Source organism: Rutidosis leptorrhynchoides, chromosome 10, assembly GCF_046630445.1.
Source record: "Rutidosis leptorrhynchoides isolate AG116_Rl617_1_P2 chromosome 10, CSIRO_AGI_Rlap_v1, whole genome shotgun sequence".
NCBI classification, from domain to species: Eukaryota; Viridiplantae; Streptophyta; class Magnoliopsida; order Asterales; family Asteraceae; genus Rutidosis; species Rutidosis leptorrhynchoides.
The window spans coordinates 258,010,811-258,082,899 of NC_092342.1; the positions used below are offsets into that span (position 1 = coordinate 258,010,811).

Here is a 72,089-nt window from a genome sequence, read left to right on the forward strand (position 1 = left end):
CCTAAGTCAAATAGTACTAAGTCAGTAAATCGTTCGAATAGGTTTAAAAATATGTACATAAGGTCTTAAGGGTCATCATCATTCATCATCAAACAAAAGGCGTAAAGTAAGTTTCGTTTATGAAAGTAGTTTTAAACAAAGGCTGAATTCAGTCAGTCACCACGGCCTCTACCCTTACTGAATTAAGGTGAGACCAGTGGCCATGGCTCCGTATATGAGTCCTTTAAGTGTGGTAAAATTTACAGAAGCAAACTCGTCTTCGTTTAACCGTGGTGACGGTTTAAGTGCGAGTAGGTCTGAAATTTCTGCACAACGTTAAAAGGACCTAGTGACGATCGGAGGGCCATAAATCCTAAACCGTAACTCGGATGAAGATGAGTCTTAAATGAAAAGTTATCTGCTAGAAAAGAGCTATTTGAAAATCATAATCACAATAGCCCAGGTCTACTGGTCTGTTACAGAATCACCAAAACAGTAGGTAGAAGACCGTAAACAGAAAATAATGTGTTCCGGTGCTCGATGCTTATCACGGTTCTCATCCTTGATGCATATAGCTTCAAGTGTACAACTCATTGATGTGTTTGCATCATCTTGACCAAGATTTGACCATCATAACTCAAGTGCAAGTCTAAGACATGAAGCACAACTCACTTAAGTGTTGCAAGTGTTTTGATGAACCAAAGTTACATCAAAGTCTTAGATCTAACACATACATGAACTTTAAAGCTAATAACAAGTTACAAACTTGAAAGTAAACTAACTAATCAAGATCTTAAGATGTAGAACATAGTTCTTAGTTAGATCTTAAAGATCCAAGACTCAAAAGTCTAGATCAAGCATAAGTATACAAAGTTATTTTTAAAGAAAACTTATTTGTGTGTTCTTGAACTTCCAAAGTTAACTTTTAGTTCAAGATTAATGAGATCAAGACTAACTTGTAGTACTTGACCATTTAAACTAGTTACATGAAATTAAAGTGCAAAAATGAAGAAGTAAACTAAGTAAACATGTAATTTGTTCATGGTTGTTCATACTTTTAAAGATTCAAACCAAAGTTTGATCTTTAAGAAAGTAAACTTGAAGTTTACTTTATGAATTACAAGTATGATTTTAATCAACACATGAACTTGTAATCTTTAAAGAAAGTATATGTAAAACCATAACTAGTAAGTTATGTTCTTGAGTGTTCTTGTAATAACAAGATAAAAGAAGAAAGAAACTAGCAAGTTTGATTCTTGAAACCAAGTAAGTAAGTAACTAACAACTACTAGAAATCAACACAAGTAAACAAAGATTACTGCAAACAAAGTATGATGATGATATTTGTAGCATATGCTACGGTTTTGGACAAGGAGAAAGGAAGGAGAAATTGTTCAAGTCACTTACAAGAAAGAGAGAAAAAAAAGAGAAAAGATGAAGCAAGTAAGTGTGTGTTTTTGAGAGAGGAATGCAAATGAATGAAGTGATGAAAAATGAAAACCAAACTCCCCATATGGAGCCTCTAGGCTCACGGTTTTCTGCAGCAAAAAGGGAGGGGGAGTTTGTTTAATGGTTACTAGATTGTAAAGATGTTAAAAGGTGGTTAAAAGGATGGTTTACATGGGGATTAAGTGCCAACTAGATTCCAAGTCAAGTTAACTAATTAGTTTCCATTTAACTTGGTACTTACACATGAAAGAGTGGGCTAACTAAGTCCATTTAAAAGGTAGGGTGGGCTTATAAGTCTTATTCATGAGTCCATTAACTTTGTCAAGCCCAAGTTCAAGTATTTAATAAATAAATCCAATTAAAGCCCAAGTAACTAACTAATCACCATAGTTAATTAAAATGATTAATAAAATTAATCATGAATGTAAATAATACTTGAAAATATTATTCGTGTAAGTTTCGTGTGTCACAAAGACGTTTCGGGCACTTAAAAGTCAAGTTCGGGCAATCATGGCAACATGTAAATGTAATGACATACATTCGTTTTATCACACGTATTAATAATAATGATTATTAATAAATAAACGTTGAAAATTTCAGGGTCGTTACATGTTTGGATTTGATTAGATTGTTTGATATCACAATAATTAGATAATTGATTTTTTGAGTGTTTGGAATATCAGATTATTTGATAACTTACCATGTAAAATTACCAAAAGGGGTATTCCTTTTAAATAATAAATATACATATCTTATATGTAATAAAACATTTTGTAATTTAAGTAGTATACGGTATACATATATTACTAGTAAAAACGTGTATGTACATTTTACTATTAAAAGATAATATAAAACAAAATATAAATAAATTAATGGGTGCAGTAAGCTTTTGGTGTGGCAATATGTAGCGGGTAAAATTGTCACGTAGCATAAGGCATGAGTCTTTGAGGGTACTTAAGTAAATTTGACAAGAAATAGATAATGCATTTTGGTTGCAGTAAGGCCTATGTCACTGTTTCAAAACAGCGATTTGAGGCAATTAAAACGCAGAAAAGCAAGTTTAATTTTTTCTTCCCAAACACTGAAAAAAAATTATCCACGTCTTGCAATCGCAATAATTAAAAAATCACCCTCAAATCGCTAAGCCAAACACCATTCACAATAATCAGTTTAAAATCATTGCAAAATTCTATTGATTAGCAAAAGGGTATATATATATATATATATATATATATATATATATATATATATATATATATATATATATATATATATATATATATAAAAAAAAAAAAGCAAGATTGATTGGAAAAGTTGCCAATAACAAACTTTATGTTGAATAAGTTTTCACTTATGTTGAATAAGTTTTCACGCTTTTCTTATTTTCTACTTCGTACTACTATTATTTTATTGAACTCTATATCGCATTTTTCATATCTTTATTGGGCGTCAATTGGGCGTCAATTGGTCCATTTTGATCAATGATGATAATAATGATGTTGAAGTCATTCTTCTATTAAAGATGAGGGGTATATTAACCCTTTAATATATGAATATTCATGAAAAAGTGATTAAGAAGCAGAATAATTTTAAAGAAAAAGCATGGAAAGTACTGGGCGTAATATCACAAGGCATTTTTTTTTCATGGTTATGTATGTAAAGTTCGTTTAGATAGTTGTTCAAGTTTTGTATCTCACCCATATTGATGGTTATTGTACCCAAGTTGTGTTTTGAATTTGGACAAACTTGAACCAGATTACATGTGTATTGCTAATTGAAAAAAAAATTTGAATATGTTTAAACTCAATACATTTTAGTTTATGTTTATATTTTGAATGGCAGCCGATCTATCATGTATGCATTTGACTAATGAATACACTCTTAGTTGCCTAACTCTCCCACTTGCTATAAGCTTTGTTGTATTTTAGTTTAAGTTTATGATTATGATAGAAATGGGTAATGTCAACCTTTTTTGAAAAAAATTTATACTTATAGTTTAAACAACCCCGTAAATTTACGGGGCTTTTAACTAGTAATATAATAATTGTATATATTTACATTTACATTATTGTGATATTGAAAAAATAAAACACGGAGCCTCTCTAAACCACACATTTGTAGTGGCCCCATAAAAAATCATCTTCTTCTATCTTCTTCTTTCATCGACCAACATTTCAAACACCATTGTTTGTTATGTAATTCCTGATTCTAGAATGAATCGAGGTACTACTTAATCTCAATCTGGAACTATGAACAAGAATAAGCTTCAAGAATAGAAATTAGGGTTTTATTGATAACGAAGAACAAAGTACAATTGGGGAAAGGAAATAAAATTGAAAACCTAACTAATCAATTGAGTATATAGACTATATAACTACAACAATCCACAATTCAGTTGAACGATTCTGTTGATGATTATGTTAACTGTAGAGGATAAATCTATGGATCTTAGGTCGCTTGAACTCTAAACTAAAGGCGGACACAATAGAATAAAGGTAAATCGAGATACGGGTCGTTTCGGGATCGAATTGGTCGAACCTAGTGCAAAACCTAGATTAGATCGACACCTAGACGATGTATTTCGGTGGTATTCGGTGTTAGGGTTTTCTGGAGACGAGAAACAACGATTTGAAACAAATGGGACGAGTAACCTCATCAAAGAAGTCTAAACCCGTATATATACTGCAAGTCAGACACACTCGGTCGAGTGTGTCTGTCAGTCGGTCGACTGACTTACACAGTCGGTCGAGTGTGTACACACACTCGGTCGACTGTGTGCAGTTTAACATATTGATTATTTAATAAACTAAGAACGCACAATCACCATAGTAATCAATAGTCACTAGTAAATAACATTATTACATAACTGAATGTACTAAACGTAAGAATAAACTACGGCTGGGGATTCATGCACCAACAAACTCCCCCTAAGACCTAGCCGTAGAACAGAAATAAAAATTCGATTATCAATCAGTAAACGGATCTGTCACCCAGTTCTTCAAATAGCAAAGTTTCACAACCCTGCAGTACTGTTCAGCCTGCACACGATTTTCTGGGCGATACAGCATCCGATTGTAGTAAAGGGTAAACATATCTTCCTCACAGCAGTTTCGCAACCAAACTGGATTTAGAACCCTTATACAATCATTTTCATCTCCACCATCCTTGTCTAACACAATAACTGCTTCCTCTGAGCGTTCATCATAATACCACCAACGAAAACGAGGACTGAAGTGCTGCGGCATCTTTCTCAAAGGAACCTTCCGCATATACTTCACAGGTCGATATTTTACTATCTTCCTTCTAACCCCTGTTTTCTTGTTCGTTCGATAAGAAATCTTCGGAAACTGAGGACGAAAACCTATGAAATTAGGTGACTGATACGATTTCCTTATCTTACGAACCAAAACATCAGGAATTCCACTGTAATCCTGATATAACATCTTAAGCCTGGCCACCTGCATAAACTCAAAATAAGGTAACGTTTTGAATTCAAATGGAGATTTGATATAATCCACTCCATATTCTTTCTTGATCGCATTCATATCGAATTCTTTAATATAAGCCCAGGCTATGATCTTTCCCTTAGCACGTAAACTCTCACAGTGCTCGATAAACTTCAAAAACTGTGGCTCTACTTCAGGTTTCATCACATACTTCCTAATCCGCATCTGAATCTTCCATTCTTCTTCCAACACTTCAATCTTTTCTTTGTTGATCTTCACCGGCAAGAAACCTTCCGGTAACACACTTTCTTGTTCCTTCTGTTCCTTTTCTTTACATTTTCTGTTCAAAAGCTCATCATTCATCTCAAAATAATCAGCAAAAGTTGGAAGATCATCACCAACGCTTTCATAACGAGGATAAGGCTCAGTTGGCTCATCCTCAATAACAATCTCGTCAAAACTGTTATCACTTTCATCAAAAACATCAGTATCACTCATTTCATCTTCAAAATTCTGAGCTCCTGATGTCGAAGCCTCAGTTGCAGCTTTTGATGTAGCATCAGCAGATTCCTTAGCTTCTCGCTCTAGACGCTCCATCAATTCCTGCTCAGTTTCGGTCAGATCCGGAGGGATCTCCCCCTCTTCTAAATCAGTGTAAATAGTTGTATGATTAAGACGATCCTGCATAGCTAAAAATTCAGAAACTATTAAAATTTGAAGAGGAGTTACATACAGCGGGTTATCCTCCGTGTACCCTTTAGCAACTTCAACAGCTCTGTCCTCTTCTTCCTCACCAAAAGTACCAAATGGATCTGGTTCATCATCCTCTTCTTCAACCACAATCCTCTTCTCCTATTCGTTCAATCTATCCGTCAGATCTCGGTTTTGTGTCTGAAGAGATAAAATTTCTCCAGCCTGACTTTCCATATTTTTCTCCAGCTCACCAATCTTCAACCTCAATGCAGACATTTCAGATGTTGTCTTTTTCTTATCTTCATTAACTGCCTTTTGAAACTTAGCAAAATCCGCAGACAACTGAATCAATTTTCGGTTAACAATTCCTGTCATATCACCTGCAGTAGTCTCAAAACGTTGAGAAATTTGAACTTACTGAGAAGATGTAGTTTGTTGTAGTTGAGTGGGTGCAGCTTGAGTAGATCCACCAGTAGCTGGACCAGTCTGAGCAACCTTCGGCTGGGACTTTGTTGTGGAAGACGAACTTCCATCTTTAACCAAAATCTTCAAACGTTTCTATCTCCCTCTTGTTGACACCTTGGGAGCTTCAGCTAACTTTCGCTTCACTAAATCCATTTGACTATCATCAAGCGCTGTTACATCATCTTCATCAACCAATCGAGGACCAGTTGATTTTGGTGGAGGCTGATTCACCTCTTCTTCACCTGCAATAGTAATATCAGCCTCATCCCCTGAATTACTGTTAACTCAAGCCTTCTGGACACACGTAGTTCTCATTAATCAGATGACCAATCAGCCCTTTCTCCGGTACTTCCACTCGGCTCTGCAAAAACCTGTTGAAAGATTGATCATTTAAATGATTCTGCTTTAGCTCATCCTCAGGTATCTTTACCAACCCTTGAACCTGCTTCTCTAACATCATCTGAAGAAACCTCGGGAACACCAGATGAACTTTCCTCTTCACGTTTAGAACCATTGCATCAAATATCACCCGTGAAAAGTTAAACTCAGCGTTCAAAACCAATGCAACAAACATAGAGCTGTATTTCGCAGTCATCTCATTAAAACCTCCTTGCATCGGGCTCAAACATCTAAGAAGAACGTATGTAAAGTATCGATACTGCCTTGGAAGTTTCGTACGTTTAACAGCTTTGGTTATGTCACCAGTATAACCACATCTCTTTAAACACCTTCTAACTTTCAGAATCGGCAAATCAGTTGGCATATTATCATCGTCCGGAAACCCTAAATCTTCCCTGATAGTCTGTGCAGAAATACGAACAATCGTGTTGTTGACAGAACTCAATATCACCTTCTTGTTATCTTCAGTAACAACTTGGGCAACCTCCCAGAATTTTCTATGATGAGAATAATACGGAGTACATTCAGCAGTAATAGCTTTAAAGATCCTGGAATGTTTCAAGAAAGCAATGATCGGACCAAAACCTCCTCTTTGGGCCTCTGAACCCTTTTCATCAACACACGCAAGTACGTTTGTATCTTCTCGACCAATCAGACCAGGTAACTCAGAAGATAATGGGATTCGTGGTTCACGTTCTTCATCAGACATCTGCTGTTGTTCTTGAGACATAGTGAATAGCTGAAAAACACTCAAAACAACATAACGAATAAGCATTTACCTCCATGTATCATGGGGTATCTAATGAATTATATGAATCAATGAATTAACAAACATAGCAAACACATTAAATAAATCACACAGTTACGTCATCCACAAGTTATTGTTTATTACACACCATAGTATAAGGGCTAACAAGCTAGCCTGATCAAATTACAAAACAACCATAAATAAACATAAGCACATGAAATCATAAGCATGAGAACTATCCTTCAATAACTTCCTCTGGAACCTGATTCCATTCATAATTCGTGTTCTCATCCAGATCAATCTCATCAAACAAATGATTTAAAAGAACTGCATAAGGAAATGGTTTTTCCTCATCATCCAAAGCATCTTTCATGACATTAACGACTATCTGTCCAAGATTCACCTTGATACGTTCCATAAGACAGTACAATAGAACAGCCTCAGTACCAGATAGTATATCATCATGAGGATCTCTAAACACCACATTTCTTTTGATAATTCTCATGTTAAGCATCAAGTCATCCCTAACATCGCTCTCTCTGACCTCAATACTGTTAGAACCAATTACATATCCTGGCTTAGTGATGTGAGAAGCTACCCCACCGGCATCAAACTTGCTAGAAATCTTCCTAAGATCTTTACTAGAACAGTAAATCTTGGCTCCCCAGTAATTCAATAGAAGGTTATCTGCAAAGTCATCTATGGTCCACTTATAGTCAACACCAAAGAAATTAGCCTGAACATACTTCTTCTCTATGGTCACACTAGAATAGAACTCTTGGATTAGCTTAGGACAGTAATGATTCCCAATCTGAAGAAACGTCAAGCAATCTAAACCTTTCCACTGATCCTTCGTGAACTGGGATGCAACAACTTTGGTCTCTACAAGGATAGGCCTATGTTCGGCCAATGCTTTCCTACGTTCCAGGTCATACTTCCATGTTCCACTTAACCTACTACTTGGACCTGACATTCTAAAAGCAAAACTATGCAACATATTCAGTTTAAACATGATATCATAACAAAACAATCAAAAATAGCAAAATCTTAAAAATTAGGGTTTCTATACACTCGGTCGAGTGTGAATACACACACGGTCGTATGTGTTTTGGAACGGTTGAATGTGTGAACTCACTCGGTCGAGTGTGTTGCACACTCGGTCGATCGTGTTCATCAGATCTGAGACCTCCAATTTTTCAAATCAATCAAATCCGTTGATTTTGCTTCAAGATCTGGTCACAATAACATCTAAACAGGCCGACTAACAAGTTCATAGCATCAATTATAACAGATTAAGTCTTAACATCGTTCGATTTGAGTTTAGCACTTCAAATATAAAATCAAAGATTACGAACAAATTAAAACGAGTTAGAATACCTAGTTAGTGGCGCTGTGATCACAAGAAAAAGATGTAGGTAAAAAGCACGATCAAAAACTCCTTCCTTAGCTTCGAAAAATCTAGGTAAAATCCGCTCAAAAACACCAAAGTGTTCTGAGCCGTTCGAGACCTCAGCCTATTTATACTCACAGACACACTCGGTCGAGTGTGTCTCTCACTCGGCCGTTCGAGTATATATACTCGGTCGAGTGTGTTATGAACACAACACATTATTTAAAACTTGATCGGTCGAATGATTGACACACACGGTCGTGTGTGTACACTTACTCGGTCGAGTGTGTAGCCTCAATCGGTCGTCTGTCTTTAGGGTTTACAACTTAGGAAATTTCGATTTCAATTTCACAAACCCTTTCCTATTCCACTCCCCCTGGGACTGATCTCCACAGTATATATTTAACACGCTTTGTACCTTTATGGTCCAAACAGCTTGGTTTTAAAAAATTAACTAAAAATAAAGAATTCCTTTCACAATAAACCTTTTCGAGAACTGAGTTGCTTGACATAACACACTAAACAAAGATGCACATACAGCTAATCTAATTCAAGTAATCAAATATGGACTTTTCAGATAGGAAAGCATATGTCAATTCATAAAGCAAACTACTGTACAAGATCCAGCATATCATGATTAGCAGATAAATGAGGTTATCAGCGTAAGAATAAATAATACAACTTATCATGAAGCCCAGTACGAAAAGCATAACACATGTTTTTGTGAGTTAACATATCACACTGATTTAATCTTATGATTTGGGGATCTGAACTGAACTAAATTTGACATGTAATTTCACGCTTCATTCATAAAGTACTTGATAAAGCATATACAAAACAACTTTCAAACATATCAATAAACATTTACTAACTTTCACACTAGACTTCGATGATCACGTTGATTAATTACTTTAACATTTTACAATGTTAGATTTTAATCACGAAGTCAGTCCTCACTTGAGATCGCACGATGTTTCAGGTAGAACAATTGAGCACAACATGTTGACGCTGTCCTCTTATCACATCAATGTACTTTCAATCTGATTGAACAGAACCATCTTACGATGTTTCTAGCAACCCTGTCAGCAATGAGCTTCTACCTTAAACTTACACTTTTCGTTTCAGATAACTTTGTGAATCTCAAATTTATTACATACTTTGTTAAGGCGCATACCGGCCGCTATAAACCCCATACTTAAACGGAAATCGTATGATGTATGATGTTTGATGGATGGAAGTGATAAATATATTTGAGTGATGGAACGCTAAGATACCTTTCAGAAGATATTCCCTCTATCCAGGTCAACATGCACAATCCCATATCACAGATAAACGATTTAAAGTTCACTAATTGAGATGTGAACTGAATGATTTAAGTTCTCTATATCTGATGATCTGATAAATTCTCCCCCTCGGATGTAGATAACTAAATCGTTCAAAAAGTCTCCGATTGGAATATATGTTGTCTCAGACTTAGATAACCGAGGAATCTCTGAAGCTATGTTCAATTCTTGATCCATGATTCCCGTGCAGCTTGGTGGTGCATCAAATTATTTACAACATAAATGAACAACCACAAACAAATCATAATTTTTTTTTTTTTTTTTGGATTTTCTGATGTTGCCTTTTCTCCATAAATAAAACAAACAAAATAAATAAGTAAATACAACTATACATGATGATGATGCACTACAGTCTTTAACATTAGTAGTAACTTCACGGAAAACCAATCTTCTGATATTGAAATCTAGAACCCGATGACATTGCGATATACACATCATTCTATGTCTGTGATACAAGACTGCACTTTTCAACCCTTCAAGATAAAACACCTCCCTTTGGGTATCCGATATGTACGTTGTTGGATTTCGGTCCAAGTAATAAAGGTAAATAGAAACAAGTATGCATCCTAGACAAAGTATGCTCATCTTGGGGACTCACAAAATTATCCTTTTGCTACCGAGTATAAACCGTAGTAGGTGAGACCTCAATCGTCTGTTGAGTTTCTGAACAACCATTTCTCAGTACATATACAGTGATAAGTAGGTGACTACCCTCAACCGCTGTAAACCTTTCCATGATTTCCTTATCATGATATTTACGCTTTGTTCGTGTGATCACCTCTATCTAGAGTTAGGTCAATAAAGTCTACTAACACATTATCAATCATCCTGTATTACTTGTTTTATACAACTTACATGTTGGTTCAGTATTGCAATCACTTCTCCACAAATATAATAAGCAACTCATTTTCAGGCTTTTCAATTTTTATAGATTTTTCATTTTTCAATTTTTATTTGTTTTTTTCTGGTTTTTCTGATTTTTATGGATTTTCTATTTTCTCTGTACAATAGTATAGATTTATCTAAAAACATAAGCAAACATGCAGAAATATCAGGAAAAACGAATCTATCATGCAAATGAAAAGTAAACATGCAAATAATCTACAAACTATCATGCAAAACTATACATACTCTACAAGCAGTTTCTTAACAAATCACAACTCAGTCTCAGGTGTAGGTTCCTCTGTGTCAGGAACCTCATTTTCAGGAACCACATCTGAAAGCAATTTAATACCTATTTTGTTTAATAAGTAATTAAAACGTGGTTTATCAAAAGCTTTTATGAAAAGATCAGCCCTTTGGAACATAGTGTCGATCTGCACAACATCTATCAACTTTTTCTCATAGCAGTCTCTAATGAAATGGTATTTAATCCCTATGTGTTTCGTTTTAGAATGATTTACGGGATTTTTAGTGACAGCTATGGCAGCAGTATTATCAACATAAATAGGAGTGTTAGAAATTTGCAAACCGTAGTCACGTAGTTGCTGTTGAATCCAGATGACATGTGATGTACAGCTGGCCACGGCAATGTACTCTGCTTCGCAAGTGGACTGAGCCACTGCAGTCTGCTTCTTACACTGCCATGTAACTAGTTTGCTGCCAAGGAACTGACAACCTCCTGATGTTGACTTGAAATCCTTCTTGCATCCTCCGTAGTCAGAATCACTGTAAGCTGTGAGATCAAACCCATCCTCACATGGATACCATAACCCTAAACTCGGTGTATCTTTCAAATACCTCATAATCTTCTTAACCACTAACATATGATGAACATTAGTATTTGCCTGATAACGAGCACACAGACAAACCGCAAACATGATATCTGGTCGAGAAGCTGTAAGATACATTAGAGAACCTATGATAGCCCTGTATAACGTTTGGTCCACTGCGGCACCCTCACACTCAGGTGAAATACCATGGTTCACAGACAACGAAGTTTTAGCCGGTCTTTCTGCTTCCATTTGAAACCTCTTCAAAATATCAGCAACATACTTGGTTTGATGCAAGAAGATGCCTTTATCTTTCTGAACTACCTGTAGACCCAAGAAAAACTTAATCGTTCCCATTGAAATCATCTTGAACTTCTGCTGCATGACCTTCTCAAACTCATCAACCATACCCTGATCTGTTGACCCGAATATAATATCATCAACATAAACCTGCACTAACATAAGATGTTGTCCCTTCGTTTGGATGAAAAGTGTTTGATCAATGACACCTCTCCGAAAACCGTTTTCAATCATGTAATTGGACAACGTTGCATACCATACTCGAGGAGCTTGGTGAAGACCATAAAGTGCCTTTTCAAGTCTATAAACCCTTTCTGGGAAATGAGGGTCTTCAAAACCGGGTGGTTGTTCAACAAAAACCCTTTCATTGATCTCTCCGTACAAAAACGCGCTTTTCACATCCATCTGAAAAACTTTAAATCCCATGAAGGATGCAAATGCCAAGAAAATCCTGATTGCTTACAGTCGTGCAACCGGAGCAAAAACCTCATCATAGTCAACTTCAGGTATTTGTAGATATCCCTTTACCACCAATCTAGCTTTGTTTCTGATAACTATACCCTGTTCATCCTTCTTGTTCTTCAAAACCCATCGAAGACCATAAGGCACATAACCATGCGGTGGATTGACTAGTTTCCAAACCTTCAAATGTTTAAACTGTAACAGCTCCTCTTGCATTGCACTAACCCACTCATCATACTTCAGTGCCTCATACGCATCTTTCAGTTCAATTTGACATACATAGCATGAGTGAGCATGCACAAATATCCTACCTGTCTTATTCAGCGAAGAATAAAATGCTGTAACCACATTCGCACTTTCAGTCTGAACATCATCTGCTGCTGTTGAACTATTGTTAATCACCGGGACCTCTGATGTGGTCGAAACCTCAGAAGTTGATGCCTCTGTTGTCGTACTCTGGGGAATATTAATATGAGGAATTCCACGTGCTTCCACATAATAATTCTGTAGACGTTTAGGCGGTAAAATAACACGATTGGATCTTCTCACCCCTCCTGCTTCAGTTGGCCGTTCAGGCACTGTCACAGTTGGTGGTTGATTATATAGAGGATTAAGATGTTCCTCTGTCAATCATGATCGGTTAACTTCCTCATCATCAACTAATCCATTGTGGACTAGATTATTCATCTTCCTCAGACTCAGATGACCCATACGCTTGTGCCAAAGAATCGACTCCTGTTCAGTAGCTTTAGAGACAAAACTTGATGGCCTGTAGCTGCCTTAACATGAGCCTTACGCATATCAAGGATATAGAGATCCTTGCACCTTGGAGCAGTCATCAGAATCATGTCCTCCGGAATTACGAACTCTTTTCTTAAAATATAACAAAACTTATCATCAAAAGCAATAGTATATTTCTTATCAGCAACTTGTGAAACAGAAAGCAGATTGTTCGACATCTGCTCTACATAGTTAACTTTATCAAAGCTGACATTCTCATTAGCAATAACACCCTGAGCAGTAATAAATCCTCCTTCACTACCTGCAAAAGAAACTTGTCCTCCATCTACTGTTTTCACATTAGACAGCAAAGAAAAGTTCCCTGTCATGTGCCTGGATGCCCCACTATCAACAATCCAAGTACTGCAGCGTGGATTGTAGGCGACCTGCACATTAAAGTAAGAGGATTAGTTAGAAAGGGCCACCCATGCCCTAATGGCATTGGGTTTCCCATCAACACCAACAACTGGCAACTCCACCCATTGTCCTTTAGATCTAGAAGGACCTTCAGGATGCTGAACACTTTTAACTTCTGATTTAGGTTTCCAAACTGTGTTATTCGGTAATGGTTTTCTATAATAATCATTGGTTTGAAAAACCTTTTTATCATTTGTTTGCACTGAAAAAGAATTAAACACCGGTGATGGTGATCTCCTATTAGAGAACCGATTTGTACTAAGATCAACCTTCCCTCTTGGTGTCTGTCGAATGGGTCTGCAATTCATAGCTCTGTGTCTCAACCTCCCACAATTAAAGCAGTTAACATTATCAAAATCATGAGAATTAAACACTTTGCGTCTAATTGGTGAAAACTGTCTTCTAGGTGGTTCAGTATGTTGTCTAGTCGTAGGGGATGACGAGACTTGTTGCATAACAGTCTGTTGACGACCCGGCGGAACATACTTGGACACATTCCCAGATTTAGAACTTGCCTCTGTTGGTGATTGTTCTACCTTAGGACCCGATTCATCTAATCTACCCTTACTGACAAACTTAGGTGACACTCCCTGGGTGTTCTTCTTCTTATTCTGTTTGGGAGTCACAGTTTTCTTAGACTGAGCCTTTTGACTCTGAGTCATCTTACTAGCATTAACTGGATTTTTCAGAATGGTAACAGGTTTAGTGACAAGCTCAAATGGTTTGCTGTCTTTTTCAGTGTCGATATCAGTATCTGACTCTGTTTCATAGACAGCATCTAAAGGCTTCTTCGACTCAACTATCTTAACAGTGCTCTCAACAGGTGCTTCTTTAGGCTTACCATATTCTAGTTCTACAACATGACCCTTACTTTTCTCAACTGGTTTGTTAATGTACTCACCCAAAAGTAGCGGGGCAACCTGGTTATAACCTAAACCCTGCTGTTTAGGAGGATTCAAAGTCTGTTTCACATAAGACATCCTCTGCCAATTGTCGATCCTAGCTTTTTCAGACTCGTATTTCAACTTAAATGAATCTCTTTCAGCCTTAAGAGTCTCTATCTGGCCCAAATACATAGTAATCACTTTTCCATCATCTATAACAGTTGATTTTAAGTGACCTACCTGATTCTCTAAAGACTTAATAACATCAACATAGTCTTTCTATTTGTTAAGGTAGAAAAGTGCATCATCATAGTTCTTTTTATTAGTCTGATTCTCCAATCTAAGATCCTTAAGGTCAACTAAAAGCTTAGGGCAGGTCTCACATGTAACAGATATCTCATTAAGCTTCGAAATTACACACTCGAGCCTCTCAATTTCCTGTTCATAATCAACGCATCTAGAACATTTAGAAACTGAATCATTACATACCTTATCGTTACCGGATGTGTTGGCCATAAATGCATAGGTATTTCTTCCAACCTGAGTGTCTTCATCTGATTCTGACTCAGACTCTGAACTCGTACTGTCCGCGTAGTCAGCCTCATAACCTCCTTTGTTCTCACTTTCGTCTGAACACACTGGACTCCAATATGTAACAATCTTCTTGTTACCACCCTTAAGATCACAGTTGAGCAAATGTCCCAACTCTTGTCTGAACCAAGTACCAACATGACAACTTCTTTCTTCATCCTCATCGGAAGAATCAGTCGTAAACTCAAAATCTGATAAGTCTCGAGCTTGGCGAAACTTATCATACAGTCGATCTTTAATCCTCTTTCTGAGGCACAACTTCATAATCTCCTCAGCTCTTTTCATTCTAGCATCACATTTGCACACATAGCAGGTGCAATTCGGATTATCTTTTCCAGTACAACCTGCATTTCTCCTAGCAATTCTTTCTTCTTCAATTTCAGCTTCAGTTTTACCTACAAACACAACATTAGCTTGATGCGTATCTGCTGTGATGGACCAGTCACACACTTCATCAGCATACGTGGTCGTCAAGGCCTTAGATTGAGTAGACCCCGAAGATTCTTTCTCAACAATAACATGTTGTGGAGTAACTGAAATGGTTGTATTGTGAAAAGGATCAGAAAAACCAGTCTTGGGTGGCCTCGTGCAAGTCTTCTTAAAATGACCAAGCTCATCACAATTGAAGCATCTAACCTTTGACATATCAAAACCAAACTTCGAGTCTCGATTCAAACTCAAAGACCTCTGTCCGGTTTTCTTCAAGTACTTCCTAGCCCGTCTAACAATGCTACCCATGCAATAAAGTATATCCATCCTTTCGATATCGTCCTCATCAATCTGATCATAGTCTTCATTTTCAAGATGACTATTAATCACTTGTCCACTAATCATATCGTTGTATGAGTTAACAACAATAGCTGCCAGAGCCATATCTTCCTGAATTGATTCGATGGGTCTCTTCCTGATATTCTCAGTTTGAAACACAGGAGTCTGAGTCTGAGTCTGTTGAGAAGGAGAATTCTGAGTCTGAGCTTGTGATTTAGCATTAAAGTAGCCAGACTGAGATTGTGGAGCAGACATTTGAGAAGCATTTGCTGTAATATAAGCTGTTTGTAATGGAGCATGACCAGAAGATGAAGCTAAAGTGGATGCAGAAGCAACTACCGAACCAAGTCTCTTCCTCTTAGCTTCTACCTGAATATCCTTCTCCATCAACTTAGAAGTAAAAGCTGTCAATGTTAACGTACGACCTGATGTGCTGTACATGTTCTGAATCTTTTCAATCTCATGGTCCCACTTTTCTGGAGGACCATCTTTCAACACCCTGACTGCCTTATCATCAGGTACATCAATCCCATAATCCGCCATCTCTGCTACCAGTAAACGATATCTCTCCAAAGTTTGTCCCAGTGACTCTGATGGAAGAGCAGCAAATGCCCTCCATTCATCCTTCAATACCTTACCTTTTGTTGCCCGATAATTAGCAGTACCCTCTATTGCAGATTGAAGGGCCAACCAAAGAGTATACGCGGTTTTGTTACGGTTTTTGAACTGCTGGAAAATGTCTTTTGACAATGCTTGCGTTGGCTGAGCATAACATCTACACTCAAGATTATATTGTTCACGCTCTGTAGGACTAAACTGTTGTGTTTCTTTGGGTTCACCATCACCTCCACAAGGCCAAACAAATGGATTCTCAATACATTCCCAAAGTCTAGAGTCAACACCATTTAAGTAAATAACAAACCTAACTTTCCAGTCCAAGAAGTCTTTAAGATTGTCAAGTCGGGGTACTTTATTTGTCGATCCAGATTCGCTTTCGTTAAGTAACAGTTTTTGTAGTCCAGGTGCAATTACTAACGCGCTATATTCATTTGTCACTTGTTCATTAGTGTCCGACATGTTAACTGATTAAGTTTGAAAATAAAAGATTAATTAAGATCCTGATTAAGTCACACGGTCGACTATCTCTGACACACGGTCGACTGTATAAGACACACGATCGATTGTACTTATCACACGGTCGATTGTCTAACAAAATTTTGGCAGCACTTCGTTACTATATAAGCCTTGGGTATTGCAAACACACACGGCCGATTGTCTAACTCTCACGGTCGATTGAAACTCTCACACGGTCGAGTGACAATCTCACACGGCCGACTGACTTAGGGAATCTTGCACGGCTCTAGTAAAACTCACACGATCGGTGGAACAATACACACGGTCGATCTTAGGACTCACTCAGTCGGTTGTCAGGACACACACGGCCGAGTGTGTTCTTGACAGAAGCTGGTCGACTATTAGGGTTTTCTAGACAAAAACCGATTTTGCAATCGATTATGGATGGAAAACTCAAAAACAACACGTAGATAACGAAAATAAGCACTCCAGAAACACCTTTTGACAATAAAAACACTATCAATAACGTGTAAACACAGATTAATAGACCAAAAACCTAAAAAACACCAAAAACACAAACTTTGACCCAAAAAACGATTTGATCAAGCAAAAACCAGAGACTCCAGCTCTGATACCACTTTGTAAAGGATAAATCTATGGATCTTAGGTCGCTTGAACTCTAAACTAAAGGCGGAACACAATAGAATAAAGGTAAATCGAGATACGGGTCGTTTCGGGATCGAATTGGTCGAACCTAGTGCAAAACCTAGATTAGATCGACACCTAGACGATGTATTTCGGTGGTATTCGGTGTTAGGGTTTTCTAGAGACGAGAAACAACGATTTGGAACAAATGGGACGAGTAACCTCATCAAAGAAGTCTAAACCCGTATATATACTGCAAGTCAGACACACTCGGTCGAGTGTGTCTGTCAGTCGGTCGACTGACTTACACAGTCGGTCGAGTGTGTACACACACTCGGTCGACTGTGTGCAGTTTAACATATTGATTATTTAATAAACTAAGAACGCACAATCACCATAGTAATCAATAGTCACTAGTAAATAACATTATTACATAACCGAATGTACTAAACGTAAGAATAAACTACGGCTGGGGATTCATGCACCAACATTAACAACAAATTCTCCCGCCAATCAATTGATTTGAACTAGTCGCCACATGTTCTGCACATGACTTTGACTTGCACATGACTTTGACTTGCACATGAGTAGCACGTGACCTTCATATCATTGTCAAACACCATTTTCATCCTTCCCTTTTAATCATTATAAAAACAGAATAATAACATTGTGGGGCCCATTTTCTCGGAATATGCGTGGGAAGGAAACAAACGAGGGCGAAGTGGGTTTTGAAAGTCGAGGGCGAGCCATGAAGGGGTGATTGATATCGACGCCCTCGAGGGCGCGTTTGAGGGCGGCTTGAGCACGGAACCGATGGGAATGGTCTCAAAAGAAGGGTTGCACCCTTTCGTTTTTCAGCCATAATTAACTATTTTTACCTCTACGTAAACGGGAGGAAGAAGATAAGACGAAGATAGGATCATAGAAAAGAGGTGGGTTGAGTTCTAGTGGGCAACATTTTTTCTTATTTTCAACTGGAGCTTTTAAAAAATGTTAAAGAAAGGTGGAAATAAAATGAAGAAAAGCAAAAGACGGATCGAATTTTGTCACTTGTTTTATGTAATGTAATTTTTTTTTTAGCTCAAATTCTTTGTTGGGCTCAAAAATATAAGAGTCAGCTAATACTCTTTCCAACTAGCTATTCGATATTCCGCGCATTGCTGTGCTAAATTATGTTGCTATGTATCTTAAAAGTTTATAATCATAATATATATCGATGATTGGTACAAAGCTTTTATTAAATGAATGGTTAGAACAACATACCTTGTCCATTTAAAAAGAACAAAAACATTAAAAGAGATAATAATGAAATCTATAAGAAAGAAAGAAAGAAAGAAAGAAAAAAGTTAACAAATGAATGTTACTTTTGAAAAACATATTATATATCTATCTATCTATTTATATAAAAGAGAGTTTAAAAAACATGACATATCATTACTACTTTAATCGTAGTTAATTGTATCAAGTGGAAAATCCACATGTCTATTCCATAATTATTCAAAAAATAAGGAACTAAATAACATTTATTAATTTAATATTATTACTTAAATGGAATTTATTAATAAATATTTCGTATATAAATTGAAACGGGTTTAAACCCCAATCTTTTATAAAGCTTGGAAAAGTCAAAATACTATAAAAAGTCAAAATCAACTTCAGAAGAAATGAGTGTATTTCATTTATCTAATTATTCAACACTCATCCTTCTTATCTATTTATTGTTTAACAAAATAGGTGGTATATGTATATGTTCAACACTCATCCTTGTTATCTAATTGTTTTTACGTTGTTTATTGTATAGATGTAATTTTAAGTCGTCATTCGAGGTAGTAAGACTACAATAAATTAGGTAATTCATAGTAATATTAACCAAAATGCAAAATATGTTTTTATTCCTTTGAATTTCTAAGGGAACATGGTGTGCATATTATGGTCTCGTACGCCTAAAATGTGGTATTTGAAAACATGCTTACGCTCTTTTTATAAGTGGGATTTTATGGTGTCTAAAACCACAAAAAGTACTGTTTGAGATCATATTAGACGATAACTCAAGGAATATATAACAATAGCAAAAAAGAGGCCAATTTTAACCCGTTATCATTTCAAATACTAACTGATATAACCTATTGAAAATAGAGTATTGATCCAAACTAACTATACTTCAAACTATTGGTTCAGTATGCCCAAGTTTAAACGCTACCATAAACATAATCTAAAAATAAACATGAAGCGTCGTAAAATAACTGACTCATTTAAAACAGTTTTTGAGTAGATGTGCAACGCACGGGCTCAAAACCTAGTATCTATATCTATATCTTTTATTAAATGGAAAGAAATTTACAAAAAATTATTTTACTCGCTATCTTAAATATTGTTTTAGTTGTAGAGATGACATGCACATTGTGTGGAAAATCGTTTGCAATGCTCCTACCCCTAAAAGTTAAATATTTTATACTACAATATACACATCAAAATTTAGTACAATTTTTTAAATGAAATGTAATTAAAATTGAAAATAAATTTATTAAAAATATGTTATATAAAAACTAAATACGAAAAGCAAGATCATAGGCCCATAACCACGTGATGTGAAAGAAAAAATGCAAGCAAACTTGATACGATAGTGTTGGAACTGAAACGCTCATTTTTAAAGGAGCGTATACTACAGAAAATTAAACACCCGTTAGTATGTATATATGACTAATAATTTAATATTTCGACATTGAAAATGTAAATAATTTCTATTTAGTTATAGGCTTTCATGTGGAGAGAAGCTTTGCCCAAGGTTTTATTCAGAATAAGTTTTGCAAGATTTTTCCCACTGTCGAAATATAGTCTTTATTGACTTGTATTTTTCAACAAGAGCTGAGATCCTTATGGGATTGAAGCATTCGTGCTAAGAAGAAAGGACTGCAGTCTCAAGTTGTTGCTTGAGTTCTAGAATACGGCTCAAGTTCAAGTAAATGTTTTTAATTTATGTAATAGGTATAAGTAGTCCGGACCGGCCAGCGCGTTGTTGCGGGGGCTTTCGGGCTGTGTATTCATATTTAACGTAGTGTTGTGTATTTACAGAGGGGAACACGGCCCATGTGTTAAGCGTCGTTTTAGATGTCGTTGTGTTAAGCGTTTTTTTAGAAAGTATCCGTTTCGAACGTAGTTAGTTTTGTTTTGTTCAATAAATTTTTTTCGAGTGTAACGGTGCTGTCGGAAAAATTCAACTCGCGGCGTGCAGAAAGATACGGGCTGTCATTGTGTTTAGCGTTTTTTAAAAAGTGTCAGTTTCGAACGTGCGTGATTAGTTTCGTTTTGTTCATAAAATTATTTCGAGTCTGACGCTGCCGTCGAAAAAATTTAGCTCGTGGCGAGCGGGAAAATACGGGTTGTCGTGTAACGACCCAACCCGTTAACCATCCGAAAACGTGCCACAATTTTTTTTTTCTGAAACAGTTGATTTGGACGGCGTCCAGCTCTTAAGACTGGGACGGCGTCCAGACATCTGGGACGGCGTCCAGATGTACTAAAACATTCTGATCAGTTTTTCGAACTCACGCGGGCGAAAACCCGCTTCCCGACACTTTTAAACCAAAACACTTTCACAATATATTACAATAGTTTAAACTAAGAGTTTTTCACAATAAAAACCGAGTTTTACGACACCGGGCCCACATCGACCCAAAATACCACAAGTAACTATTTCGACCCATTAGTTTATACAAAAACATAGACCGAGCATGGGATTGGGGACACGCTACCCAATCCTAATCAAATCCAAAAGCAAGTCTTCTAAAGCAACTACGCAAGTCCACTAGTCCCCGCGCTTACCCGAGCCACCGCATCCGTGCAATCTATAAAAATGTAAACAACGAGAGGGTAAGCTAACGCTTAGTGAATGAGAATATACTACATACATATATATGCATAAAATGAAATGCGCATCGCTAACACACAAATACGAGCCACATACCGCAATCCAAGCATAACTAAGCAATGTTATACCTAACGTACCACCAAGTCAAACCGCAAGATTAGTTACAACAATATAAGTAAATACGCGTACATAAATGGGTAACCAAACTACAAGGTTAACCCCTTAACCTCAATCATACGAACATTGGCCGAACAACCCGAGCCTTAGTGAATTCGCACAACCTGAAATTCACTTCTCTACCAATTCAACAACCGAGGTTGGCCGAACTACCCGAGCCTTAATGAATTCGCACAACCCGAAATCCATCACCTCATAAAAAGGATGACCGAACAACCCGAGTCATCATGAATCCGCACTACTCGAGATTCACTTCCCAAATACCAAAACCCACGGTCACGGGATTATAAAATCCACCACATCGGGGTTATCCACATCACAACAATATCAACCCTTCGCCATTGGGGTTATAACATCCACATCACAACCACGTGTGATCACGTACACTCAAAATGTGTACCACGTCAAAGGTGGTCAACCAAAACGCACAACCGTGCCAATTGGACTCATACACAAGTCCATCAATCCACCTATATGTGAAGTGAGCTCTATAGCCGAGAATCACTTCACCCGACCCGCACCCATCCTACACATACATATGCATATAGGATATTAACACTCACCTTGTCGCCTTGATGAATGCTTCCAAATAATCCGCAACTCGTCAATGGAACGTACCTATTCCATTATCACAATACAAACAACACAATTAGGGTTGACTTACAAACCAACCCAATTGACCCTTAGTGCAAATTCGACCCATTTGCACTTCCAAGCACAAACCGCGTCCAAATTAATCAATAATCACTAATACACGTGAAAATGGTCTTAACACACCAATTAAACCCGAACACAAGTGTTAAACACGTGTCATACCCATTTTGACACCAAAACCCTAATTTTGACCCATTTCAAAATTAGTTAACCAAACTCACCCAAAAGAGTTTCACCACTTCCATAATCACTAAACCTAGTGATTAAACTCAAGATCAAACCCTAAACAACGCTAAAACGTCAACCGACCTAAAACCCGCCAAGTGACAAGAATAACTAGTCACCATAAACCAATTTCATCACCTAAAAGGGTTTCACAACAAACTAACTCAAAACCCTAACTTGAAAATCAAATTTAACAAATGAAATTCGGAGTTTGAGCTTACCAATACCACCACAACGTAGCTAGGAGCGAGATGAACAACTTTAGAACCCGAGCTTTTGCGAGAATCCGACTCCTTCTTCTCCAATTCCACCTCTCTCTCTCTCTAAAACTCTTACTCTCTCACTAGAACAAGAAGAGAGTGTTTGTGTGGGTGTTAGTGGAGCAAATGAGGCTCCTAGAACTGATCTTGTGGCCTTAACTCGTTCCATAAGTGAAAATACCATTTTGCCCCTCTAAAAATCTTAAAATAACCCAGCTGGCCCGACAGACAAACTGGACGGCGTCCCAATTTCTGGACGGCGTCCAGCCTTTAACATCTGGACGGCGTCCCACCATCCTGGACGGCGTCCCGAACAACTAAAAAGTCAGAAACAGGATTAGGGTCTTACAACTCTCCCTCACTTAGAATCGATCACGTCCTCGTGATCCTCGTCACTTAACCAAACGGACCACACTCCACGGTCCTCAACATAAGTCCCAATCCGACTTTCCTAGGCAACTCTACCCAAGGAATCACCTTTAACAACTAAAATCGTCTCCCGCGATTTATCAAAACCACTATCCGAGCACTAAAACCATGCTCACTCCCTATCATCAGGAAAACTCAACCAATCTCGGACCGAGATATCAATCCCCCAGCGTATCCTTACCGAGTACAATGCTAAAAGTAACCAAGTCAACCTAAGGTCAACAACACGAAACGATGGAGACCGAACCAAATGAATCCTTACGGATAACACCAATCACTAAACATCCCTTGTAGTGCGCAATACGACCCATACGCAACTACCGTAACATCATAACAAACGGTTAAAACCGATAGCGCCCAAAATGACTATGGCAATGCTAATCCAAAGGTGTACCAAAATCGACAATTCGTCACACCTGTAACAACATGTGAGCGAAGCACGGCTATCGCATCACTAATCCTACAACATGGTTCTCACGACCCCACCATCGGTGTATAAATCAAGCGATAGTTCACACAACATGGTCCTTACGATCCCACCATTGGTGCATAAAACAACCAATAGATCAAACCAAACGGTCCTTATGACCCCACCATCGGCGTATAAAACAACCGATAGATCACAACTCAACATGGCCGAAACAACCCGAGCCTGAACACATATGGAGGATGGTCGAAACAACCCGAACCTTAGTGAATTCGCACAACCCGAAATTCACCTACCCAATCCATATATCTCACAACGAAATGACCGCACAACCCGAGTCATCGTGAATACGCGCAACCCGATATTCACTACCACCGCCACATAGTATAACCGAGGATGGCCGTACAACCCGAGCCTTAGTGAATCCGAACTACCCGACATTCACTACCTCAAACTATGAGTCCAACCAACAGGGACAATCGTACTACCTGAAATATTGTGAATACGAACAACCCGATATTCACGTCCCGCAACACAACTCAGGAATGGTACTCGCATTTCCCACCAGTACTCGCATTTCCCGATAATGTTACACCATACGACATAACACTACTCCCTTGATGAAGTCAGCGGACCCCGATGGTCATGCTCCACCAATCTCAACACCGGATGAAGTCAGCGGACCCCGAAGGTCATGCTTCACCGACATCACACCTCGCTCATGATGAAGTCAGCGGACCCCGAAGGTCATGCTTCACCAATCGCATACTCCCATGATGAAGTCAGCGGAACCTAAAGGTCATGCTTCATCAATCACCAATACCATGATGAAGTCAGCGGACTCCGAAAGTCATGCTTCATCAATCAACACCCTTTTGGCCTCGAACGACGAGTAGCGTAACATCGCGCTCTGTTACGCCATAGTGAATCCTAGCGGATACCACTAACCATTCACACACTCGAGCAAGAACCACCTATATCAAACATAGGCACAAGACAATAATTCTCTAGAAGAGAATCCGACACACACCTCCCTTAACCGAAGGATTTCACCTTGCTCACCAAACACGTCCATTATCTCTCAACGAGATTTACCACATTACCACCTCGGTGATAATTCAAATCCAAACCATAAGTACAATTTATCCGAAATTGTAATCTACCACAAATCGACCAAACTAGGTCCCAACACAATTTTCGGATCTTACTAAAACGTCATCCGAAATCTCACACTAAAACTTCCTCGGGCGGGAGTGTAACTCCCCCACTTGGAACTACATCACATAACCTCATCTCTTACAACCGTACAATGCTACCAAAGGTAGACTTTACCAACAATTGGGCTCTCACGACCCATCACCACATCTTGCTCCAACCGAGAGCACACGAAGGATTTAAATCAATCCTCAAACACTTTAGAACGAAAAGTGTACTACAATTACACAAACCACACCCTCGCAATCATCCAATTGCTATAGTTTGTCAATTTCCACCTAGTCACTCATGTACCTAAGGGTTTCACTTCGGTACCCTAACTACAATGTAACCGCAACACAATCGGAGTTGAACACCACGCTAGTAGGTATAAAAGAGGCACCTAATGTCGCGTCATATAAACTCCATTACCAAGATACATTGAGATTCAAAACACTCGATTTCAAGGGTTCCAACCACCCGACGAACCTCATAGTTCATCAACTTCCACATACAAGCGAACACGCGCTTAACAATCGAACACCAAAACCCATTTCCATGGCTTGGTAGAAACATTTCCCAAATACTAAGGAATGCTTGGTTACACCAAGTCTTACGCCCTTCGTCCAAAAATCAATCATTACCATAGGGTACTTCCATTAGGAACGTCACCGTTAACAATAACATGCACAACACAATGCAATAACAAATCCGAACTTAAACGCCACATAAATAAATATTCAAATGACATATTTATTAAAATGAAACGTACCTCAACGTCTCCTTGCGGCATTCGCCGCCAACTAGGGACAATCCGGCTTGCGATGCCCCTCCTTATGACAATAGTAGCACATCCCGTCATCACTTCTCGGCATTGTGCACTCCCACAACTTGTGGCCCCTAATACCACAATTGAAACATCTAGGTGCGCGAGAATCCACCGTGCCTTTTCCCACATTACCCGTACTCGCACTTGCACCCTTATTTTTCTTACCCGGGGCGCCGTACGAATCAACCCTCCTCTTACTTGAAGGTTCACACATCTTTGATCGCGTATACGACTCGAAACCTCTAGCCAAGTTGAATAATTCCGCAAACGATTTCGCTTGACCCCGACTAATTTTACTTTTCAAGTCATCATTCATGGTCCGATAGAAATCCCCCATTAACAAACGATCATTCCCCAAATACTCCGAGCAAAAACGAGCCTTCGCCATAAAGGTCGTCTTGAGAGTATTCAAATCCATAGATCCTTGCCGCAAATTTCGCAACTCATTACGCAATTCCCACAAATCGGTCGAAGTCCGGAACTCCTCGAAGAATTCCTCCTTAAACTCGTTCCACGATAAGGCCATAAACGTTTCGCCACCGACAAGATCGATCTTACCATCCAACCAATCCCTTGCCCTGCCCCGCAACAGACTAGTAGCGAGTCTCGTCTTTTTCTCGGGAGGGCAATCAATAGTACGAAAACACCCTTCGACATCCGAAATCCAAGTTGTGCTTACCAAAGGATCCGGTTTCCCGTCATACATCGGGGGTTTAGTCCTCATGAAGCTCTTAAGACAACGCTCCATTTCACTACTACCCCGAAATTCGGAATACTTTCTATCCATTTCTTCTCGAAACGCACTCATTTGCTCCGCAACGGCGGCCGCAACTCTGGAGTTAAACTCCTCGTCATTCATCTCGATCTCGTTTCGCGTCGTCATTCTAAAGAATACAAAACGATTAGTCCACGAACGTATAAAACAACACGCATAACACCGCCCCATCTTGCTCAACACTCGTCGTACATCACTTGTTAAACACGATTTGCACCCGTAATAAGGTTTGCAAGTCCTTATTACGCACACACATCGTATCCCCTCGTTAGTACAACGACCATCTTGCTCGATGATATTCGCAACGCAACATAAACATAAACATAACACAATCGTATATTAATAATATCCACGTATTAATATACACGTTAGTCCACCTATCAATTAAGGCACTAACCAAATTCCCATTCCGACCCGTAATCCTACAAGTCCCGCAACAAATAAGCACACACAAAAGTCTAAGTCTAGGCATCTATCTCAAGTCACCTAAATCCCTTAGACCATGCTCTGATACCACTTGTAACGACCCAACCCGTTAACTATCCGAAAACGTGCCACAAAAAAAAATTTCTGAAACAGTTGATCTGGACGGCGTCCAAAAGCTTGGACGGCGTCCAGCTCTTAAGACTGGGACGGCGTCCAGACATCTGGGACGGCGTCCAGATGTACTAAAACATTCTAATCAGTTTTTCGAACTCACGCGGGCGAAAACCCGCTTCCCGACACTTTTAAACCAAAACACTTTCACAATATATTACAATAGTTTAAACTAAGAGTTTTTCACAATAAAAACCGAGTTTTACGACACCGGGCCCACATCGACCCAAAATACCATAAGTGACTATTTCGACCCATTAGTTTATACAAAAACATAGACCGAGCATGGGATTGGGGACACGCTACCCAATCCTAATCAAATCCAAAAGCAAGTCTTCTAAAGGAACTACGCAAGTCCACTAGTCCCCGCGCTTACCCGAGCCACCGCATCCGTGCAATCTATAAAAATGTAAACAACGAGAGGGTAAGCTAACGCTTAGTGAATGAGAATATACTACATATATATATATGCATAAAATGAAATGCGCATCGCTAACACACAAATACGAGCCACATACCGCAATCTAAGCATAACTAAGCAATGTTATACCTAACGTACCACCAAGTCAAAGCGCTAGATTAGTTACAACAATATAAGTAAATACGCGTACATAAATGGGTAACCAAACTACAAGGATAACCCCTTAACCTCAATCATACGAACATTGGCCGAACAACCCGAGCCTTAGTGAATTCGCACAACCCGAAATTCACTTCTCTACCAATTCAACAACCGAGGTTGGCCGAACTACCCGAGCCTTAATGAATTCGCACAACCCGAAATCCATCACCTCATAAAAAGGATGACCGAACAACCCGAGTCATCATGAATCCGCACTACCCGAGATTCACTTCCCAAATACCAAAACCCACGGTCACGGGATTATAAAATCCACCACATCGGGGTTATCCACATCACAACAATATCAACCCTTCGCCATTGGGGTTATAACATCCACATCACAACCACGTGTGATCACGTACACTCAAAACGTGTACCACGTCAAAGGTGGTCAACCAAAACGCACAACCGTGCCAATTGGACTCATACACAAGTCCATCAATCCACCTATATGTGAAGTGAGCTCTATAGCCGAGAATAACTTCACCCGACCCGCACCCATCCTACACATACATATGCATATAGGATATTAACACTCACCTTGTCGCCTTGATGAATGCTTCCAAATAATCCGCAACTCGTCAATGGAACGTACATATTCCATTATCACAATACAAACAACACAATTCTGGTTGACTTACAAACCAACCCAATTGACCCTTAGTGCAAATTCGACCCATTTGCACTTCCAAGCACAAACCGCGCCCAAATTAACCAATAATCACTAATACACGTGAAAATGGTCCTAACACACCAATTAAACCCGAACACAAGTGTTAAACACGTGTCATACCCATTTTGACACCAAAACCCTAATTTTGACCCATTTCAAAATTAGTTAACCAAACTCACCCAAAAGAGTTTCACCACTTCCATAATCACTAAACCTAGTGATTAAACTCAAGATCAAACCCTAAACAACGCTAAAACGTCAACCGACCCAAAACCCGCCAAGTGACAAGAATAACTAGTCACCATAAACCCATTTCATCACCTAAAAGGGTTTCACAACAAACTAACTCAAAACCCTAACTTGAATATCAAATTTAACAAATAAAATTCGGAGTTTGAGCTTACCAATACCACCACAACGTAGCTAGGAGCGAGATGAACAACTTTAGAACCCGAGCTTTTGCGAGAATCCGACTCCTTCTTCTCCAAATCCACCTCTCTCTCTAAAACTCTTACTCTCTCACTAGAACAAGATGAGAGTGTTTGTGTGGGTGTTAGTGGAGCAAATGAGGCTCCTAGAACTGATCTTGTGGCCTTAACTCGTTCCATAAGTGAAAATACCATTTTTCCCCTCTAAAAATCTTAAAATAACCCAGCTGGCCCGACAGACAAACTGGACGGCGTCCCAATTTCTGGACGGCGTCCAGCCTTTAACATCTGGACTGCGTCCCGAACAACTAAAAAGTCAGAAACAGGATTAGGGTCTTACATGTCGTTGTGTTTAGTGTTTTTTTAAAATTGTCCGTTTCGCGTATAGTTAGTCCCGTTGGGTTCGTAAGATTTTTCCGAATTGAACGGTGGTCTCGGAAAAATTTAACTCGCACCGAGCGAGAAGATAGGACCCGTTATAAATTCGGGTGAAATTAGTTTCTTTTATTTTAATTAAATTATATATTTACACTTTTCACCCCTGAAAAAGTGTAAACTTGAGGGGTCGTTGTGTAAATATAGCCGAAGTTGAGGGACCGGTTGTAATGTGAACGTAAACTCAAAGCTACAATCGGATATAACTAAAACTACACATTTTGTCATCACATTTAGTATGTAAGAGTTAAAAATTCGGGTGAAATTAGTTTCTTTTATTTTAATTAAATTATATATTTACACTTTTCACCCCTGAAAAAGTGTAAACTTGAGGGGTCGTTGTGTAAATATAGCCGAAGTTGAGGGACCGGTTGTAATGTGAACGTAAACTCAAAGCTACAATCGGATATAACTAAAACTACACATTTTGTCATCACATTTAGTATGTAAGAGTTAATAATTAATGATTCGGGTGGAATTAGTTTCTTTTATTTTAATTAAATTATATATTTACACTTTTCACCCCTGAAAAATTGTAAACTTAAAAGGTCGTTGTGTAAATATAGCCGAAGTTGAGGGACCGGTTGTAATGTGAACGCAAACTAAAAAATACAATCGAATATAACTAAAACTACTCATTTTGTCACCACATGTAGTATATAAGAGTTAATTAATGATTATAACTATACCTATATTAATTTATAATAAAAATCACCGAACTATTGGTTGAGTGGTAAAAAGCCTCAGTTGGTTGTGAGTCTGTATCTTTAAAAAAATAGGTGCAGGTTCAAATCCTGAGGGGGGAGTTTTCTCCAAGGTTGTGCCTCTGGTATCCTTCACTCTGTGCGGGCCAAACAGTTAACCTAAAGCATTCCGGGTACGCTTTGCCCAATGGATGCGAGGAGTTTCTTCCTAACGGGTGCGTGGGTGGCAAATGAGAAGATTCGATGTCAAAATTGCCGTTCTAAAAAAAAAAAATTAATAAAAAAAATGAACTAAAGAGTGAGTCATTATGTAATTTTAATGACTATTGTGAATTTAGGGATGGCAATGGCCACCCGACCCAGTGGATATCCACTCGATCCACCCGCTTCGTGATGGATATGGATGAACTTAAATGGATATGGATATGGATACGGATATGGATGAACCTAAATGGATATGGATATGGATATGGATATGGATATGGATGAAAAGTTTCATCCATGGATATATCCATCACCACCCGAAATACAAATACAAATACATAAATATAGATATATGCTTACATATTTACTATTGCAAGTTCATTTACCGTTATATTACATTTTGATTTCAACCTTACTACGAAATAACTATTATATATCACAATAAAACACGCATATCTAATAAAATAAAGTTACAAATTTCATATTTAATTTTTCATAATCCATGTTTTATAGTAAATTTAACAAATTTTGTTATGTCATCGACAAAGATTACACATTATTATGAATAGATTTTAATTATGTCATGTTATAGTTATTTTTTCTATACTACGTTTGCTTATTTTAATCGCATATTAGAGAATATTATAACAATTTTTTAATATCCATTGGATATCCATATTGGATATGGATATGGATGGATAACCTGAAATTAAATGGATATGGATATAGATATGGATGAACAAAAACTAAATGGATATGGATATGGATACGGATACGGCATCACCCGATCCATATCCGATCAATTGCCATCCCTAATTGTGATATGGAAATGCTGAATTTTAATGAAGCAATGAAGCCTTGTAATGATTTTTTGGTTTTATGTAATTTCTTTTTTTTTGGCTACTGATATAAGTGTATGGATATGAGATCAATATGTAAATCCACCACAAAGATCCTTATGTATTGCTAGGTAGTTCACTATTGTGAAATACCTTTTTTAATTAAATTCTTGTTTTTTGCCAAAAAAAAAAAGAAAAAAAGAAAAAAAAAGTGAGTCATTAAGACCACTTGCAATGGACGTGTTAGAGTATATATGCCCGGAGCACGCTGCAAGCACACGGTAAAGCAGCTTGCTAGGCTTTTTATTTGGGGCGTGTTGCTTCCGGCACAAAGAATGGTCATGACATTTTTGTTTCAATATGTATTTTTAAATATTATCTTAATACCTTTTATCTCTTTTTTCATTTAACTTACAATTATATTATAGCACATCACCCCAACACGACATTCAACAAGTCACCTTACTGCTCCCCATATTTCCGATACATTTGTTACGTCACCTCCAATCTCTCCAACTACCAACCAACTCCATAGAAAACTCCCTTGGACCAAATTCATACTCGTTCATATGGACCAAACACATTTTAAATACATGTTTTTTTAATCATACTTAACAAACTTTTTCTTAAACAAATACATTAATACTTACTTTTTAAGTCATAATTCACCAGAACAGACTGTCACATCAGCATCAAGTCAACATTTTCTCCCCATCACAAATTCAAGACATAGCCATTGTCATCCATTACACAATTCTTCACTATCACACAGACTTACTTTAATTATTTTGATATTAAAGTTATTATTGTTGTTGGTGCTCCACCTGTTGTTACGTGAGGGGCATGGCGACCAAATGTCAACGGCCAGCAAGGGTGGAACATATATAGGACAAAATGAGGTATCCGTCCCGGCTAGATTTTGGGGGGAAAAATTTTTTACACTGAAAAAAAAAAAACTTTTACTAAAAAGTAAGGTCAAGAGGGGGCCCAACCCATTACAAAACACGAAACATATACAGACTCGATGGATGATATAGACTAAATACAAGATGCTGTGACTCGAAAGTTGCAACATGGTATGAACTCGATAGTTAACAAAACGACAGCAAAACAGAACTCTTGCAAACAAACTAGCTGGGATCGGTAGGAAAATAACATAAGTACAGTTGCAGAGATGGCAACTTGAAGCCTAGCTGCAAACGAAGCTAAACAAAACAAGACCATGGATCATTCAACAACTTGAGCCAATAAATCTTTCTATTCTTGAGACGGTTAGAGATCCAATCAAACGAAATGAGTTGTATTTCCATTAACGCCTTCGGAGCATTCCAACACGAATCTGAAAACACTTTTTGGTTACGATTTCGCCATATTAAATGTCCACTCCAACGCTTGCCAAATTAACGAGTCAAGTGGAGATAGGACCCTATTACAAGTACAAACCCACGATTACATACCTCATTTTGACTTGTTACACATCCAACTAATTTTGCGACCTCCACTTTATATTTATTTATATCCATGTTAGTGCAGCAGGAAACTGGTAACTCCGCAAATTAATTTGTTTACAAGAAAAGCATCTCTAATGTTCAATGTAATTTTTTTTTTTTCGGCAAAAATTACCAAAACTCGAAGAAAAAAAATGTTCAATGTAATTCAATATCGACATATAGGGCAGATAACCAACCGAATGTTTTAACTCTTTATACAATAAGCATAGTTAAGTTATTCAGCAGCCATGCATGCTTTGCTCATAACACCACACAACAGGTAATTATGAACTGACAAGCCCTTCCTATAAACATTATCATCAAACAGCTACTTACCATCACATCAAATACACGAAGTACAACACGGAGAGTTTCATATAGGGATGCCGGATGTGATATTGATAGATCCACCATATTTTATTTAACATCATTACCCAAAATACCCTTATATGTGTAAAATAAGGTGGGGAAAATATGAAGGGTATTTTGGGAAACTGGGTAAAAATTTAGTGGATCTATCAAAATTGAATTGAGTGGAAATATCATCTCCCTTTAGTTTACTGTCTCCACGCTTCGGAGTTAGATATAAACCCAAATTTCTTTCTTTAGCGACCTAATCTTTTGTAACCCATCTACGTCCACGAACCTGATACCCACCGTACACTTGCTCGTTGCTGCTTTCACCGCCACTTTCTGCACTTGTATATCCCGATTTCTTACGGTGTCTTTTTTTCTTGGTGGTTGAACTGTCGCTAAAGCTTCCGTTTAGAAGGGGGTCATCGATACCACGTATTTCTCTCTTTGTCGGTGTAGTGTCGATGCAACTATCATCTTTGGTTCTCTTATTTATGGTTTCTGAGATCTTGTGCAGCTTTTGGTTAAATCTTGTGAACCCTTTTTCTACAGGTTCTACAGCTCGGTTCATGGTGAACTTTAAATCATTAACAATCTGTAGATACAAGTAAAAAATTGAACAGTAGTTTTTGTAAAAATTGATTTAAAATCACAGCTTTTGGCTATAATAAAAGAAAGAATAAAATAACTGATCATATTAGTTTTTCATTATTGTCATAACAAGTCCTCTAAACTCATATCAAAGGGTATATTTAGTACTAGTAACAACTTCCATTGGCCATGAACAATTCATATAACTTTTTTTTGCTAATGACAGCCCTAAGGGTTGTCGTTAACACGCTTTATCTTGTTGTACAAAACAGTTGCAGAATGATTTATAGTAGCAGTTATTAAATTGAACAAGCCTTTAAAGCATGTTAACGACAACCCTTAGGGCTGTCATTAGCAAAATCCTTTCATTTAAATATATAAAATCAGTAAAAGATAAAGAAAGAATACTTACGTATTCACCACCACCAACAAAAACATCACGAACGCTTTCTCTAATGGCAGTTTTAGTTCTAACATCATCATCAGGTTGGGGAAGACGTAACTTTGTAGGGCGCTCACTTTCCCTGATCTCCTCAGGGTCTACAGGACAGTCTGTAGATGCATAGTCTCCAAGAACTGAAACATTTCCCCGGAAAAGGTCTCCCATTAGCTCGTATGGTTTTGACGGAAACACGTATATGTGAACCACCGAAGCAATGCCCATCTGTTCTGGATTAATATGAAAACCTGTTAAACTTGACCCTAATCATTGCCAGGTGCAACTACCATGGTTTGACTATATAAACAAATCTGCCAAAGAACAAAGGACTCACCACATTTCAATTACCAAGGGTAGAGGGAATTTGTGATATAGGTATTCACATAATAGTTTCTTCAAATAGCATTATCCTATTCTTCGGTTTTGGATTTTACTATTTACTATCTATATTAAATTACATAGACATATACACTATGTAACACGTTTAAAAAACCAAGAAAGAATATATATTATGTTCTAATTGATGGTTACAACTTGTAAATTGGTAAACGGATAAAGTTTTCTCTGTTCAGGCCTTCAAGCTACCCGGGGAGGACGAGTGATTTTACTTAGTTGTACGCGGCCCTTGACTGTTTCCGACCGTTTCCGACCCTTTCCCTGGCCACATCAAGATATGCTACTAATGAGATTTGAACTGCAGACCTCACCAAAAGGCTATCTTGGGATGGTTGATGAGTAAAACTTGTATATTATATTATAGAAATATTAAACAAACTTTAGAAACTATCGAGTACCGAATTAAGTTTATCTAAAAAGGAAAAGTAATATACTAACCTTATTATAAAAGCAAATAATTATCTAAAAGTTAAGATACATATAGAAATCTTATAATTTAGAGGTAGAAACCATCAGAGTATTATTTCCTCATCTCAGATCACATGCTTGATTGGACTTTAAACATCAATTAAGAGAGCATATGAAGTGCATTAGATCATATCGAAAGACCAACAAGTACTACTATGGGCCTATGCCACCTATGGCATATCAATGCTAAATCAAATAGAGCATAAAGAAGGTCCGATTAACGTAAATCACCTCAATGCAAATAATGAAATCCTGGATACTTGATTTAAACTGCAACGTCTGAGCTATAGGATTTCTGACTAATCCAAAAGAATAAAGAAGTGCGATAGCCACACCTTGCCACCAGGTCAGAAATACAATTGACTTAAATGTTAAAAACTTAGCCAGTGGGTGAATATGAGCCAACTCATCAGCTGTAATTTCGTAAAACATAACTAAGCAATATAGAGCCCATGTCTGACTGAAATTTAAAACAACAGCCACGTAAGGGTACCTACACATTCAATCATGTTAAAAAAAAAAAAAGTTAATGATAATTCCTTACTTTTACCAACGACATAAAACAAAAATAATCATAACAGTAATAACAGTAATAATAAATAAATAAATGATATCTTACCCGCACCCGAGTTTAAAGTCTCCTTCACAATAAACATCAAAGGCTTCAAGAATTACTGCTAGAGCAGCAGTAACAGCCTTTATAATCATCTGTAAAAAGTGAATGTGTTAATCATCAACAATGGAATCAAAATTTGGTGAACAGCTCTAGGTAAGAACAACAAAAATATTTGGTTTATATCTCTAGTGAGCATCTTCATGAGGAAACTTACATACTGTACAATTCCTATTTTGATGATTAAATAAACCCTCTGACCCAATCGCCATGGTTTTAAAAAGAGATTAAATGGAAATATATGCTTCAAGGTTCCATTTTCATGACTTTGTTCTAGTAGAGGAGTTTTTGGTCCTGCACGTCCTTCTCTCTCTAGAAACTCGATTGTCCTGTCTTCACCCCCTTACAAAAGAAAAGAAAAATTATCACCACCAATGAAAAAAATAAAATTAGTTGCAAAAGAAGCTATTTATACTTAAAAATAACAAATGTCAATGTGAAAATGAAATTATTATGGTGGTAAGAACTTTTCATATAATTCGGTGGATAAATGCTAACCAAATATGAGCTCCCAGCTCCTTGATAAAATAGAATGTAACACATTAAGGATAGTTAATGTCGAGGTTACTAGTTTGTTTATGGAAGTTAGAGGAAACATACCGAGGCATGCGACAAGATATCTCCCAAAGCAATACATTGCAAATGCTTCATAACAATCTCGTAAAATACCGATATCAACACTAATTGATGGATTTAACAGTGATACGAACTGCAAAAATAAAATTGTGGTTACAGTTTGTACAGCACATGACTGCAGAGTTAAAATAAAATAACAGATTTTATATTAAAAAATGGAGACCAATTTCTGTGATGAAATCCAACAAGGTGATTGAAATTTAACATACTGATTTCTTTTGTATTGTGTACGTAAATATTATATTTTTATTCTAATCTTTTCTAATTTCAATTTATTAACTGCTTAATGAAACATACCCTATTCTTTTAAGGTTAAATCCATGTATAATTGAAGATAGTTATAGCAAATCTAATTGGAAGAGCATAATACTAACTTATATGTTCCGAATAATAAAAGGTTACAACTTACAAGACAGACTCAAATACTTGGTTATAGAATGGCACCTTCATAAATTCATAAGTTTTTAGCTAAGGTTGTGCATTGGATGACTATCAATTTTAAGGATTTTTCTACATTGTAGGAAGGGCCACCGATTGTGTGATAATTGTTCTAGTTAGAGCTATTTGCCTTATGCACAGTGGCGGAACTTTAACCCGGATACAGATGGGGCGAGTGTAAAAATTTAATAAATTTTTCAAAGTCAGCAGGGGTAAACACTAAAAAAAACCTTATTTTTCGGGTAATTTTTTTTTTTTTTTAGTGTACATTTTTTTTTCGTTAAATCCAGGTGGGGTGGATACCCCTGTGGGTTAGGCTAAGTACCGCCACTGCTTATGCATCACTATGAGAAAACATTACTACGCGACTAACATCCTAATTATTAAACATTGAACTAATTTCAATAGTTACAGAAACTGGTATGTAAGATTTACAAACAAATATCAACAGACTATAAAGCACAAATTTCATTAAGTAAAAAAAGAGTATTGCTTACTGATTCAACAGCATAACAAGGTGCCATGAGTATAATTCCAAACAGAAACTTCTGTTCCTATTAACCAAATAACAATAACAATTAAATTCATCAATTTCTAAACAATTATACAATATGAATTATCCGATCATACATATTTAAAACCCTAACTAAATGTATCTATATACCTCTGGATTCTTGTAAGCTGAGAGATGCTCGAACAACAAGTAAATTGATAGGGTCAAACTGATGAAGACAAAAACACCAGCAACTAAATATGGCCATGTAGGTGTAGATGAATTTAGAGATAGAAACAAATTAATTAAATCTTCAGATTGAAACTTGTTCATCACTCATCAGCAGATTCTGAATACAACAACAATATCAGATAAAAAGGTATGATTAAAAGCGAAACCCTAAAACAAATGGTTGGATTTCGGAGTGTAATAGATTGGGCGGGGATATTGAGAGGTACTGAATGAATTCAGAGAAGATCGTGATTTTTGCTGGACGAAGCTCAAGATTTTGGTATTTTTTTAACCAGTGGAATTCAATGACTTGCAAGTCATTTTAGTAAGGATCGAATTAAAAAAAATATGGAAAACTGGAATTGTTAAAAAAATATATATACATATTAGAAAATTAAGTATAATTCCCACACACACTTTTTTAATCTTCATACACCTATTTTAACCTTTTACTCTTTTAATAATACTCAATTGGTGTGAGGATAAAAAAGTATATGTGAGAATCCCAATCCAAAAATGTGAAAGAGTTACTGACACACAGATTGTGACACGAGTGCTAGATGGAGTGAATTTCCAATTAGGTCTGCACTAGTTGCCTTTCGAATGAATTATTACTTATTTTGTTTGTGGATTATTATTTATTTTGTTTAGAAAAAATTAAGCCGTTGGTACCTGTGGTTTGTAATCAATTTCATCACAACATCCAAAGTTTAAAATTTGCGTCGTTGGTACCTAAACATTGTGTTACTTGCATGTTTGGTACCCCTGACTAACTGCCGTGAACTTTTAACAGTTAACCCTTCACATGTGCCACACATGTGAGGGTATATTCGTCCGTTTAAATTTATAAATAAATATATTAAAAATAAATAATGTAGCTAATTGATGTTTAAATTGGGCCTTTTCCAACTCCATTTGATGTTTAGATATACAAGATGATGAAACACGTGAAGCTTAACTGTTTCTCAAGCTTAATCACCTACAAATTTCAAGATTTATATAATCCAAATCAAGATTCAAGTAAAAACACACAAATACCTCAAAATGTAAGAAAACAAAATATCGGTTTTAATTTGTAACATAAAAAGATCGAAAAAATACAACCTTTTCTGTTCAGATTCATTATTAGCAGATTTGGAAAATGCTCTTTCAACTTTCAGTCTACCTCTTAAACGTTCTACAGTCCTTAAACCTTCATTTTCTTCCATCATTTTGTTACTGAAACCATAAACCCACATCATCACATTTTGCTTATAAAAAAACAGGAATATATGTGAAACTATACATATAAAGATTTTGACAAATTCATTACATCACAATTCACTCATTCATCCTCATTTTCATAACCGTTCATATACACCGATTTGTGCTATCATCGTCTAGAAGCTATAAACACAAGTTAGATTCAGATCTGTAATCCTTAACATCAATTGAACATTCCTTGATCATCAAATTTCAGTTTCAGATTCGAAATATACAAGTTTCAGATCGAGTTCATTATTAACCGAAAAGTGAATGTGTTATGGTCTCCAGTTCGATTTGGAACGAAATCGAGAAAAGTCAAAATGTAGAGTTGTTAACTATCATCTAGCGATCGTTTCTGCAAATTTTTAGATTCTAATTCGAAGAATCGAGCTCGAATTTCGAAGTCAAAGGTTATGGGGAATAAGTCAACCGAAATTTCTTTGATCAAATTCGAGAATCTGATCATGTTTTAGGCAGTGATTTCGATCGAACGAGTGTTGGGAAATAGATTTGAAACATCTTTCGTGTAGAAATCAATAGCTCAAACGCATCAAATCTCAAAATCACATATCCATGTTCTTCGTGAATATTCTTCTTGTTCTTCGTGATCTGAAGTTAAAAATAGCAAAATCTGCTTCTGTTTGTGAATGAATCATGTTCGTATGTTATCAATTAATGATTTAAGACAAGGTCTTATCATTTAATTTGAAGATTAAGTGATGAATTGTTGAATGTTGGACTGTTATTCGATGAAGATGAAGACTGTTTTAGATGCTTTTTATGAACATATTAGGACACACATAGGACACATTTTTTCTGAAATAAAATTGGACTTGATGACTGTTTAATTTAGACGGACGAATATACCCTCACATGTGTGGCACATGTGAGGCGGTAACTGTTAAATGTTGACGGACGTTTGTTGTGGGTACTATCCATGAAAACCACACAAAATTTAGGTACAATCGACGCAAATTTTAAACTTTAGGTGTTGTGATGAAAAAGGCTACAAACTACAGGTACCAACGGCGTAATTTTTTCTTTTGTTTATGTTTATGTACAACTGTTAATTCAGTAAGTAAAATTGTTATAATATATTATTTAATTTAAAAATTAGTCTGTTTCTAAGAATAATAAAATCAGACACCCATTCAGACTAAAAGACGAATGAAAACAGAGACAAATTCAGAAGAAAAAATAAAAAAAGCTCCCTAGCAATAGAGTAATAGTAAAAATTTCGAGTAACTTGATTTTTCAGGCGGGGTTATTCTGACTCATACAATCTTAAAATGTGGCACTTCGACATTACCATTTGTTGAGTAGAATTTACAATTTACTCGACCCACATATTGAACTAACAAACTGAAACAAATCTTTAACAACATTGAAAAACAGTTAGCTATTGAGATATTTAAACTCCACGTTTCACACCTCTTGAAGAAAACTAATTATCGGAAATTTGAACTATGAAACATAAACGACAACCCATTGAATGCTTACACAAAAAGAAAAATGAACAACAATTTCAAAGACAATAAACAACGCCTCGTGCCAAGGATAATCTCTTTTTCAGTTTTTCATTGAACTAAAAAAAACTCTTTTCAACTACGAAGGTTCACTATGCACGGCTACGAGCACCTTATAAAGCAAGTTGTCAACTCGAGATCAGTCAGCTCGCATAGCAAGTTAGATCACTCGGGCTCGATCGGGGAAAAATCTGCTGAAGGGAATGTACGGACATTAATTATGGTATGCCGTTATGGGGCCGTTAGGATTGGGCCAACCGATGGGGAAAAGATGGAAAAAATGATGGGCTTGAGTTTCATTATGGGCCTGTACGGGTAGCGGGGTAGGTATATATTTTCCTTTACATCTGAATGAAAGTAAACCCTAGCAGCTGCACATTTCACTCCAACCGCTTCTGCTTTCATCCTCCTCATCCCAAAATCAACAATGGTAATCTCTGTTTTACTCTCACACTTTAATGAATAGATAACTGATTTAATCCGACCCTTGTTAATCGTGTTTATATTTTGTTAAATAAAATGTAGGCATCAGAAAGGAAACAAGCGAATCCAATGAGAGAAATCAAAGTCCAGAAGCTTGTTCTTAACATCTCTGTTGGTGAAAGTGGCGATCGTCTTACTCGTGCAGCCAAGGTCCTTATCTTTTTTAATTTACTTTTTTCAAAACCCTAATTTATACATTTTATTACTCGTATTATTTTTTAATTCATTCAGGCTGAGTTTTTAAATGTTTGATGATTAAAATGTTTAGGTCTTAGAACAACTTAGTGGCCAATCTCCTGTCTTCTCTAAGGGTAAGAAATTGCTAATTTATTTATTCACTGTTTATATGTAATTATCTGGTTTTTACATATAGTTAGGCAGTAGGCTAGTATCATTTAGTAATATCTAATATTTTTATATGTGTTGTGTTGGTAAAATAAAGCAAGGTACACTGTGAGGTCGTTTGGTATCAGGCGTAATGAGAAAATTGCCTGTTATGTAACTGTTAGAGGAGATAAAGCTATGCAGCTTTTGGAAAGTGGTTTGAAGGTGAAGGAATATGAGCTGTTGAGGCGTAACTTTAGTGATACTGGATGCTTTGGATTTGGTATTCAGGAGCACATTGATCTTGGTATCAAGTAAGTTGCTGCTCCTTTTAATTTTGTTATTGCTAATGTCTTTTGTGCAATTATTTTGCAGCTATCATGAACTGACCTTATTAGTTTGATATGTTATTGATATGTAGTTTATGTTGATTATGTACGTTGAAGTTAATCTTTTGGTTGTAGTCACTATAGAGTTTGGTGATGGTTAACTGGGGTCTAATGGATTAAATTTTATTATAGTAATCCATCATATAAATGAACAAAGCATTTTAAGGTTGTATATGTATTTGATTATGCTACTTGCGACTTTTTAACATGTTAGACATTATTCTTTCTTTTACGATTTTACTTTTGGTTATGAATGTTATTGGATTGACATATAATGAAAAGGGTGTAAATGCTTGGACTTTTAGGTTCGACATATGTTGTAGGGTTTGTAAATTTCTGGCACGTTTTATTTCTAATAACCTTTTTTGTTGCAGATATGATCCCTCTACAGGTATTTATGGTATGGATTTCTTTGTTGTTCTAGAACGTCCTGGTTACCGTGTTGGGCGTCGTAGAAGGTGCAAGTCTCGTGTTGGTATCCAACACAGAGTAACCAAGGAGGATGCAATGAAATGGTTTCAAGTGAAATATGAGGGTGTCATTCTCAACAAATCACAACAAATTGGAAATTAGAAGCTTATCTTTTGTAAAATTATTATGGAGTTCAGTTTTGAAGAAACTTGATTTACATCTGTTTGTGTGTTTTGGACCCTTTAAATTTCTAGTTCTATTATCTTTAATGTTCTAATGAAACTTCTGTTTTGATGCATCAAGATTTGTGTTTTCCAGTGTTCATGAATCCAATCATCCAATCATACCCATTATAAGTTATCATTAAAGTCACTATTAATAATGAACTTGTTATAATTCAGTAGGCTTATAACTACCTTTAGTGGTTTGATTCTTGATGTTATAATTCAGTAGGCTTATAACTACCTTTAGTGATTTGATTCTTGATTAAGAATACTAATAATGAAGTGTAAGAATAAAGATGATAATGGAGAGAAAGAAAGAAACACTTTGTAAGTGTGAGAAAATGGTGCAAGTTTAATGCTTGCATTCATGGCTATTTATAGCAAAAATATCACAAGTTTAGGTAATACAATAATATTACTTTTGTGTATCAATAATTGACTATCCATTTATATATATATATTTATATATTATAACACTCCCCCTTGGATAGCAATTTTGTTTGTTGAAGATCAACTGTAAGTTACTGCCTCGTTAAAAACCTTGCTAAAGAAAACCCAGTGGAAAAAACTTTAGCTAAGGGAAAAAGAGTGCAGCATGGAGTTGACTCCCCCTCAAGTAGACATCGCTTCGGTTGTTACATCTTTTGAACATGTCTCATGCCAATGTTATGAACGTGTGTTCTGAAAATAGCAGTTGGAAGTGCTTTCGTGAAAAGATCAGCAGAGTTTTTGCTGGATTGAACATATCTCATTTCAATCTCGTTGTCCTTAATGAGATTTTGAGTGTATGAGAAGAATCTAGGAGGTATGTGTTTGGTTTGGTCACTTTTGATATACCCTTCTTTCATCTGTGCTATGCAAGCTGCATTATCTTCATAGATAATTGTTGGACTTTTATCGCGTTCTAGTCCACAAGAATCAGTAATGATTTGTGTCATTGATCTCAACCAAAAACATTCCCGAGTAGCTTCATGTAATGCAATCACTTCGGCATGATTTGATGATGTAGCAACAAGTGTTTGTTTTTGAGAACGCCATGATATTGCAGTACCTCCATTTAGGAATACATATCCAGTTTGAGATTTAGCTTTATGTGGATCGGATAAATAACCTGCATCAGCATAACCAACCAAATCTTGTTTTGATTCGTTAGAATAAAATAATCCTAAATCAGTAGTTCCTCGAAGGTATCGAAATATGTGTTTGATCCCATTCCAGTGTCTTTTGGTAGGAGCAGAGCTGAACCTTGCCAACAAATTAACTGCAAAAGAAATGTCAGGTCTTGTACAATTTGTAAGATACATAAGAGCTCCAATTGCACTAAGATAAGGTACTTCTGGTCCAAGAATATCTTCATGATCTTCACATGGACGAAATGGATCAGTTTCAACATTGAGTGATCTAACAACCATAGGAGTACTTAATGGTTTTGCCTGGTCCATATTGAAACGTTTCAAAATCTTTTCAGTATATGTTGTTTGATGTACAAGTAAACCATTAGGCATATGCTCAATTTGTAAACCAAGGCAATACTTGGTTTTTCCGAGATCTTTCATTTCAAATTCTTTCTTTAGAAGTTGAATGGCTTCATAGATCTCTTTATTTGTACCTATGATGTTAAGATCATCAACATAAACAGCTATGATCACATATCCGGATGTTGTTTTCTTAATGAAAACACAAGGGCAAGTAAGGTTATTTGTATACCCTTTGCTTATCAAGTAATCACTTAATCGGTTATACCACATACGTCCCGATTGTTTTAACCCATATAAAGATCTTTGTAATTTAATCGAATACATTTCTTTGGGTTTTGCATTTGATGCTTCTGGTACCTTAAATCCTTCAGGTATCTTCATATATATATCACTATCAAGTGATCCATATAGGTAAGCAGTCACAACATCCATGAGATGCATTTCTAAATTTTTAGAAACTGCCAGGCTGATTAAGTACCTAAAAGTAATTGCATCCATAACAGGGGAATAAGTTTCTTCATAATCAATTCCCGGTCTTTGAGAAAAACCTTGAGCTACAAGTCTAGCTTTATACCTTGTAACTTCATTTTTCTCATTTCTTTTTCGGACAAAAATCCATCTGTATCCTACAGGTTTCACATCTTTAGGAGTGAGAATGATGGATCCGAAAACTTTTCTTTTATTGAGTGATTCTAATTCAGCTCGTATTGCTTCTTTCCATTGAGCCCAATCATGTCTATTTTGACATTCAACCATAGATGTTGGTTCTGGATCATCATCATTATTCATGATGTCATATGCAACATTAAATGAAAATTTCTCATCAAGATTTTTCATTTCATTTCGGTTCTATAATATTTTTGAATATGCATAATTGATTGCAATTTCTGTATTGAAATCATCAGTCTCCTCTGCAGTAGGAGTACTGATTTGTGGTTCTTCTTGAACACTTTCTTTTACTTCATTATCAGCTGATTTTCTTTTTCGATGATTTTTATCCTTTGAACCAATTGGTCTTCCACGTTTCTGACGTGGCAAAGATTCATGAGTGACGTTATTGCCAGCTTTTGGAATTTCAATTCGAGCTGGAGTATTTACTGCTGGTATATATGATTTTGTCACCGTTTTTGTATCTGTAAATGCATCAGGCAATTGATTTGCAAGTTCTTGTATATGCATTATCTTTTGAACTTCTGTCTCGCATTCTTTTGTGCGAGGATCAAGATACTTTAATTGAGGTTCACACCATGAAACATCATTTTCTTTATTTTTCATTTCTCCCCCTAATCTAGGGAACAATGTTTCATTAAAATGACAATCAGCAAAACGTGCTGTAAAAACGTCACCTGTCATAGGTTCAATATAACTTAATATTGAAGATGTTTCATATCCAACATATATTCCCAACCTCCTTTGAGGACCCATTTTTGTACGTTGTGGTGTCGCAATTGGAACATACACTGCACAACCAAATGTTCTAAGATGGGAAATATTTGGCTCTTGACCAAAAGCAAGTTGTAGGGGGGAATATTTATGACTTGCACTTGGTCTGATGCGAATCAATGCAGCAGCATGTAAAATTGCATGACCCCATATAGATACAGGGAGTTTTGTTCTCATTATCAATGGTCTAGCAATTAACTGTAAACGTTTAATCAATGACTCGGCTAAACCATTTTGTGTATGCACATGAGCAACAGAATGTTCAACAACAATTCCTATAGACATGCAATAGTCATTAAATGCTTGAGATGTAAATTCACCAGCATTATCAAGTCTCACCCTTTTAATGGTGTAATCAGGAAAATGAGCTCTCAATTTAATAATTTGGGCAAGAAATTTTGCAAATGCCACATTACGGCTTGATAACAGACAAACATGAGACCATCTGCTAGATGCGTCTATTAGAACCATGAAATATCTAAATGGTCCACATGGTGGATGAATTGGTCCACATATATCACCTTGAATTCTTTCAAGAAACATTGGTGATTCTTTCTCAACCTTAAGTGGTGAGGGTCTAGTTATCAATTTTCCAAGAGAGCAAGATGTACATGGAACCATTGTATCATGATGGATTTTTCTATCCTTTAGTGGATGTCCATGAGTACATTCAATAATCCTTTTCGTCGTTGTTGATCCTGGATGGCCTAATCTGTTATGCCATAAACTGAATACACCAGGATCAATATATTTTTCGTTAACTACCATATGTATTTCTGGTACATTTATATGTGTATAATGTAATCCAGAACTAAGTCTTGGCAGTTTTTCAACCACATGACTCTTGTCAGTGATACTTAAATATTTCTCATTTTTTGTTGTCACTGACTGATAATCATACCCGTTAAGGTATATGTCGGAGAAACTCAATAAATTTCTGCTTGACTTGGGAGAAAATAAGGCATCATTTATTAAAAATTTTGTACCATTTGGTAGTATGAAATTTGCCTTTCCTATCCCTTTTATCAAGTTAGCAGGTCCTGATATTGTATGTATAGTTCCTTCCGTTGGTTTTAGATCAATAAAATATTTCTCGAATTTAAGTATAGTATGTGTAGTTCCACTGTCTGCTATACAGAGATCTCCACCACTTGATTGATGTTGTATTCCAGCAAAATTCATATTGAACTTCATATATAAGAAATAAATAGTGAGTACATTAATATTACACAATATTTTACATGCAAATAGATAGTACTGAAACATTTAGCAAACATAATGACAAAGACAGACGATATTAAATCGTTTATTTTTCGAAAGACACACAACTTAAACATTCAAGAAATCTTCATATAAATCAGATGGTTTCTCAGTGACTGTTGGATCGACGTTATCCACAAAGTTTACTTCCTTTTCTTTATCTTTCAGCGAATCCTGATACATCTTAACAAGATGTTTAGATGTTCGGCAAGTATTAGCCCAGTGGCCCATTCTACAACATCTGTAGCAAGATTCTTCAGAATTTTTAGAAGAATTTTCTTCAACATCTTGTTTAGTGGGCTTGTTTTGTGGTTGATATTTATATTTTCGTGGATTATTATTTCTTTGACCACCACGGCCACGACCACGACCACGTCCACGCCCATTACCATTACCATAAGGATGGTTTCTACCATAGTTATGGCTTTTGGCATGATGATGGTGATGGTTATTATAACCACGACCTTGCCCGCGTCCTTGTCCCTGTTTATAATTATTTGCAGTATTTGCTTCAGGGATTGCAAGTGTACCAGTAGGACGGGATTGCTGATTTTTCATTAATAGCTCATCATTTTGCTCTGCAACTAAGAGATATGAATTAAGTTCAGGATATGTTTTGAACTTTAGCATTCTCAAATTTCTTTGCACTGTGATGTTTGCAGCATTCATTGTGGAGAAAGTTTTCTCCATCATGTCCGCATCACTTATTTCATGTCCACAGAATTTAAGTTGTGAACATGTATTATACAGAGCTGAGCTATATTCATTTACTTTCTTAAAGTCTTGGAACCTTAATGTTCTCCATTGTTCCATAGCAGCTGGAAGTAAAATTTCTCTTTGATTATTGAATCTGCTTTTGAGACCTTCCCATAAAACATGGGGATCTTCTACAGTCACATAATTATTTTGTAAGCATTCATCAATATGTTGATGAATAAAGCAACATGCCGTTGCTTGTTCTTTTTCAGAACAATTGTTGTTTTCATTTATGGCTTCAAGAATGCCCATTGATTTAAGATGCATTTTTACTTTTATAACCCATGGCATGTAGTTGTTTCCAGTTGATTCTAAAGGAGTAAATTTAAGCTTTTCCAGATTCGACATTTTCTATTAAAACAAACAACATGATAAATTATAGTCACTTTATATTCATAAGTATATAAACATTAAACATAAATTTAATATAACATAAATGATAAGTAGGTGACAGTGTCGACCATATGTAAGTAATCATTAATAAATGTTATATAACATAAATATAAATATTAGTAAACATAAATGATAATTAGGCGACAGTGTCGGCCATATAAATGTTAGATAATAGAAATATAAATGTTAGTAACATAAATGATAATTAGGCGACAGTGTCGGCCATATAAATGTTAGATAATTGAAATATAAATGTTAGTAACATAAATGATAATTAGACGACAGTGTCGATCATATATTATTCAGGTGGTATAACCGACCATATATCATTTAGGTGGCAGAGCCAACCATAATTAGTATTAAGATTATCGTGCTGATAACGTGTTATAATTCAGTAGGCTTATAACTACCTTTAGTGGTTTGATTCTTGATGTTATAATTCAGTAGGCTTATAACTACCTTTAGTGATTTGATTCTTGATTAAGAATACTAATAATGAAGTGTAAGAATAAAGATGATAATGGAGAGAAAGAAAGAAACACTTTGTAAGTGTGAGAAAATGGTGCAAGTTTAATGCTTGCATTCATGGCTATTTATAGCAAAAATATCACAAGTTTAGGTAATACAATAATATTACTTTTGTGTATCAATAATTGACTATCCATTTATATATATATATTTATATATTATAACAGAACTGAAGTTTTTTATTGATTGTAAAAAAAGGTTCAATTGGTTGGTAATGGCATATCCATATCCATGTATTCAACTAAATACGGAGTATGTTTATATTCAGCATTTTGTTTATCACCCAATAATTGCAGCAGCTTTGAAACTGCTCTTCCCTATCTCTTTTTAAAAAGTTCATTTTTGTGACTAGCGCACAATATCTTTACTTAATTTGGGCGTTTTTAACTTGGGCGTAATTTCATACAAAACTCTGGTGGGTGCTTGTGTTAGTAGACCATGTTTAGCGCATCCTCATGAGGTGGTGGTGACGGTAACTTGACTTCGGTGAAACCGGGAAAGTCTCTAGCGCGCCGTTGCCGGTGACATTTTTCTGGCGTTAGTCAATTGAATGACGAGGAAGAGTTAGGCGTTTGATTATTTTATCATTTAATCACAATTTAACACGGATATATTTATATTATTAATTTATCTTTTTCCCACCAAACTTTCGATCATATTTTACCACATCATCCAGAACCTTTTCACTCATTCAAATTTAACCATAAAATAATTATAAAATATCTATAACCATATTATTATTTCTTTTGACACAAATAACGATAACTGAATCAAAGACGTTTTTAAAAAGAAAATAGACAACAACAAAAGGATACAAAATATAAGCCGAAAAATCTCATACTTAGAAAACAACAAATAACTATAAAATATCTATAAGTGAGCCTCAACATATAGGAAACAACCCACAAGAAACGAACAAAAGAGTACAACCACTACCAATCAATGACGAGCATAAAACAAGCAATAAAGCCTAAAACTAACACCTCAACGACCAATAGGACCCACTTTTTTAATTTTACCATTCATCATCTCGCGTCTAAATTCTTTACCAGACCAATTGTCAAACTTGTAAAAAAGTACGTTTGAAGAACTATCGTTCTGCCAATATCACCTTCGAAGGAGCTAAAATATCACAATCCATAAGAGTGCTTAAAATATCTCTCACCGGTCAGAAACATTACCCCCAAGCGTATCTATAGTTTCTATTAAAATCCTATAATGATGATGTCATTATAAGGATACTTCTTTTGTTAAAAGAAAATCAAAAAACAAAAGAAAAAAATCTAAGCATGGTGAGTGATTTCATTAATTATAATAATTCTGAATTAAAATTAAATCTTATTAATTAATTATTATTATTAATAATTATTTTAATTATTAAAATTAAATAATTTTGTATTATTTCAATTAATTATTTTGAAATGAGTACGAGAAGGTATAGAAGCTAGGTATAAGGAACCAATTCTAAATTTATATTTTAATTTACACATTTAAAATAAAATAACAACCAATATTATCTCTTATGATTCGATGTGGATTGTTTAATATGCATTTTAGGTGTTTGATAAAATGTTTAGCTGACGAGTTTTTTAGTCGGACTCTGTGGTTCCACGGGTCATTAAACTAAATGACTTTAGCATTTACGTTCATTTAATACCTAAAACATATCATTAAACTATTTTGTTTAAACAAACTCATGATTTCACGGGTAATTTCAGTAATAAGATAAAAGATCAAACATTATACCTTGTTCATCTAGTTGAGGCCCGGTTTCATACCATATATTATATTACTAGATTTTAAGAACCCGTGCGTTGCACGGCAGCTCTAAAAAATAGTTTTCGTAATCGTTACTATTTGTACAACATTGTTTGTTGTTGATAGCAGTTTGATGACAGAACACTTCGTAAGCTTGTAGAATTCTTAATAAACAACTTTATGGTGAAATAAAGAGTGCCTCAGGAGCCATCCATCCATCATTTTTAGTCTCATCAGGTCATCAAGTCCCACATCCCACATGTCACATATTGACCAGGTATTTACGTTATGACCCGTCAATTAAAATATTGGTTACTATAAACATACCGGTGCCTTGCAAGATTTGCTAAACTGTGATCAGAGGAAATAAATTGACTTAACAAAAAGAGTTGCTTTTATTGACATCAAAACCAAATGCTATGTGGGTGATTTAAAGCTCTTTTCTTTATTCATTCAAGAGAATAATCACACACATGGTTTGATTCTGGAATTTATCATTCATCAAACAAAAATCTATCAAAATCAAATTACAAAAATCGTAATGAAATACGATAAATCAAACACCTTAAATTGTAGAAAAATCAAGCATTAAATCATAAGTTTATAGGTCTTCATCACAAGATTAACAGGTGGGGACAAGAGGGCACCCGCCCCCAGTGGATTTGTAATTTTCAGTGTAAAAATTTTGGGTATTTCGATTTTGCCCCAGTGGAATTTTTTTCTGCCCCAAAACCTCCATATTTTGCCCCATAACCTTCAAATATTGCCCAAAAACCTCCAAATTTTGCCCAAAAACCTTCATATTTTGCTCAAAAAAATTGCTACGTTTTTTAAAAAATTTCGCCCCGGATGAAAAAAATTTATGTTTTCGTCACTGCAAACCAACAAATTTATAAGTAAATTGGTCAAATCACCAACGTCATTGGAAAGAAATGGACTTACAGAGTTGCAAGTGAGGCTTGTTGGAATCTCTAGACAAACTTTCCTTCATGATGCAAGCTAGTAAACGTTACAGAACCGAAAGAACGAATGAGTCAAAAATCAAATTTTAGGACGCCAAATCACTAATAAACTCATGGTAAAATAGATATATATCATTGATAGGAAGTATTATCCAAAACATTTAAGTACTGTGTTATTATTTCCACTTCTATCTGTCGATGTATTCATATTTAGCTCACTTAGTGGACCTTGATATAGCTAATTGCATAACACAAAAAAATTAACAAACGCAGTGGCTAATAATTCGAATGTAACATGTTAGTCTGCGAGTGTTAACTATCTGTTTTTGTAAAACATAAATTCTAAATATGAGATTATTTCTAATTCTTATCATCATCATCATTGTGCATCAACTATCTAATTCTAAATTTTACATTTAGAGTTGCTTTCTTAAACTTAACTATCAAGAACATGATATTCCTAGTGTTGCTTTCTTAAACTTCACTAACTATCAAGAACATGATATTCTTAGTCTGCAACCCATCAACTATCTAATTCTAAATTTTACTCTTAGTGTTGCTTTCTTAAACTTTACTAACTATCAATAACATGATATTCAAAACATATACACAATCCTCCTGTGTAGTAAATGGGTCGAGATTGCATTACAAACCTCTATAGGCATAGATCAAATCTTTGCGATAGAACGCATTGAGTGCTATTGTTAGGCACTAATCTGAGGTGACTTGATTGTTAACACATGAACACTGAAAAAAAAGACTTAAATACAAATATCGAAATGATAAAAAGATATAGTAAATAATTATAAGTCGAACTACAGTTACCCGAATTATAGCAGAACGTCCTTTATAGTAGATGCGCCAGTTGCAAACACAAGTTTCAGGAGTATTATTTATGCATCGGGTGATTCAGCCACTCTTACGATGATGGGTAAAATTAAAGAACTAACTCAACATTTCAGAGAGTGCCTAAAACCCACCACAACTGTAATGCATATATTATTTACCATTTTGGGGTAAATGGCTCCATGTGAGCCCGGACAGATCCTGGTTGTGGAAAAAAAATTACTCTTAATATGAGCCCGGACAGATCCTAGTTGTGGACCACAATTTTCATGCTCCCTTGAGCAAAAAATAGCACAACTGCAAAAAGATGTGAAAAATAAAATGCTAATATATCTAAATTTAAATGGATACATGACGATGCAAAGTAATGATATATGTGGGCACTAACCATAACTACCATCATCATTTCGACGCCAATACCTCACATAACAAAGGTCACGTGGCCATACAAACCTGCAATAGCAAGCAACAACTTTAAAATTTTGAAATGACCTGTTCTAGAGTTTGTGTTATGGTAGGGGTAGTCAAATGGGTAGGTTTACACCATCTAGGTAAATGTGGCAATTTGGACCCATTTACTTCTGAAATATATCTATTTGGGTTATGGAGGTAAAATAAAATAAAAAGGAAGTTGACTGAAAGTCACCCAAAGCGTACTAATACATGAAAGCTCCAACATCATTTGAGGTCAGCCCACCTTATGTGTGTTATCAGCTTATATGGCATGATACTAAGAATGTGAATGTGATACTATAAACGTAATTTGATGAAGACTGTTGCAGCATGCGAAGAACACCACACACTTTAACCTGTAACCAATATTTTTACCACTTTTAACCCAATACTCAACCCACATTTAAAACGTTATACATAAATTTATGCAATTTCATTTATTTATAAATAGATTTTTATAGTCAAATTTTACTTTCTATTTGCTTTTGTATTCTCAGACCATTCAAATTAAAACAGATCAAGAATCAAATTTTGAATAAAGACGCGTATTATTAAAAATCAAGAATCGATTTGTATGATTAAAGAAATCCGATTAACACTTTTTCAATATATTTCTGCAAAAAGATCGTTTCGATTAGCACTATATACAAAATAAAAGATTATTAAATTACAAAAATATAATAGATTAAAGTACCTTAACCCTGATTGAAGCGTGCTTATTGATTTCAAGTGTATAAACCCTAATTTAACCTCCAATCCATACCTTAAAAGATTTATGATATGTTTATAATCGTCGTCCTCCGCAATCAGCTTCCGGCGAGTAAAAAAAACTGGATACGATTTCCGATGAATTGAACGGAAAATCCACCGGAATCGATTAGACTGAGATGCGTAACCCTAATTTTAGTACAGAGGAAATTCGAAACAAAGTTTACATCGTTGTGTGGGTAATTAGTTCGCCGTTTAATTCCTTGTAGCGGCTGAAATGTCCAGTTCTTATTGATTAAAAACGTTCCATATTAATTGATTTTGTTGCGAGGTTTTGACCTCTATATGAGATGTTTTTCAAAGACTGCATTCATTTTTAAAACAAACCATAACCTTTATTTCATAAATAAAGGTTTAAAAAGCTTTACGTAGATTATCAAATAATGATAATCTAAAATATCCTGTTTACACACGACCATTACATAATGGTTTACAATACAAATATGTTACATCGAAATCAGTTTCTTGAATGCAGTTTTTACACAATATCATACAAACATGGACTCCAAATCTTGTCCTTATTTTAGTATGCAACAGCGTAAGCTCTTAGTATTCACCTGAGAATAAACATGCTTTAAACGTCAACAAAAATATTGGTGAGTTATAGGTTTAACCTATATATATCAAATCGTAACAATAGACCACAAGATTTCATATTTTAATACACATCCCATACATAGAGATAAAAATCATTCATATGGTGAACACCTGGTAACCGACATTAACAAGATGCATATATAAGAATATCCCCATCATTCCGGGACACCCTTCGGATATGATATAAATTTCGAAGTACTAAAGCATCCGGTACTTTGGATGGGGTTTGTTAGGCCCAATAGATCTATCTTTAGGATTCGCGTCAATTAGGGTATCTGTTCCCTAATTCTTAGATTACCAGACTTAATAAAAAGGGGCATATTCGATTTCGATAATTCAACCATAGAATGTAGTTTCACGTACTTGTGTCTATTTTGTAAATCATTTATAAAACATGCATGTATTCTCATCCCAAAAATATTAGATTTTAAAAGTTGGACTATAACTCACTTTCACAGATTTTTACTTCGTCGGGAAGTAAGACTTGGCCACTGGTTGATTCACGAACCTATAACAATATATACATATATATCAAAGTATGTTCAAAATATATTTACAACACTTTTAATATATTTTGATGTTTTAAGTTTATTAAGTCAGATGTCCTCGTTAGTAACCTACAACTAGTTGTCCACAGTTAGATGTACAGAAATAAATCGATAAATATTATCTTGAATCAATCCACGACCCAGTGTATACGTATCTCAGTATTGATCACAACTCAAACTATATATATTTTGGAATCAACCTCAACCCTGTATAGCTAACTCCAACATTCACATATAGAGTGTCTATGGTTGTTCCGAAATATATATAGATGTGTCGACATGATAGGTTGAAACATTGTATACGTGTCTATGGTATCTCAAGATTACATAATATACAATACAAGTTGATTAAGTTATGGTTGGAATAGATTTGTTACCAATTTTCACGTAGCTAAAATGAGAAAAATTATCCAATCTTGTTTTACCCATAACTTCTTCATTTTAAATCCGTTTTGAGTGAATCAAATTGCTATGGTTTCATATTGAACTCTATTTTATGAATTTAAATAGAAAAAGTATAGGTTTATAGTCGGAAAAATAAGTTACAAGTCGTTTTTGTAAAGGTAGTCATTTCAGTCGAAAGAACGACGTCTAGATGACCATTTTAGAAAACATACTTCCACTTTGAGTTTAACCATAATTTTTGGATATAGTTTCATGTTCATAATAAAAATTATTTTCCCAGAATAACAACTTTTAAATCAAAGTTTATCATAGTTTTTAATTAACTAACCCAAAACAGCCCGCGGTGTTACTACGACGGCGTAAATCCGGTTTTACGGTGTTTTTCGTGTTTCCAGATTTTAAATCATTAAGTTAGCATATCATATAGATATAGAACATGTGTTTAGTTGATTTTAAAAGTCAAGTTAGAAGGATTAACTTTTATTTACGAACAAGTTTAGAATTAACTAAACTATGTTCTAGTGATTACAAGTTTAAACCTTCGAATAAGATAGCTTTATATGTATGAATCGAATGATGTTATGAACATAATTACTATCTCAAGTTCCTTGGATAAACCTACTGGAAATGAGAAAAATAGATCTAGCTTCAAAGGATCCTTGGATGGCTTGAAAGTTCTTGAAGCAGAATCATGACACGAAAACAATTTCAAGTAAGATTTCCACTCGAAATAAGATTGTTATAGTTATAGAAATTGAATTAAAGTTTGAATATGATTATTACCTTGTATTAGAAAGATAACCTACTGTAAGTAACAAAGGTTTCTTGATCTTTGATGATTACTTGGAATGGATTTAGAAAACTTGGAAGTAAACTTGCAATCTTGGAAGTATTCTTGATTTTATGAAACTAGAACTTTTGGAATTTATGAAGAACACTTAGAACTTGAAGATAGAACTTGAGAGAGATCAATTAGATGAAGAAAATTGAAGAATGAAACTGTTTGTAGGTGTTTTTGGCCGTTGGTGTATGGATTAGATATAAAGGATATGTAATTTTGTTTTCATGTAAATAAGTCATGAATGATTACTCATATTTTTGTAATTTTATGAGATATTTCATGCTAGTTTCCAAATGATGGTTCCCACATGTGTTAGGTGACTCACATGGGCTGCTAAGAGCTGATCATTGGAGTGTATATACCAATAGTACATACATCTAAAAGCTGTGTATTGTACGAGTATGAATACGGGTGCATACGAGTAGAATTGTTGATGAAACTGAACGAGGATGTAATTGTAAGCATTTTTGTTAAGTAGAAGTATTTTGATAAGTGTATTGAAGTCTTTCAAAAGTGTATGAATACATATTAAAACACTACATGTATATACATTTTAACTGAGTCGTTAAGTCATCGTTAGTCGTTACATGTAAACGTTGTTTTGAAACCTTTAGGTTAACGATCTTGTTGAATGTTGTTAACCCATTGTTTATTATAATAAATGAGATGTTAAATTGTTATATTATCATAATATTATGATATATAATATATCTTAGTATGATATATATACAGTTAAATGTCGTTACAACGATAATCGTTACATATATGTCTCGTTTCGAAATCATTAAGTTAGTAGTCTTATTTTTACATATGTATTTCATTGTTAATACACTTAATAATATATTTACTTATCATTTAACATAATTAACCAAGTGTATCAATATCTTAATATGATTCATATGTACCTAGTAAGACGTTGTTATAACGATAATCGTTATATATATCGTTTTCGAGTTTCTTAGATTAATAGTCTCATTTTTATGTATATAACTCATTGTTAAAATACCTAATGAGATACATACTTATAATAAAATCATGTTAACTATATATATAACCATATATATGTCATCGTATAGTTTTTACAATTTTAACGTTCGTGAATCACCGGTCAACTTGGGTGGTCAATTATCTATATGAAACCTATTTTAATTAATCAAGTCTTAACAAGTTTGATTGCTTAACATGTTGGAAACACTTAATCATGTAAATAACAATTTCATTTAATATATATATAAACATGGAAAAGTTTGGGTCACTACAGTACCTACCCGTTAAATAAATTTCGTCCCGAAATTTTAAGCAGTTGGAGGTGTTGACGTATCTTCTGGAAATAAATGCGGGTATTTCTTCTTCATCTGATCTTCACGCTCCCAGGTGAACTCGAGTCCTCTACGAGCATTCCATCGAACCTTAACAATCGGTATCTTGTTTTGTTTAAGTCTCTTAACCTCACGATCCATTATTTCGACGGGTTCTTCAATGAATTGAAGTTTTTCATTGATTTGGATTTCGTCCAACGGAATAGTGAGATCTTCTTTAGCAAAACATTTCTTCAAATTTGAGACGTGGAAAGTGTTATGTACAGCCGCGAGTTGTTGAGGTAGCTCCAGTTGGTAAGCTACTGGTCCGACACGATCTATAATCTTGAATGGTCCAATGTACCTTGGATTTAGTTTCCCCCGTTTACCAAATCGAACAACGCCTTTCCAAGGTGAAACCTTAAGCATGACCATTTCTCCAATTTCAAACTCTATATCTTTTCTTTTACTGTCCGCGTAGCTCTTTTGTCGACTCTGGGCGGTTTTCAATCTTTGTTGAATTTGGATGATTTTCTCGGTAGTTTCTTGTATTATCTCCGGACCCGTAATCTGTCTATCCTCCACTTCACTCCAACAAATCGGAGACCTGCACTTTCTACCATAAAGTGCTTCAAACGGCGCCATCTCAATGCTTGAATGGTAGCTGTTGTTGTAGGAAAATTCTGCTAACGATAGATGTCGATCCCAACTGTTTCCGAAATCAATAACACAAGCTCGTAGCATGTCTTCAAGTGTTTGTATCGTCCTTTCGCTCTGCCCCTCAGTTTGTGGATGATAGGCAGTACTCATGTCTAGACGAGTTCCCAATGCTTGCTGTAATGTCTGCCAGAATCTTGAAATAAATCTGCCATCCCTATCAGAGATAATAGAGATTGGTATTCCATGTCTGGAGACGACTTCCTTCAAATACAGTCGTGCTAACTTCTCCATCTTGTCATCTTCTCTTATTGGCAAGAAGTGTGCTGACTTGGTGAGACGATCAACTATTACCCAAATAGTATCATAACCACTTGCAGTCCTTGGCAATTTAGTAATGAAATCCATGGTAATGTTTTCCCATTTCTATTCCGGGATTTCAGGTTGTTGTAGTAGACCTGATGGTTTTTGATGTTCAGCTTTGACCTTAGAACACGTCAAACATTCTCCTACATATTTAGCAATATCGGCTTTCATACCTGGCCACCAAAAATGTTTCTTAAGATCCTTGTACATCTTCCCCGTTCCAGGATGTATTGAGTATCTGGTTTTATGAGCTTCTCTAAGTACCATTTCTCTCATATCTCCAAATTTTGGTACCCAAATTCTTTCATCCCTATACCGGGTTCCGTCTTCCCGAATATTAAGATGCTTCTCCAATCCTTTGGGTATTTCATCCTTTAAATTTCCCTCTTTTAAAACTCCTTGTTGCGCCTCCTTTATTTGAGTAGTAAGGTTAGTGTGAATCATTATATTCATAGATTTTACTCGAATGGGTTCTCTGTCCTTTCTGCTCAAGGCGTCGGCTACCACATTTGCCTTCCCCGGGTGGTAACGAATCTCAAAGTCGTAATCATTCAACAATTCAATCCACCTACGCTGCCTCATATTCAGTTGTTTCTGATTAAATATGTGTTGAAGACTTTTGTGGTCGGTATATATAATACTTTTGACCCCATATAAGTAGTGCCTCCAAGTCTTTAATGCAAAAACAACCGCGCCTAATTCCAAATCATGCGTCGTATAATTTTGCTCGTGAATCTTCAATTGTCTAGACGCATAAGCAATCACCTTCGTCCGTTGCATTAATACACAACCGAGACCTTGCTTTGATGCATCACAATAAATCACAAAATCATCATTCCCTTCAGGCAATGACAATATAGGTGCCGTAGTTAGCTTTTTCTTCAATAATTGAAACGCCTTCTCTTGTTCATCCTTCCATTCAAATTTCTTCCCTTTATGCGTTAATGCAGTCAAGGGTTTTGCTATTTTGGAGAAATCTTGGATGAATCTTCTGTAGTAACCAGCCAATCCTAAAAACTGACGTATATGCTTCGGAGTTTTTGGGGTTTCCCACTTTTCAACGGTTTCGATCTTTGCCGGGTCCACCTGGATACCTTCTTTGTTCACTATGTGTATCACACCCCCAGTTAGGGCCTGGGCGAAATGTAATTCAATATCATAATACATACTAACATATTATAAAATGAGAACAAATACTATATGAATAAAACCAAATTTTGCAGCGGAAGGATTAATAATGTCGTTACAAGAATTATAAATTGTTCAAATGCAGAAAAGTAAATATGCGATAATTCTTGATCCTAGCCAAGTAAGTCATCACATAAGCAGTAGATATAGAGGTCCTGATCATTCAGTACCTGAGACAAACATGCTAAAAGTGTCAACCAAAAAGGTTGAGCGAAATTCATAGGTTTAACAAATATGATTGACCGTTTGTTCTTAGACCACAAGATTTGTTATAAAAGTAGATCACACAGATCCAAAAGTAGTACTGATTCGTGATATTTTAGACTAAACGTTTGTTTTGTTGCCCCGATGATAAGTTGGCAGTACCTTATCACCATGTTTAAATCATTATTAAGTAATACAAAGACATCGCGGTCAAATGTATCGGGGACGTTACTCCCGATAGGCCTACCCCCAATAATTAAGAATGCCTTATCCTGAAAGCAGTTAAAAAATATCACTGTGGGGTCTTAGTAGCATAAGCTAGTCATAGTACAGTTTAGGTTCGTACTTGTGTCTAAGTTGTTTAAAGTATAAAAGCAGCATGTGTCTCACCCCAGTAAGTATAAAAAGTGCTATAGCAATAAGAATGGGGCTATGAAAGTCACCTTAGTAATTCGGTGAGTGAAAGTATTCCTTAAAGAGAAAGTATGGATGATCGAAGCACAGAGAAGTCAACCTAAGAATAAGTTGAGAATAGTTTAGATGTTTTGCCCGTATTATGATAAGTGTAAGTATTTTCTTTTATAGTAAGTTTAAAGAAGGTTTATCGTTTTGGAAAGGCTTTTCATACTAGACAAGCTTCCAATCTAACACTTTCAATTTAAAATGGCCTTTTCAGGTCATAGGTTTCTGAGCCACAGGATCCTTTAACTCGGTAATCCAAACTCTCCGCCTAGACTTTCGAGCGTCCATCCACTCGAGAAAGATCAAGATCTATACCCATCTAATATACCGTTCCAATACGTTTTTAGGTGCGTATAGAAATACAACACTTTATATACTTTACTTATAAGTGTTTAATATATATATATATATTATATATATGTAAGGATACATATATATATATATATATATATATATATATATATATATATATATATATATATATATATATATATATATATATATATATATATATATATATATATAGTTTAAATTATGTTTTAGATCAATATAAGCACCAATAATTATCTAATGATGCTAACAAGTGTTTTATTGATTTCATAACAGTAAGTAACTTGTATAAAACATAATAAAAATTTTCTATACATTAATATTAAGTTTTGTGTATTAAATATTACTTTTTATAATTGTTTTAATAGTTAAAATGCAAATAAATAGGTAAACAAGTTTAACACCACATATTATATTTTTCTTAGGTTCTACTGATCAAAATAAACTTAGGAAAATTTTATAAATTTTTGTTATGGTGTAAAAGTATTTATTGCTAATTTCTTTTTCGGTTTGCAATAAATCAAAGTTTATAAAGTAATAATTATTAAATCAACTAAATTAATTCAACCAATAATTTTCGTAAGCTTATATTAGTATATTAAGCTTAGAAAAATTATTTGTATAATTATATTAATAGTTTAACTATTTAATTCAACTTTTGTATTGTTATTAGTTTAAATTCGAAATTAACTAGAAATATATATTCATTAATTCAAAAAAATAATTTTTATAACTTTCTTAATAGTTCCAAAGTAGTTTATATTAATTATTGTAGTCATAAAAATATTATACCATTTAGTTCTCTTTTTATTTTAAAAACACTGTTTTCGGCTACTGTAGCAAAACTAAAGAAAATACAAATTAATTATTTAAAATGGCAATTAAATCAAAAATTAATTTTTATAATTACTTGTATAACATATGTGATAAGCGAAAATTGTAAAAACATATATATATAATCGTTTACTATTTATTTATTATATATCTATATATACCGAATATAAAAAAAATCAGTTTTTGATTTTTAATAAATATAAATTCGAATGTATAATTCATAAAAATAATTTTTATAGTCATTAGGATACTTAATACTAATTATCATGTATTTACATTATTTATTATAATTAATTTCGTATTTATTTGGTATTTAACATAAAACTAGCACAAAAATATGATAAAAACTAAATAAAAACTATAAAAATAATATAGAGAACTTACAAAAATAATTTTTGCAGAGGTTTGAGAGAGAATTCTTCAAGTTTTTGGTGTACAAAATTTGTGAACTAGGCTATGGTATTTATAGTTACAATTTTTGGTAAAGAGAAAATAAAAAAATACAAAAGTTTATATAAAAAAATAACTAGTGTCTTGTAAAAAAAATTAAAAGTATTTATGGCCAGTCATGCCACCATTTCAAAATATAAATAAATAAAAGTAAAGTTAAAAGTAGGAATAAAATAAATAAAAGTGGATCTAGATCTAGTTTATATATAAAAAAATACTACTTTAAAAAAAAAAAAATATATATATATATATATATATATATATATATATATATTTCATAGTTCTAAAAATGTTAACTAACTAAATTTCTATTTTTATTTAATTATTAAATACGAATTTTGATAAATATAAATATATATTCGGTATTTATAAAATTATAATTACTAAATGTGGTTTTTATTTAATTAAATTATTACTTTATAATTTTATTAGTTTTATATATGTTACTACATTTATATATACTTGTATTTATTAATTGTATAATATATTAACTAAATACAAAATTAATATAAGTATTTTATATGTAATCATGTTATGACATAAATTTTTTTTTATAAAAATTCTTACGCGTACGTTGTTGAATAAAATTTATTATTCGTTTAACGTTCGTTAATTTCGTATGTATATAACGACCTTTTATTAGTACTTAGAGTTTATTCATTATACTTAAATCTTTTGTTCGGGCATTATATAGATGGAAAAATGAGGGTCGTTATAGTACCTCCCCGTTAATGAAAACTTCGTCCCAAAGTTTTAAGTGGAGTTCCCGTCTGCTTCATCAACAGTTGGGAAGAGATGGGGGTATTTTCGTATCATTTGGTCTTTGCGTTCCCAGGTATATTCGGGGCCTCTACGCGAATTCCAACGGACTTTAACAATAGGTATGTTGCTCTTACGAGTCTGTTTGACCTCTTCTTTCATAATCTCTATAGGTTCTTCGACAAAGTGCATTTGTTCATCAATGCGGATATCATCCAAAGGAATAACAAGAGTATCTTCGGCGAGACACTTTTTCAGATTTGAGACATGAAACACATCATGTACTTGACTTAGTTCAGCTGGAAGTTCTAATCGATACGCAACGGGGCCGATTCTTTGAATAACTTTGAAAGGTCCAACATAACGCGGACTGAGTTTATTTCGTTTACCGAAGCGGATAACACCTTTCCAAGGAGATACTTTTAACATAACGTTATCTCCAACTTGGAATTCTAACGGTTTTCGGTGAGGGTCGGCATAACTCTTTTGTCGACTACGAGCGGTTTCTAAACGCTTCTTGATTTGCACGATCTTTTCGGAAGTTTCATGAATAAGTTCAGGACCAGTTAATTGTCTGTCCTCGAGTTCATCCCAACACAACGGAGATCTACATTTGCGACCGTATAAAGCTTCGAATGGTGCAGCTTTAATACTAGAGTGATAGCTGTTGTTGTAAGAAAACTCGACTAAAGGTAGGTGTTTATCCCACCCTTTACCGAAATCGATAACACATGCTCGTAGCATATCCTCCAAAGTTTGGATAGTTCGTTCACTTTGACCGTCCTTTTGCGGATGATAAGCTGTACTCATGTCGAGTCGAGTTCCAAGAGACGCTTGCAAGGATTTCCAGAAATTGGAAGTAAATCGACTATCGCGATCCAAGATAATAGAAGTAGGGACACCATGACGAGTAACAATCTCTTTAACATAGATTCGAGCTAACTTTTCCATTCTGTCAGTCTCTTTGATTGGTATGAAATGTGCAGACTTAGTGAGACGATCAACTATGACCCAAATCGTATCATTGCCATTTGCAGTCTTAGGCAATTTTGTGATAAAGTCCATAGCTATACCATCCCACTTCCACTGTGGAATATCGGGTTGAGTTAGAAGACCAGAAGGCTTTTGGTGCTCGGCTTTGACTTTCGAACAAGTAAGACACTTACTCACATAAGTAGCAATGTCGCCTTTCATGTTGGGCCACCAGTAGAACTCTTTCACATCCTGATACATTTTACTAGAACCGGGATGAATAGAATACCTAGTCTTATGTGCTTCATCCAAGACTAGTTCACAGAGATTACCATAACGAGGAACCCAAATTCGATTACCAAAGTATCTTGTATCATTGGACTTAACTTGCAGTTGGTTTTCGAAATTTATAGGTCCTTCTCCTTCGATAAGTGTAGGTTTGATAGCTTCAACTTGAACTTCGCAGATTCGAGAGATGAGATTCGATTTGATCTTAAGATTCAAGGCACGAACACGCCTAACTTCGTCCTTTCGACTTAGAGCATCGGCAACTACATTTGCCTTTCCCGGATGATACTTTAGTTCACAATCATAATCATTTAACAATTCGAGCCATCGTCTCTGTCTCATGTTTAGCTGTTTCTGATTAAAGACATGCTGAAGACTCTTATTGTCGGTGAATATCGTAAACTTAGTACCGTATAGATAATGTCGCCACATCTTCAGAGCGAATACCACAACACCTAACTCTAAATCGTGTGTGGTGTAATTAACTTCATGTTTCTTTAATTGTTGGGAGGCATAAGCGATAACCTTCTTGCGTTGCATTAGAACACAACCGAACCCTTGTTTCGAGGCATCGCAGTAGACAACAAAATCGTCGAAACCTTCAGGTAAAGATAAGATCGGAGCAGTGGTCAACTTCTCTTTCAGAATCTTAAATGCAGACTCTTGTTCTTCGGACCACTCGAATTTCTTCCCTTTGTGAGTTAACTTGGTGAGAGGCTTTGCAAGAAGAGAAAAATCTTTAATAAATCTTCGGTAGTAACCGACAAGTCCCAAAAATTGGCGAATATGCTTCGCAGTCTTTGGCACTTCCCAATTCTGAACAGCGGTGATTTTAGCGGGATCGACATGTATTCCATTACTATCTACAACATGTCCAAGGAATTGTATGGTTCTAAGCCAAAACTCACACTTAGAAAATTTTGCGTAGAGTTTTTCTTTTCTTAAGAGTTCAAGAATCAATCGTACATGTTGCTCATGTTCTTTCTCGCTTTTAGAATAGATCAAGATGTCGTCGATGAAAACAATAACGAATTTATCAAGGTAAGGCTTGCAAACACGGTTCATAAGATCCATAAATACGGCTGGAGCATTGGTTAAACCAAAAGGCATAACACAAAATTCGTAATGTCCGTATCAGGTGCAGAATGCAGTCTTAGGAATGTCAGACTCCTTGACTCTGAGCTGGTGATAACCGGATCTTAAATCAATCTTAGAATAAACGCTTGACCCTTGAAGTTGGTCGAATAGATCATCAATGCGAGGTAACGGGTAACGATTCTTTATGGTAAGCTTGTTGAGCTCTCGGTAATCAATACACATTCTCAATGTACCATCCTTCTTTTTGACAAATAAGACAGGAGCTCCCCACGGGGACGAACTTGGACGAATAAAACCTAGATCCAAAAGTTCTTGGAGTTGGTTAGAAAGTTCCTTCATTTCGGAAGGTGCTAAACGATACGGTGCTTTAGCAATGGGTGCAGCACCTGGAGATAAATCGATTTGAAATTCAACTTGACGAGGCGGTGGAAGACCAGGGAGATTTTCGGGAAACACATCTGGAAAATCTTTAACAACCGGGACATTTTCAATACGCGTTTCTTCGAATTCGATCATTTTAACGTGAGCTAGTATGGCGGAGTAACCTTTCACAAGGTACTTACGGGCTTTAAGACATGAGATGATATTAAGATTGGAACAACTCTGTTTGCCTTGGATAATAAGAGTTTCTCCACTTCCTAACGGAATTTGAACGGTCTTATCGAAACACATGATGGCTGCTCTCAATGGACCTAACCAATCCATTCCAACCACTACATCGAAACTACCTAGCTCGACCGGCAAAAGGTCTATTTTGAATTCCTTATCGGCTAGAATTAGGTTACAGTTTTTATATATTTTATCAACTTTCATTAACTTCCCATTAGCCACTTCTACTAATCGTCTGGTTTGTAGGGTTTGGGGCTTTTCAGTAAAAAGGGTGCAAAACTCATTTGACACATAACTCTTATCGGCTCCCGTATCAAATAAAATAGTGGCATAATAATTATTGACGAGGTACGTACCGGTAATGACCTCATCCTCATCACTGGCTTCTGCAGCAGTAATCACAAAAGCACGACCTTTGGCAGTAGCATTTGCTCCAGTAGCTGGAGTATCTTTCTTCTTTGGACAATTCGGGCTAATATGTCCCTTTTCACTACAAGTATAGCATGTTGGAGGAGCTCTAGCCGGAACAATGGCTCTATTCTGAGGTAGGGTTCTACAAGTCTTTGCAGCATGGCCTATCTTCTTACATATTGTACACACAGCAGTGCACTTTCCCGGATGATGCCTTTCACATTTAGAACAAAACGGACTAGTACCCTGATAACCGGGTCTCGTACCATTTCCCGGTTTCTTGTTAACATTTTGAGCTGAACCCTGAGATGGTTCAAATTTCCTCTTATTGTCACCGTTTTTAACTTCGACTTGTTTATTAACCGAAACTCTCCTACGTTTAGCCATCATTAAACTCTGTGCCATGTGGATCACAGCATCCACAGTAACCTTCTCGGAAGAAATCACATTCCCTTGAACATCCTCGGGTAGACCCTCGATATACCGCTCTATCCTGCGGGCTTCAGTTGGGAACATTTCGGGACATAAGGTAGAAAGCTCCAAAAAACGATTGGTATAGCTTTCGATATCGGTTCCTTTAACTCTGAGTTCCCAGTACTCAGCCTCGAGCTTTTGGACTTGACTTCTTGGGCAAAACTTAGTGATCATCATGCCTTTGAGTTCATCCCATGGGGTAGTATTAGCATTATCTATTCCCACAGATTTGGCATGAGCAGTCCACCATGTCATAGCATTTCCAGTGAGTGAACTTGTGGAAAACTTCACTCGATCATTATCTTCGCAGTTACAGATACGGAAGATTGATTCTAGCTTTTCAAACCATCGGACCAGTTCTACGGCTTCTTCTTTTCCACTAAAAGTGGGTGGGTTACAGTTCTTAAAATCTTTATAGGAGCAAGTTTTAGAAGGAACATTATGATTGTTATTGTTATTGCCTTGGGAGGCCGCTAGCAGCAATTGAAATTGCTCAGTAGAAAGAGTGACATTTGGTATAAGATTGTTGTTGTTGTTGTTGTTGTTGTTGTTACCACGAGTTGAGTGAGCCATTGATCTTCAATACATAAATACATTATTAGTTGAAGAATCAAGATGTTATAAGTTTACAATCATGATTTATAACGTTTGCACAACACACATAGGTGAATAAGTGATGTCGTAGGGGGTGTATACAAAATAGTATTAAATTTACTACGAAATACTACAAAATATGACACAAGTTTTATTAATTTACGGATGGGATATACCTAAACCTCAACACTATAGGCAGTGTACCTAATCGTAGAGTAGTGTAGTTTTTAGTAAGTTCGGTTCGTTCCACAGGGAGCTGGTGATACTTACTATATTTTTAACTATATTTATACAAAATATATATAATTATATAAGTAGTAATATTATTATAAAAGGGGGGTTTTACCGTTTAATGACCGGTTTGTCGATTCTATATTTTAAGCGTAAAGATAAATGACGATAATTAAAGTGCGTAAAATAATGACAATAAATAAAATGACAGTAAATAAAATTGCGAGTAATAAAATGACAGTAAATAAAGATACGATGAGAAATATAATAAAAGAATTATGCTTATTTAAACTTCCGTAATCATGATGTTTGACGTGTTGATTTTAATTTATTACCATGGGTTAATTGTCCTTTGTCCTGGTTTATTTGATACGTCTATCTGGTTTTTGTCCATAATAGTCCATCGGTCATAAAAATAAAGTGCGAGTATCCTCGTCAAATTACCCTTATACCCGAAGTCAAATATTCCAACTGATTAAGGATTTAAACTGTGACGCAGTTATCACTTCTGTCAACAATTACACCAGTTATCACTGTATGTAATCCACCCCTGTTTTAATAAGTTTATGAATATTAATTCATCCACTTGATCAGAATGAATAATCAATTACCCAACCCAATTGATTAATTAAATGATTATAACAGATTCCATATGAACATCACTAAATAGGACAACCATAATCATTATTAATTATTAGGTTAATTAATTTGAAGATAGGTTCGACAGACTCCAATGAGTTGTCACTCAATTAGACAATACCCCCATCTATTAATAGTCAATAGTTCAATTTCCACAAGTGTCGGTCTTTTGCCCAAACCTTAATTATGGTCCAAAGTTCAATAACCCCTTCTTAATATTTTAGCCCAACATCACGATTACTTCGGTATTAAATAAGCATAATAACGGCTTAGCTACTAGACATTAAATTAAAAAGGAAAGACATAACTTACAGTGGTGATTTATCGCGTAGCGTTACTCGGACAGAGTTCCGACTTAAAACCCGTAAATCATTTATTACATAACTAAACTAAAGCATAATTAAAATTATTATTAAAATTAAAATTAAAATTAATATTATATATAATACGTTACATAGAAATGAAAAGAAAAAGATTGGAAAAAGGTTACCTAAAACATCGAATTCACTGCCTTTTATAGGCGAATTATGAATTTGAATTTTCATTTATGACCCCTGAACTATGCTCAATTAACAACTTTTTATTATTTAATATTATTCTTATTATGAATTATTTAAATATTATATTTTATTCTTGTGCATAGTTGACTCGTAATTTTTACACCGTTGCGTCGAGCGTTGAGAGTTGACTCATGTCCCGGTTCCGGATTTTCGAACGTCCTTTCGTACTATTTTATATCGTGTACTTTGCGTTTTGTAACTTGTACTTTTGTCATTTTTAGACGTTCTTCCTCAATAAATTGAACCTTTTGAATTGTATCTTGTACATTTGAGCATTTTGGACCTTTGCGTCTTCAAATCGTCGTTTTCGCCTTTTGTCTTCGCACTTATTTAATATGAACGAATATTACTTGAAAATGGAACAATTGCAACTAAAATCTTGTCTTTCTTGGGGAATAATGCTATGAAATATATGTTCCTTTTTAGCCTTATCAATATCCCCACACTTGAACGTTGCTTGTCCTCAAGCAATACAGTCTTGAAATAAAAATAATACATCACACGAATCACTTCTTTATTCTTCACACTTTGTACATCAGTGATTTTGATAGAGCGGTATAAACAATGATAGTAACGATAGTACCATGGTTAAAGGTGGGTGTGTCATCCACAGTTGCCTTGGGTTTAGGTCAACGACACTTGCAATCAAATAGCCGATTTACTTTCGGTTTCCAAAGCAAAGTGCACATTTGAAAGGCGGTTTACAGTCCCACGTGACTATAAAAATTTAGATCCTTAAAGAAATTGGATCTTTATGAAAACTTTTGATCTTTTGAAAATTCAAGCTAGATTTTACCCTAGACAAGTTTTCTGATTTGATCCATCATTGGTGTTGCAAAATATATTTGTGGATCATTATTTTGGCTAAAACTTTTAGGTTCGTGTAATCCACTGCTATCCCGGTATCGGAAAGCACACATCCAGTTTACTTGTTCCGTATATTACCTTTCGGTAAACTACCGTCCGGTTGTAAAGGAAAGCGATGAACAAGAAACTGTTAAGGCAATGTCCCGTGACATGCAGATGATTATGGTCTTTTAATGTGTCGGATGCTAGAACTATCCTTGGTAGGAGCAATAGTAAAGATCATCCTATGATTTTTCGGTCTGGCACAAGGTCCTGTCTCCGACCATGCTATACAACCACCGTTCTTACGGTTGACACCCGATTTGGTTCAGGTGACCTAATGAATTTCAGGTGAATTCCTAGGATTTTACGTTCAATGGTAATGAACGCATTGAAAATGGATTTTCAGAAAACAAATCGGTTTGTATTTTTGATCAAAATATTTTCTCGTTCAAGCTCGAGTTTAGACATCATCGAATTCCATGAGTTTGAATTCTCAATCTTTAAGGTCAATCTCAAGGATTGAGTAATATCAGTCTTAAAAGCTGATTTTTAATCTTTAAGGAGATTATCCTTTTCTGGGGATCTGATTCATTAGTCTTATCAAGCTAATTTGCACGGTGCCCCCCCATTGTACGAGATAAATCCTTCTCATGGTTAGGATAAATCTGACCACCTGGCGACCCTGTTTGATGCTGAGGTCCGTGGATTTCCTGCTGATTTTAGAGATGACTTTTCTAGATTTTTCGTCAACCTACAGCTGGTCTGGACGACAACTTCATGACCTAAATCAAGAAGCGCGTGTCTTTTTCGCAAGACTTTACTTCCTTTTAATGATGGAATTGATTCATCGTGTAGATCCATCTTTCTTTCAAACGTATTACAATAAAGTGGGTAAAATAGTTAATTTAGTCCAAAATAAAAGTACCTGCAATAACTTTACAGAAACATGTGATAGATAGTTTTTAATTGAATAACTAGGTACATTCTCCCCACACTTAGTTTCTTTCTTTGCCTTTTTATTCTCCTTTATTCCATTTTAAATGAATTCAAGCATTTTAGGTTGTTTCTCAATTTATGTCCTTTCCGAGGTAACGATAATTTCGGCATTAACACCAAGTTTTATCGTTCATAAATATGTATAAACATGATTTTGAATTCATTTAGTTAAAAAATTTTAAAATTTTCATAATATTTAGAAAATAAGCCAAGTATAAACCCGAGAGAATTTATAACCCTTCCCCACACTTGAGATCATGCAATGCCCTCATTTGCATGAAATCAGACTATAATTATTGATTCATGAGGGTGATTAGTGTAGAAAAGTGATTAAAAATACCCAGTTTGTAATTACAAAGCTCGTCGAATGATAGATGGCGCGCCTCATCGTTCATTCCTTCATTTATTATATCACATTTGTTGTTTTGCATCTTGTCGTCAAAATCAGTACCTTTTGCTGAACTTTAATGACAGTCTTTGAAAGTGCGTTGTTTTACCCTGTTTTGTACATAAGATAAAATACAAACATATATATATATATATATATATATATATATATATATATATATATATATATATATATATATATTTTGAAGTTTGGTTTATAACCCCACTTTTCAAAAATTTATAAAGTATAATATTTTTGGCATACTTTAAATCAATAAAATTAAAAATAATGATAACAAAATTTGTCGCCCCGCCCTCGGGTAAAGTAATTTCGGCTTAATGACCTAGTCTTCAACTCACGACGAATTTTAGAAATCATTTTTTCAACTGAATGAATTAAAGTAAATTTTGTTTTTAAAAACTTAAATTAAAATGCATATTAATTTCATAAAAAAACCTACAAAACAAAAATTCAGAATGGAGGGAGAAAACTAGTTCTTTAGTGTCTGCTAGCGGAAAAGACCAATCGAATTCCATTCTCGAAACTACACGAGAACAGAACAACTAACTCCAAACAGCATTTTCTTTTTAGAATATTTGAATCTCCTCACACTTAGGTAGATGTGGTGTCGAAATTGTGATTAACTTCATCGTCAATTTCTCTTGGTCCATAATCAACTTGCCTATCTGTGACTTTTTCTTTAAGCCACTGGCTAGCATCTCCAGTAATATCCACAATTTCAACTAGCTTCGCCTTTTCTTTAGGCGATAGATTGGATACTAACCGGTTACATAACTTAGAGTTCCCCTTACTTCTAGCATCAATAGCCCGTTTAAAAAGTTTCTTCATTGAACTGTTAATAACGGGGTCATTTAATTTCGTATCAATAACGGGGTTCTTTGTTATCATGTCATCATTAGGTGTTACTTCATTTTCCCCACACTTAGGCGTTTCATTATTGCTAAGGATTACCGTTGGAGTTGGTAAAAGCACATGGTTCTTACCAATTGTTTTTACTGGTTCAACGGTTTTGGCTGGTGGAGATTTAGACTTTCGAATCATAAAGGTGATCGATTTGTCACCACTTTTAAGTGTCATTCTTCCATTTCCTACATCAAATAACGCCTTGGTGGACGCTAAGAATGGCCGACCTAAAATTAGAGGAATGTTTGGGTCCTCTTCTATGTCAATGACAATAAATTCGACTAGAAAGGTTAAATTGCCTACTTGAACGGGTAGGTTGTCAGCAATTCCAACTGGGTGCTTAATGGTTTGATCAAAGAGTCGAACACTCATATCCGTTGGACTTAACTTACCTACACCTAATCTCTTATATAAGGAAAGAGGCATAACACTTACACTTGCACCTAAATCTGCTAGTGCATTATACATGACACAATCACTAAGTAGACAAGGAACAATAAATTCACCCGGATCACCTACCCTAGGTGGAGGTTTTGGTGGAACTGTCTTCACCGGGTTTATATTTACGGCTTTTGTTTCTTGCACTTTCTTATTCTTTTTCTTCTTCTTCTTTCCAGAGGTATCACAATCTTTATTACCTATCACTTGCTCATACTCAACTCCTTTTCTTGAAAACGGGATGGGTGGTTTGTATGGTGCCACCACTGGCTTTACATACTCGGGTGATGGTGGTGTAACTTCTTCATTGTTACTCTCATCTAAAACCTTCCCATTTTCTGATGATGGTTTTTCAGAATTCGTTGAAACCATATTAACATTCTCATTCCGAGGATTTACTTCAGTATTACTCGGTAGCTTTCCTTGTTCCCTTTCACTCATCAATCTAACAAGAGTACCTACTTGTTTTTCTAGATTCAAAATGGAAGCTTGTTGAGTTCTAAATGACTGCTCAAACCTCTCATTCGTTTGGGTTTGAGTTTCAATAAATTGTGTTTGAGATTCAACTAGCTTAAATACCACTTCTTCCAGATTTGACTTCTTCTCGTCGGTTTGTTGTGGTGGTTTATACAAGCCAGGTCTTTGTTGATTGAAAGTGTTGTTTTGAGTTGGTTGGTTATTCGGACCTTGTTGGTTATACGAGTTATTGTCGGGTCCTTTTGGATTGTAAAGAATGTTTTGATTTCGATTGAAGTTTGGCCTTGGCGGTTGATAATTATTCTGATAACTATTTTCCAGCCTTTGGTTCATGTAGACAACATTCTCACGTTGTTCCATCGTTTGTTCAATGTGACAGTCTTTCATTAAGTGTGGTCCACCGCATTGCTCACAACTGATTCGTATTGCGTGAATATCTTTATTCATCTTTTCCATTCGTCTTTCGAAAGCATCTATTTTTGCGGAAACGGAATCAAAGTCATGGCTAGAATCGGCTCTAGCCGCTTTAGATGAACGATATATATCTTTTTCTTGATGCCACTCATGTGAGTGGGAGGCTGTGTTATCAATAATTTTGTAAGCTTCAGTTGCGGTTTTCTTCATAATGGAACCACCAGCTGTTATGTCGATGTCTTTTCGTGTAGCAACGTTGACACCTTGGTAGAATATTTGTACTATTTGGTAAGTGTCTAAACCGTGTTGAGGACATCCTCTCAACATCCTTCCGAATCTTGTCCACGCCTCATATAATGTTTCATTTGGCTTTTGCGCGAACGTAACAATTTCTCCTTGAAGTCTCACGGCTTTAGATGCCGGAAAGAATTGTTTAAGAAATTTTTC

At 35.5% G+C, this 72,089-nt stretch overlaps 2 protein-coding genes and 1 long non-coding RNA gene across 5 annotated transcripts; 1 reads left to right on the plus strand and 2 right to left on the minus strand.

The window, feature by feature from the left end:
* Nucleotides 1-32,519: 32,519 nt before the first annotated feature.
* Nucleotides 32,520-37,415, minus strand: LOC139871613 (protein LAZ1-like). 2 transcript variants are annotated; one of them, XM_071859329.1, is made up of 8 exons: nucleotides 37,035-37,415; nucleotides 36,868-36,924; nucleotides 35,897-36,005; nucleotides 35,454-35,638; nucleotides 35,243-35,331; nucleotides 34,855-35,116; nucleotides 33,733-33,984; nucleotides 32,520-33,324 (listed from the first exon to the last, which is right to left on the minus strand). In XM_071859329.1, exons 1-8 carry the CDS (start codon nucleotides 37,194-37,196, stop codon nucleotides 32,989-32,991), a joined length of 1,452 nt encoding a protein of 483 aa, XP_071715430.1. In that variant the 5' UTR covers nucleotides 37,197-37,415; the 3' UTR covers nucleotides 32,520-32,988. The 2 variants fall into 2 exon arrangements, with proteins under 2 accessions (XP_071715430.1, XP_071715431.1); XM_071859330.1 differs by lacking the exon at nucleotides 32,520-33,324 and having other exon boundaries at nucleotides 33,788-33,989.
* A 2,795-nt stretch (nucleotides 37,416-40,210) lies between these two features.
* LOC139872239 (large ribosomal subunit protein uL5) lies at nucleotides 40,211-41,770 on the plus strand. The gene is made up of 5 exons (XM_071860081.1): nucleotides 40,211-40,295; nucleotides 40,391-40,498; nucleotides 40,617-40,659; nucleotides 40,791-40,986; nucleotides 41,436-41,770. Exons 1-5 carry the CDS (start codon nucleotides 40,293-40,295, stop codon nucleotides 41,632-41,634), a joined length of 549 nt encoding a protein of 182 aa, XP_071716182.1. The 5' UTR covers nucleotides 40,211-40,292; the 3' UTR covers nucleotides 41,635-41,770.
* A 7,689-nt stretch (nucleotides 41,771-49,459) lies between these two features.
* Nucleotides 49,460-52,548, minus strand: LOC139872780 (uncharacterized). Of its 2 annotated transcripts, XR_011767158.1 has the most exons (6): nucleotides 52,268-52,548; nucleotides 51,509-51,573; nucleotides 51,100-51,417; nucleotides 50,928-51,021; nucleotides 50,255-50,311; nucleotides 49,460-49,663 (listed from the first exon to the last, which is right to left on the minus strand). It is a non-coding gene; the product is annotated as an uncharacterized lncRNA (long non-coding RNA). The 2 variants fall into 2 exon arrangements; XR_011767157.1 differs by lacking the exon at nucleotides 49,460-49,663 and having other exon boundaries at nucleotides 49,690-50,311.
* Nucleotides 52,549-72,089: the final 19,541 nt, after the last annotated feature.

Bases quoted from the DNA above. Each gene is read 5' to 3' on its own strand.
- LOC139871613 (XM_071859329.1), bottom strand. From the start codon at position 37,196: ATGAACAAGTTTCAATCTGAAGATTTAATTAATTTGTTTCTATCTCTA. The intron at 36,925-37,034 runs GTATATAGATAC...TTTGGTTAATAG, and splicing joins CAGCTTACAAGAATCCAGAG to GAACAGAAGTTTCTGTTTGG. The intron at 33,985-34,854 runs GTGATTTACGTT...AATCCAGAACAG, and splicing joins ATTTCATTATTTGCATTGAG to ATGGGCATTGCTTCGGTGGT.
- LOC139872239 (XM_071860081.1), top strand. The intron at 40,499-40,616 runs GTCCTTATCTTT...TAAAATGTTTAG, and splicing joins GTCTTACTCGTGCAGCCAAG to GTCTTAGAACAACTTAGTGG. The intron at 40,987-41,435 runs GTAAGTTGCTGC...TTTTTGTTGCAG, and splicing joins CACATTGATCTTGGTATCAA to ATATGATCCCTCTACAGGTA.